At 38.0% G+C, this 72,089-nt stretch overlaps 2 protein-coding genes across 2 annotated transcripts; one reads left to right on the top strand and one right to left on the bottom strand.

Moving 5' to 3' along the window:
• Positions 1-11,955: 11,955 nt before the first annotated feature.
• LOC114153022 (sorting nexin-19) lies at positions 11,956-71,221 on the top strand. Its single transcript, XM_075410505.1, is given in 15 exon segments — positions 11,956-12,899; positions 13,014-13,118; positions 60,836-60,893; positions 60,896-60,939; positions 64,285-65,805; positions 66,322-66,460; positions 66,546-66,646; positions 66,710-66,829; positions 66,926-67,044; positions 67,139-67,226; positions 67,322-67,472; positions 68,486-68,609; positions 69,035-69,219; positions 69,311-69,398; positions 69,554-71,221. Coding segments are annotated over 15 exon segments (2,991 nt in total). The 5' UTR covers positions 11,956-12,881; the 3' UTR covers positions 69,684-71,221.
• Positions 52,490-62,361, bottom strand: bco2a (beta-carotene oxygenase 2a). Its single transcript, XM_028031250.1, has 12 exons — positions 62,208-62,361; positions 58,803-58,986; positions 58,479-58,690; positions 57,931-58,046; positions 57,340-57,442; positions 56,658-56,786; positions 56,398-56,558; positions 56,149-56,316; positions 55,884-56,021; positions 54,732-54,914; positions 54,220-54,330; positions 52,490-53,533 (listed from the first exon to the last, which is right to left on the bottom strand). Exons 1-12 carry the CDS (start codon positions 62,236-62,238, stop codon positions 53,417-53,419), a joined length of 1,653 nt encoding a protein of 550 aa, XP_027887051.1. The 5' UTR covers positions 62,239-62,361; the 3' UTR covers positions 52,490-53,416.
• Positions 71,222-72,089: the final 868 nt, after the last annotated feature.

Genomic DNA, 72,089 nt, shown 5'->3' with positions numbered 1-72,089 from the left:
CTTCTAGATCGGGTAGCCTGGTTCACTGTGTCCTTAAACAACCCGAGTGCATGTACACGAAAGAGGCCCCAGATTGGGGAGGCCCATCTTTAATCCCTGGCTTTTCTAAAGGAACTCACAGTGAGCAGTCTCTGTGCAGATTTCTTTGTTGACAACTTACTCCAGTATGTCTGTTCTCTGCAATTACATTATTAAACTTGCCAGCATGCAGACAGGTGTACACTGTAACTAGGTGATGATGGTTAATTAATGCAAACCGATAATACAGATTCACTCTTATATTACATATTTTAAAGCAGTGAATTAACAGCAACGTGAACAAACTGGTCAAAGCACTTCAAGTAAAGACGCAGATTGATTCACTGCCTGTGGAGATCTTTTATTCCTTTCTGCTCAACCAGTGTTGCTAATGGATTGTAAGATGTTGCCGACTGAACTGAAGAAGTCATGGTCACTATGCTGTCTGAAACATTGGACTCAAAAACTATTTTAGCTTATTTTTCCACAGTTTTGTACTCGAACAGAACACAAAAAGTTAGATTTTTTTGTGGATCGTAAAATGTGTTTCAGTCTATTGAGATAACTGAGATAACATTTCTTTTGAGGAGTAATTTTAAAATTTTATTTAGTGGTATAAGAATATTAGTCTATTTGGTATTTTTGATAGTTTTATTAGGTTATAATGCGTGGCATCACCTTCAGTTTATGTGTGCAGTATCTTATTTTAGTAGAAAGCACTGTCCCTGTACAACCTAAGAGCTTGGTCCACATCTGGTGAGAATTGGACTCTGTAAAAGTTTTCCGGTGTCACCGATTCTGTTCATAACCTTTATGGACAGAAGTTCTAGGTGCAGCAAAGGTGTTGAGGGGATCCGTTTTGGTGGTCTTATGATCGCTTCTTTGCTTTTTGGGGATGATGTGGTCCTTTTGGCTACATCAGATCGTGATATCCAGCTTTTGCTGCAATATTTCGCAGCCACGTTTGAAGCTGATGAGGATAAGTGCCTCCAAATCTAAGGTCCTGGTCTTGAGTTGGAAAAGGGTAGAGTGCCTTTTCCAAGTTGGAGAGGAGGTTCTGTCCCAAGTGGAGGAGTTTAAGTATCTCTGAGTTTTGTTCAGGAATGAGATCGATAGGTGGATTGGTGCTGTGTCTGCAGTGATGTGGGCTCTGTACCGAGATGTCATGGTAAAGGAAGGGAGAGATGGATGGATGGATGGATGGATGGATGGAAAGAATTTGATTCAACAAAGCCGACTGTTTAGCTTTGTTGTATTTCTACTGATCATATTCTCCATGGTTTTTAGTGAGTTATATATGAAGAAATATTAAAGATTGATTGATGATTTGGAAGTATGGCTAGGGCTGCACAGTGGCGCAGTTGGTAGCACTGTTGCCTTGCAGCAAGAAGGTCCTGGGTTCGATTCCCGGCCAGGGTCTTTCTGCATGGAGTTTGCATGTTCTCCCTGTGCATGCGTGGGTTCTCTCCGGGTACTCCGGCTTCCTCCCACAGTCCAAAAACATGACTGTCAGGTCAATTGGTTTCTCTAAATTCTCCCTAGGTGTGAGTGTGTGTGTGCATGGTTGTTTGTCCTGTATGTCTCTGTGTTGCCCTGCGACAGACTGGCGACCTGTCCAGGGTGTACCCCGCCTCTCGCCCGGAACGTAGCTGGAGATGGGCACCTGCAACCCTCCCGACCCCATTAGGGACAAGGGTGAACAGAAATTGGATGGATGGATGGATGGATGGATGGAAGTATGGCTACGATTATATACATAGCAAACTACAAAGAAATCTACTTTCTTTTTTAATCCACAGTATTTTAATAGGGCTGAATGTAAAAACTGAATCTGATTGTATTGCATGAACTAGACTGATTTGCATTGAAACTAGACTCAGTTATATGTTAAATATTTAGTTATGAATTTAATCTGTTTGTCTTGTAAAGTGCTTCCAAAATATGTTTGTTGTGAAGTAGTATTGATTTGAAATTATTGCAATAATTTTCCCATTATTGTAGTATTCTTGAAACAAAAATGAACATTTTGCCATTTGTATTAGTATTTTATTTTTTTGTTTCTAGCTTAAAATCACATAGAAGTCCATGGCTCCAGATGATGAGGCAGAAATTTGGAAAATGTACAGTTAACATTTTAAAATAAAGACTTAATGATTGATGATAAATTAATTGCCATTTAAATCTGTCTAGCATTTTATACGAACAATTTGCACATCTAGCATTGCTAAAACAGCGATCTCTGTGTGTCCCTCAGAGCAGACCAACACACCTGAAAACAATGGCTCCTCAGCATCGTTTAGCTCTACAGAGGCCTGGTAACCAGACATTCATTTGATTCAGTTGTGTAGAAGCAGGGATGCATCTTAAAGTTGCAGCATAGTGGATCTGAAGGACTGGACTTGGGCACCACTGCCTTGGAGAATATCGATATAGTTTATTGTAAGTATCTAGTAAATACTTGAGTCAGAAACAGCAAGGTTTCCCCCAGAAAACTTGCTAAGCCCAGTGGTTGGGCTCCAAGGCAGTCATTCATCCAGCAGCCCGTCGTGTTTTTGAGTAGAAAAATGTTCAAAGTTAACATGTGTTGTTGCGCAACACCCCCCCCCTCCTTTCTGTCTCTACTCTCTCACTCTCATGAAAGTGCCTGACACATGAAATTTGAAAATATCACTTGATAATTATGTGCTATTGGAAGATTGGAAGATTAATGTCTGAACATCAACTATAAAGTTTTAAAAAATTCTAATGTTTAAAAAGAAATAAGTAAACAATGCTTAGTCTGATGGGAGCACAAGTAAAGCCTGGTGGTCCGCCAGGCTTATAATACACCTGAACCGATATAGTGCTTTCACCGGATTCCAATCGCCAGCAGATTTCTTCATACATCTCTGCTTTGTCATAAAAGGAAATATACATTTTGTGTGTTCTTAAGTTTAAAAGAATATATAAGTTACAATAAATTGTTGTCATTTACATGTTGTCTATATATGGGAATCCTATTAAAAATGAACAATTTAAAAACATTTTTCATGACTAAAAAGGCTTCCAATATAACAACATATGATTGTTATACCTTTAACTGGACTGTAAATGATTGGCTAATGGATGTAGGAATACATAAGACACAGTAGAAATCATAATGGCTTTATAATCCCTTTGACTCCTGATCCCTTTAAATCCCCCTTGAGTATAAGGCCATGACCCCAACATCTGCCAGCGCTGACAGAAGGAACAGCAGTGGCAACATCTGAGTTACTCCAAAAAAACATGCTCCATATAAAGTGAAGGAGAAAACCCCTGTGTTTGCTGTCTGTTGGAGTCTTACAGGGCAGGATGTATGATAAAGCCTGTGCCTAGGTTAGCAGCAATAAGATTTTATTTGGGGTTTTGTTTCAAAAGTTGTGAGTAAAATTAGAAACTTTCAGTTTCCTTCCATTTTGCCAAGTGTAATTTTCCAAAGGATGCAGTTTTGGAGTCGACAGCATCAGTTGAGATTGTTGTGTGAGGTCTTACACCTGGTGTCAAAAGTCTGGTGTCACTGAGACTAATCTAACACTCTGGGATGCAGCGCCTCTCTGAAGGATGGTTTCCCACTCCGAACTTTTCCCGTTATGTCTACAGACACTTTGTTGTCGCTGGGATTGTGGATTTGTCTTCAGTTCCAGATGTGATTTATAAGAAAATGTTTTTTTTTTTTTCCAAGTTAACAGCGGCTAAAGATACCTGAAGTGATGTTGTGAAATTACAATAGGAAAGGATAAGGCTAACCCTTGAAATAGTAAATCTATCTCAGTTGGAGGGCACTAGCCAATAATTACAGCTTCCAAAATGCATCTAAGAAATTGTGACTTGTGCTTTCTGTCAGTTTTCTGTTTGTGTTAAACTTTCCCAGACTAAAGTGTGAAGGTTGTAACATTTAGCAGGGTTTCTACACAATCAGGAATTTGACTGTGGTCTGTCCGTCCATCCATTCTTCCTTACTTCTTTCTAAACCTTATTGATTTTTCCTAAACTTATGTTTTACTCTTATTGACCACTTATTATTGTCTAGACATAGCTCACGACAGTTCAATAGGATGATTTTAGTCTGATAGATTAGCTAGTTTATGATTTTATGCATTTTGTGGTGTTGTTTACTCTAAACGTCTTACATTATCTAAAGGTTATAACTGTGGCTGTAAGAAGTTTAGGCCCTTCTTGATTTAAAAGGGCCTTTCTATGTATTCTTTCTGTGTATTATGGCTATATTTATTTGTTCGCCTTCCTGTATGCAGCAGTGCATGGATGGATCACTGGTTTGATGTGCCGAAGTGAAGCTGTTTGTCTCCATCCTGTGTGTTCTGAGATCTCCTTTGCTGCAGACAGTCTGGGGTGCAGAGATGTTGTGGGGAGTGGGGGAGGTGGGCAGCGGACATGGCGGCAGGCCAGAATCAATTGCCAGTGTAATGAGATGGCCCAGTGCCAGGTAACCATGGAGCTATCCTCTTTCCCTGTCTACAAGTGCAGAGTTCAAAATTAAACTGAATGAATGAGAGAGAAAGGCAGGAGGGAGGGGAAGGAGGGCAGGGAAATAAGGGTCTGAAATGGCAGGAGTGGAGGGTGAGAGAAAGAAAGAAATGCCAAAAAAAGAGGGTGGTTGATGAGGCACTGTGGACTATTTCTAAACTCCTCAGTAAAATCCGTCTTGAACCTGTACTTGAGAAAGAAAGATGGAAGGAGCGAAGATCCAGCTGAAGAGAAAATCCGAAAATTATTGTTTCTGCATCTGCCACATTAAATCAGGCATATCAGGAAAAAAAAAAAATTCCTTATTTGGTGTCCACGTTTAGATTCTATCTTCTTAAAGAATTGCTTTTTTCCTGTCAAACCTTTGCATTTCCCCGTGCCTCCCCCTGCACCTCCAACCCACGCCCTTCCTGCCTGTCACGGAAGATGTGTTAATACAGAGAATTTGGCTGCATTCTTTAAGTGATTAGTAGCAGCACGTGGAGACCAGAGATGAATAGAAATTAAGCAATTAATACAGTAATTAGATCTTTTTCTTCTTCTTGCAGCCCTACCCCTGCTATGTCCTTGTGCTTTAAAGGAGCAGTGTGCCAAAAAAGAAACTTTCTCTCTCGGATTTTGTCTCATGAACAGTTAGACTCTGCTGCTGTCCAGACATATTTAAAATGTTTTCACAAATACTTTATATATGTCAAGCAGAATGACCTTCTGTATTGTTTTAAGTAAAATAAAGATATTATTTTACATTAATAATGAGCAAATGTAATAACAGCCAGCCCGGTGTTGTTGAAATAAGCCTTATGGTACATGTTGTGTGTCCTGTTAGCATTTTGTGCTTCAAGATCTGTTTATACTAATTTGACCTCTCCTTTGATGCTGCATGTTTTCTGCTGAGTGGCATTTAGAGAAAGGGAGCCTATAGCGTTAGACAGAACTCTCTATCTGTACAGTGAGAGGCATGTTCGGCCTCGTGGCCTGAGAAAAATGTAGAGGGACTGAAACGGGCTAGACTTTGAGACTTCTGAGTGCACGCTGTCAGAGACGAGACAGTGGGCCAAGATGTCTGTGGTGTGGATTAATGGGGAGGACTGGAGAAAGGGTGCCGCAGTTGTGCGTGAGCAGAATATTTGATGGAGGCAGCGAGAGGAGGGAACAGTAAGGGACAAGGAGCAGCAAGAAACGGGTTCGGTGAAACGAGGGATACGGACAAAAAAATGGGCCAAAACCTCACAATGCAAAAATGTAGACAGGCGGTATGAATAAAAAAAATGTTGAGTAATTATTAATACAGTTGCTGTCTGAGATCTAATAGTGATGATTTATTTTACTCTCTTCTCTGGTTGAGCACTATTGTAGTGGATTTAATCATTTAAAGATATAAGTAGGATAAATAATATCTATAAATAATCACAAACTGATACATTTCAGGTAAGCTTAGTGTAGACAATATTATTAAAACACACGACAAACAAGATCAACAAAGCAGAAATGTTCTCTACTTTATAACTGTATCTCTATGCTGAAGTAATAAATGCTGTTAAACTTTCATTATTATAACTGCACAACCTTTTAGACTTGTTTAAGAAATACTTTGGCAATAATCCACACTTTTGGATATTGAAATAGATTTTTTTATTATTATTATTTTATTCGTTTTTCCATTAACTTCTCATGCAGACAGATATATTTAATCTGTTTATGTCTGTTTTTGGATCAAGGCAGCAGAGGCCCAAATTAAGATCAGTGAATGAAGTGCTCTACTGGCTTTCATTAAAATACTTTTATATGTGCAATTCAGAGCTGTAATTAAGTAATGAGTCTGTTATTTATTTACTTTATAAATGACTTCTAGTATATATTTGTTGAGCCCAAGTAGAATTTGCAGATGGTGTGAACTATAAGGAATCCTTTCTGATTCTTTTGGTAAAAATGTAAACAGGTTGTATTATGAATTAATTGATGTCAAACGTTTGAAATCAGGCATTTCTGGTTCCCTTGCATCTTGAATGTCACAGTTTGTCGATAGGTACCAAATATTCCTGAAAGGAATTTATTTCCATTTAAGGTATCAGGAGGTGGGAAATCTTCCTGACGTTGCTTTGCTAAGTTTATTTATAGGATTTCTTCCCCTCCTTGTTCTGGCAACCAGGATGAATGACTTTTGTTCAAACTCTCTGCTATAGATGGACAGAAATCCTGCCTAATATGTAAAAGAAAAATGTGTTGTGGTTATACATTTTCAGTGCTCTTTTTTCAGGATAATCTGATTTGTGCTCTAAAGATATTAAACCTTTGGAAAATAAGGATTTGGATTGTTCTGGACTTCTCATTTTTAGTACAAAAAATTTTTTTTTGCTACAATGATTGTGTTAAAAACGGATGCAACATATGCAACAATAAAAACATGCCAACTTTATCACAGTGCTGAGTGTAATCTGGTGTGTGTGTGTGTGTCTATTAAATCTTGACAAAGAAACATGAAGGCGTTTCCACTTATTTTATGTGATTTATTATAGTCTGGTTACCAGATTAAACTCCTACAGTCTGTTCTGTCCTCAACGGAGCACAGACCCACAAGAGCACACGGAGTGAAACCAGATAATAGACTGCTCAAAGAAGAAACAGCCAAGGGGAACCGTGTGAGTAGTTCTCAGTAAGCTGTTGATTTATCACAAATTTATTACAGAAATATGCTTTAAGGTCACTGAAGAGCAAGAAATATTGTTGGGTTATCATCTGCTGACAGTGCATCAAAAGGTCAACGTTACACATAAAGAGTCAGCTTTTTATGTGGAAAAGACAAAAGTGCAAAAAGGAGAAAGTGTGGTAGGGCTTTGAATTTAAAGTTTTATATAGCGATGCACCAACCATGTTTTTCAAAGTCTGTGCTCATTTCTAGGGGTCTTTCAGATCTGACCAAGTTGTTCACCAAATATTATAAAAGAACATAAAGCAAATATAAGTACCGTAATAATATATGTTCCTAACCCATATCAAACTCTCAATTGACAAAAGATCAATTTAAGACACTATTAATTAATCTTTTAAAACAATGGTTGGTGTTCTTAGTTTCTGAATATCATTTGATTAATTAGAAATTTAATAAAAACTTTTTCAGTATTTGACCTGCCAATCGTCTATTAGAGCCGATCAAGGAATAATTGACCAATTCCGAGCTCTGGCAGATTTGTTGATTTAGTTGTAGTTTTAAATGAGTTGATATCAATTTTAAACCCTTTATGTCCTCAATTTAAAATGGATATACTGGATATCTTTGCTTATTTTAATTGCACACAGCTCTTTAAATGTCCTGTGAGTAAATATATATTTGCCCATTTATCCATAACAACTGGAACTTTCAATATCTAGCAAGTTATTTTTTGCAATTTACCATCTATTAAAAGAGCGCCCCCCTGATTAATTTCACTTCCTGCTACGGTGGGAGTGAAATTACCGTAATAACCCGATATTGGCTGGAAAGCGTCTCCCCTTTCAGAAACCGCTGGAATGTTTTGCAATGTGTGGCGGAATTACGTTACTGCAGATTTTGCTGTCGCCTGCACTCCATTTAGGACATAGAGGATTATTTAAAGGACATTTTGTCAAGTTACTATGATGCGAATGCTCCCAGAACAATAGGTGGTTACAGTAACTGAATAATTTCTGTAGAAAATTATTATTATTCAGTGTACAAAGTACTGTAGAGCAGGTAAAATGAAGAGTAATGGCTTTCAATATTTGAGTAAATAAATAAGTACTTTAAGTCTTCTTTTGCAAAGGGAAAACAAACCATCTTTCTGATGTGATAATGACTTGTCTCTAAATATTTGATAACAAACGTCATCTGAACTATAGGATCAGCAAACACATGTACCAAGTACTTGATAATGTGCCGGATAACCTTGGGAGCTGTTGCATCCGTACTGAATATCATACGCTGTTCTCACATGGATAAGAGCGTAATGATCTGAACCAGTTTCCTTTAAATTTTCCTTTGCATCTATGTACAGTAGCATGTCTTTTTTTCAAAATCTAGTGGGAGTTAGCTAATTTTCACTTTTGTAAACAAATTATGCTTAAAAAAAAGAGTCGCATCCATCTCGTTCTTTCCCCAAAAATTCACCAATAGTGCTGTTGTGTGTCCATCTTGAGTTTGCACTCATTCACAGGTTGAGGGATTACTGTGAAAGTTTCCAACAGCAGCAACTAACCGGCTTTCTGGTCCTTCATTAACAACTTTAAAAGTAATTATCATAAAAACTTGAAGCGGTGACACAAGACCACTCATTAGAGTCGCCCCAATCAGACATTTCTGGCTGATAGTGATTTCTTTCAGGTCTACTCTCCTGATTATTTTTTACTCTAAGGATTATGAGACATAAAAAAGAAAATCTGTGCCACAAGTAATTTGATAGAGGTAGTGGTTTTGAATCCAATAAAACTGAAGGCGTTTCAAGACTAACTCTACTAATAAAAAAAAACCCTGTGAATTTTGTATGATGTAAAAAAATATATATACGTATATATACAGTACAGACCGAAAGTTTGGACACACCTTTTAATTCAATGAGTTTCCTTTATTTTCATGACTATTGACATTGTAGATTCACACTGAAGGCATCAAAACTATGAATAACACATGTGCAAATATGCACTAAACAAAAAAGTGTAAAACAACTGAAAATACCCCTTATATTCTAGTTTCTTCAAAGTAGCAACCTTTTGCTGTGATTACTGCTTTGCACACACTCTGCATTTTCTTGATAAGCTTCAAGAGGTCGTCACCTGAAATGGTTTTCACTTCATAGGTGTTGCCCTGTCAGGTTAATAAGTGGGATTTCTTGCCTTATAAATAGTCATGAAAATAAAGAAAACCCATTGAATTAGAAGGTGTGTCCAAACTTTTGGTCTGTACTGTACATATATATATATATGTTAGATCGTTTAAATGTATGAGATTTCTTGTACCACTCAACTGAAAAACCAACTAAACATGTTGGGAAAAGTAGAAACAAAGTTCTCCTGTCCAGGATTTTTCCAACATTTACTAATTTGCATCCAAAAGCTGTAGATTTAAAAAAGTTTTCAAAGGGTCAAATCATTGCAATAAAAATAGGTATTAAGGTAAAGATGCACAGTAATTCAATAGTGTTGTGTGTACACCATAAAACTGTAACCCTTAAAAAGAGGGATTATGAAACATCAGTCAAGGTATATTCCATTAAAATTTACTGCATATAAAGATACAATGCGTTTGGCAAGGTTTAATTTTTGATTTCACCAAAATCAGTGTGTGTTGATTTTTTATATCTGATGTATGCCCTTAACCTTTATTTATTTTAAACTCGGAAGACGAGTGCATGTTGGTTTGAGTGTTTTTATAGAGAGGATATGTGGCATATTGTTAGTTTTGTTGCATTTAATTTAGAAAAGCAAAGTTCAGTATTTGACCTGTCCATCATCAACTGGAGCCAACTAAGGGAAACTTAATACATTTCAATTGTTGGTCAGTTGATTGGTGCATCTTTGTCATTTGGGCTAAATTGATTCTTTAAACTTGTGAAATGGCTCTAAATACTATGGCTGAAAAGAAAAATCATGATTCCTAATTAAGTACTTTTATTTGACCTTCATATTGAGTGGTGAACTGCAGTCATTGCATCAGGCTTGAGGGCAGAAATGTACTCTAAGTCTATTGTTTATTTTTTTGTTTGCATCCAAACAATGTGACATTGTGGTTGAAAACTGAAAGGTGAAGATGTCAATTGATGCCTGAATGTGGTTTTGCTGGATGAAATGAGTGAAACATGGCTGACTTTTAGTGTCCTTGCTCAAGCTACGTTTAGACCTGGGCTCTAAATAAAGTCAAAGAAACCTGGTCAACCTTGAATATTCCTTATAGAGACACTCATCGACCCTCGGTGCTTGAAACATAATGTAAAACAGCGAGGTAATTACTTCTACCTATTGTTGGCACCTTTCTTCTCCACTTTTTCCCAGGCTCTCAGTGTACCTGTAAGAGATGACCTTGTTTTAGGTTTGTTCTTGTGCCCATGTTGGTTACTCTGTTTTCTGTAACCTTCTGTTTCTGGAGAGACCCTTCTCTGTGGTTCTGGCAGGGTTCTTGGCAATATCCTGAAAGTCAAATCTGTTCATTTAGATTCAAGTGGTGGCCATGGAGCAGACAGCAGCCTATTGGCATGCTGTGGCAGAACTGGTATCCTGGGCGCATAACGTGCTGAACCCAGCTTTTCTCCTTATTTATTAAACACCAATAAGCTAATGGGTGGACGGGTGTTTTTGTTTTAAGATGCGGCTTCTTGTGCTACTTGTAATTGTTCATGTATCTGTTTGCAAGCTCACTTATTTGTCAGAGGCTAAAAATGTCGGTGCCAAATCGGGCTACTGTACGGCCTGTTCTAGTTTTTTATGTCTTAAGGATACTTAAGAGGAGTGGCTGCCTCAGTGAAGGCACTTGAACTGCATAGTGAAGGAAGAAATGCTGCTCTGACTGAAACTTTGGCTTACCTAAAGTGTGCACCGATTTAACAGAGTGGAAATATGTAGGATTTTTTTTCTTTTTTTACCTGGAATAATTGTTTATTGTGCTGTCAGATATTTTTAGTATTTTCGTATTTAGTTTTCGTATTTTAAATAAAAAACGTTCAGGGCTTGCTTAAATGATTGTAAAGTGTGCAAGTCAAAAGGTACCCTTTTAATCTAAAGGTGTACTTTAAGATTGAATCTTGAAGCTGTGATTCTGTTTCCCTACAAAAAAAGGATACTATCTGTCTGCTATTTATTTTTTTAATATTCATGACATTTTTAATCATTCAGCTGATGGAAATCGTTGGACTATGCTGAATTTGAAAGACGTTTCAGGGATCAAGGCAAAGAAAGCAGACAATGATTAGAATCGGCCCATGGTTATAGCCTTGAGATGCTCTGAAGAGAGCATGGATGACTGCAGCAGTGAAGCTGCTTCACCACGTACTGTAGTCTTGTGACGTCAGAGAGAAAGCACAGAAACCACATTCAGCTAAATCTGTGCTTCAAATAAATGTGATTCATGCTGAGATCAAAATATGATAAAAACATGTATAACACTTTACTGAACAGAGAATTCAACAGAAAGCGCGTTTCAGATTTTAAAATTAAAAAATGTTAAAACTTGTTGCAGTGCAAAAAAAAAAAAAAAAAAAAAGATCCTACAGGCTTATAAATGACATCTCAATTTGCCTTGCATGCTGATAATAAAATTAAAATTAAACAAGATTAATGATAAAAGAATGAGATTTTAAAAAATATCTTCGAAAATGGGAGATTCCTGTTGAAAGTCTGACATACTAATGCAGTTGCAGCCTCTCCTGGCTGGTAGGCCAAGTACAGTTTCTAATGGATTCACAACAACACGGTTGTACGCCATTCGTTCCCTCTGAAAGGAGGCATAAATAAGGAGGGGGAAACGAGGGAGTGATGCTGGCTGAATCGTCCAGCCCTCCTCCGAGCAGGACGGGGTGCACCTCTCTTCCTCTCTGCTCAGAGCTGCTTTCTCTCAGCCCTCAGCCATTTTGGAAAGGAAAAAAGTGGCTGCTTTCTCTCTCCCTCTCTCATTACGTGGCATAGCATTGGAGACGTTTCGGCTGTTGCACTTTGGAAATAATCTGTTTGCAGGACAAAAAAAAAACAAAAAACTGAGAGGCAACCAAAAACCTGTATCCATCGTGACTTTTTTTTTTCTTTATTTACGGAGCTCCTCTCCTCTCTAGAGTTTTCTTTAACAACTTTCGCTCCACTTTTGTTGACAGATCATTTGGCTCTCGTCTCTGTTCAGTTATATCTTTTACCCATCCCTCAGACTAATTTTGTGTAACAGAATTTAAGACAAAGGGATATGTCCAGATTTTGGCAGCACTAAGAAAAGACAGAGCTGAAGCCAAGGATCCTGCTGGGATCCAAAAAAGCCAAGCAGAATGAAGCATCAAAAAAAGAAAAAAAGAAAGGAAGAAAAAAAGAAAACACCACCCTTTCCTTTGCTTGGTCACAAATTCCACTTTCTCTGTAGCCAGCCCTGCGCTGCGCCTCCTCCTCATCCACATCTCACCGCATTCAACCTTTTGCCATTTCTCTCTTGCCGTACCATTTTTTTTCAAAGGCGATTTGAGGCTTTGTACCCTGGAAAATAGGGACCGGACAGCGGGTTATGAGGGCGTAACTGGGAGTGAACGAGGGAATATTATCAATTCACTTTCGGGTGTTATTTAGATTTTTTTTTTTTTACCTCGTTACTTTCTCTGAATCGTTGCTTTGCTGCCTGTAGTTTTTTTGGCCATTTGTGTCTTACTGTAAGGGTGTGCATGGACCACCACGTGTTTGTAAGTGCGTGATTTTTGGAACGTGTGTGCATGAATATTGCATTTTTGAATGCTACTCATGCTTTGCTGTTCACAGATCATTTATACTGATGATTTATGTATCTGTTTTTTTAGGGGTTTTGTTATTTACGCCAAAGCACCGGCCTGCACTGCTCCTCAAGCCTGACTTCATCTGATTTTAGAGGACATTTGACCATCAGGTCCAGCCTGTGTCCCCTGGTATGTTGGCAATTCAGACTGCTTTTAGTTTTCTCTCTGTCAGAGTAGTCTCCAATAAGCATCATATGATGTGTGTCTGATGATTTTTATCTGGGTGTGCGTATTTTAAAATCGTTCGCTATTTTTGTTTCTTAACAATTATTTACTGTGTTGTATGGCCGGTAGTAAGAAAGACGGAAAGATGAAAGCATAAATATGATTAGATTACTACGAAGAGGGAATTTATACAGAACCGCTTTTGTTTTATTTTAATTTTTGTGGTTTTATTGTTTTTGGTTTTAATACACACACACTGAATATGGTGCAGGGTTACTTTAGCAGTACTTCATAGCTCTAATATGATCTTGTAATTTCACCTTTTTATGGGAGGGTTGTTCATAGTGTAGCTTCACATTTTATTTACATAGCTTTACATCCAGCTGATTTCAGATTTGTTGCATCAACCCATTTAATATTTAATGCCATTCTAGGGCTTTCTTTTATTGTTGAGTGATATTTTAGACATGAATGCTGACCTCAGTCGAATGGGTTAAGTAGGCTACACAAACACCTCATTACCCTCACAGTCATGTGCTCTGGCCTGTTCAAGAACATTATTGCAACTTCAAAGCTCGCCTCTGTTGGACATATGAGATCTATAGGTTTTTTGCTTACCTTTAAGAGGTGTTTATAAATGTAAAAAAAAGACAAATGATTGTTTCTTCGTGGTGTCTACTATTAAAATTGTACCGTTTCTACGATTTTTTTTTTGTTTTGTTTTTTTGTCTTACTCTTTTTCTTTGAATAACTATAGTTACCTGGAGGAGCATAGAGTGAGTTTCGCATCTGAATGTTTCTGTGGGTTTTTCCTGTCTTGAAATGGGTAATGCTAGTTGCCACAAACCCGTAGATCCGAACTTGTGCTGACTGGCTACGCAAGCTCGTATCTATAGGTATGTGTCTTCCTGGCAAATTCTCCACTCGCCTTTCGCCTGTCAGAAAAATCAACAACAGAAGTAATGGAATAGCTCTGCAGCAGATTTTTTTTTTTTTTACTCAATAGTTATAAAGGCTGGAACTGATTTTGTTTGTGTTCTAATGATTAAACAACACGAAGCCTGAGTCCTTGGATACGGGGTTTTCTCAGCCAAAATTATCCCACATGTGACGTGTTTGTGCAGTGACCCCACCCAGTTTGGAAGACTGTGTTATGGTGTAACGTTGTGGATGACATTTTCACTATGTTACCCATTCATGACCCAGTCCACTAACATAGAGAACATGGTGAAGTGTTCAGACTCATTCTGCTCTCTGGATTTGGAGATAAGGGCTTAAAATGTTTTCATGTTTGACTTTTCTCAATGCAGATGAAAATGTTTTCTCTTTGGATAGCTTTAGAAAAACAAATACTTTTCTTAAAGGAAGGTTACATGTAGATATGTACCGATCAAGTTTAGAAATTAGCTGTTCAAATCCTGAAAAATAGCGCACTTTTTTAATTCTCCAGTAAATGCATTAAAACTAACAACTCCTATAATTAAATAAACCACAAGCATACACTTTAGATTCTTTTTTTAGTTTAGTAATGATCAGATAACGATTGGGGAAGTTTGAAGTATAAATTGGGAAAATCTTATCATTCCTTCATTCTAAGTCTGACTGAAAATGAAGGAAGGAATATTGTGTTATTTCCAGAATTGGTAAGGAAAAAAAATATTTGCAATTTATCAAAGTTTTTTCAGAAAATCCCCGTCCAATCTGAAAAACAAATTGGAAATTGTCTCAAATAATAAGAAAAAAAATTCCCCTCCACTGAGCAACTGCAGTACTCAGTTTCTGCCTTTGTTCACCTCTGTGTCTGAAAGTGTGTTAGTATCACAGGCAGTCGGTATTACAAATCTATTCAGAAAGAAATCAGTCAAAATTCGTCAACAATTTTTTTGAAAACAAATCCTGTCTTCCTTTACATAGATACCTGCGAAATAAAGTCAGTATCATTGTTTATCTGCATTGTGAATTGGTTGAAATATATTTCAAATGAGTTCAAATAAAATGATCTGAATTGGTTTAAGATATAGTATTATTTTATCTCCAGGCTCAGGACTTGGAGAGTCCTTCGCTCTCTGAGTCTTGGGTTAAAATCTTAATGAAAAACCCAAAATTAATATTGGCCAGGAAAAACCTGATCCGGTACATCTCTACTTACACATTATTAGAAAAGGGTAGTTTACTACAATACTGTATTTTATAGTTCAACTTTATTGTTAAACAATTATGTTTGGTCATAGCTGAAACTTAGACACACCAACAATTGATTGGATTTATAGTCGAAACTTGGTTCAAACTGTAAAAGTAACAAGCTGTGACTATTTGTCCATTTGGATAGCATCATATTCATAATGGTTTTTTTGGGGGGTGGGGGGTGGGTTCACAATAACAATGAACAATATAATTGCCCCTCCAGCTGCTCGCTCCGCCCTTTCTGAGCCGTCGTCCTTCTGTGTTCCTCAGGCTGAGGTAGTAGGTTGTATAGTTCAGAGTGACACCACAGGAGATAACTGTACAGCCTCCTAGCTTTCCCTGAGGAAACACAACACACTCTACTCTGACCAGGAATTTAAATATGAACAACTTTGATGTATTTGTGGGGGTTCTTGCAGTTATTTCTGCAAAAAAGAATGCTACATTTTTAATGTTTTCACATTTTTACAGAGCAAAGTAACAGAAAAAAAAATATCTGGACCAGCTAAAAAAGACAAGCATCTCGTCCCGTGTGACAATATTTGTGACAGGAAGAGCTAATTAAAATCCTGACAGAGCACAGGACAGTGCTTCAGATGTTTGAGAGTCAAGGGAAAAGTACCGTTGCATTGAGGTTTGTGGGACGCTGTAATAAAAGAGATGCCACTGAATGGGGGAAACACCATACACCCGCAAGGGGAAGAGCACGGTTTTGGCAGCCAATTATGAACAAAGTTTAATTTCACTTAACCAAAACGATATATTTCCTCAGTGCAACTATGCGGTGAACATGCTGCTGCGATAAAAACAACTTTCACTGCTTCAGACCAAGAAACCCACAGACCCCAAAATCATCTACAGCAACTGGAGGTTTACTTATTTATTGTTTAATTTGGGGTGTACTCTGATTGAATTCCTGTGCATGCTCGGAGACAATTCAGCTGGTTCCGATTAACGTGTTTCTGTGAATAAACTTCTGATCAAATTCTGCTTAAAGAGGGATTTTATTTGTAAACTGCCTGACACTAAGGATGATTAAAAGCAGCCAGACAAATAATAAGATAAGCATAATTATGCTTTTTTTTCCTTTCAAAGAAGTTTTCAGATGTGATCTCCGAGGCTTTGGCCGGTTGTTCCTGGTGCTGTGGTATGCTGCTGTGTGCAGATGTGAAGTACGTGGAGCATCGTGGTGATGAGAGGCTGTTTCCACTTAAACTCTTTGCTCTCTGTCTCAAGGCCACCGGGTTCGACAGCAGTGGGGTTAGGGAGCTCTTTGAGCCAGAATGAAGAAGAGGCCCTGGGTACGGGGTAGCTTTTCTCAGAGCTCGAGCGTGTACAGTTACAGCAGACACAACATTAATCTGCCGGGTTTATTTAGTCAGTGCATAATTACTCTAGTTTGTATATCTTGCCCTCGTGCAAGCGAAGTGCTTTATTTTGCTTTGCTTTTTGCCGATTTCTTTTTTGTGCTTTGCATCCTTCTTTGTGTGCTACGGTGCTCTCTCCATGAGGTAGTGTAACACTCTGTACAGCAGGAGGCACCGTCGAGCTCTCTCGTTCATCCCCCATGCACACACACACTCCACTTTCCTTGTATTTTATCTGAACATTAATAGTTACTCACATGTTCGTAATGTAAATTTGGATCTAAACGAGGAGCTTCCTGAACAAAAAAAAACTTTTTTAAACTGCTCGGAAAAATGTAGAAAATAAAAATACGGAACAGAACGATCGATTTTTATCGGACTGAGCTTTACAGGACGAAGATAAAAACCAGCAGAGGGAGAGAATGGGACCACACAGGCTTCTTTCTGCCTTTACTGATCACTGTCCATTGTGTGCTGTCCCTCTAAAGAACCCTGTTCCGGTAATTCCCTCTTCTCCCCAGTCCTCTCGCGTTCGTCTTTCATCTCTTCTTTTTTCCACAATCCTTTTCTGCTACTTTAAAGAAGTAACATTGATCAAACATAGGAGTACCAACCAGCAGGCGTACAGTTACATTTCCTTTACCTCTTCCTGAACCAGTGCGTTTACTCCCTTGCTCCCTCCTTTTCTCTTGTTCCCACCCTCCTTTTCTCCATGAAATGCACGCTGTAATACCGACTCACTTTCACAGACACAGAGGGCGAGGGAGACAGGAACAGAATAGTGGACTTGCCGACCGGAGGGGAAATTTTTTTGTCTGAAATGAAAGCCAGCTTGGGAACGGACACTGTAAGATGAAAACATGCCTCCTTTTTGTTTTGTTTTTTCTGCCTTTGCTCCTTCTCTTATGTGCTCATGTTCAACACTTTCTCCATTCTTCCTCTGCTTCTCTGTTTTTCGGCTTCTCTTTGTACACCAGGCCTTTTGCAATCTAAGTGATTTCAGCTGTGGAAGGAAATGAATAGAAAATTATCTGAATTTCCTCACTCTTCTCCTGCTGTTTTGATGTTTTGCGTGTGTGTGTGTGTGTTTGTGTGCGGGCGTGGGTGTGTGTGTGAGTGTGTGTCACAGGCAGAGGGGCATGCAGGGGCTCCACAGTTTGTCTGCCCTGGGGACTTGAGCCTACAAAACCATGAAGCATACGAGGCAGAGGAGGGAAAGGCAATCAAAGCGGCACAAGCTCAAGCTGAGAGGTGTGATACAGCCAAAGACAAAGGCCCGAAGAAGGAACGTGAGGCAGATTGTGCCAGGAGACCAGATAGACCGACAGGCAGTAGAGTCACATGGAGAAAGGAGGCAGGAGCTCTACAGCAACAGGCGTTTCACGTTTTTCCCCCCAAAAATTCACTCCTGTAGTCGTTTTGACACTCGTTTGTGTCAGATCTGCTGAATTTAGATTTTTTTTAAATTTGCTTTTTTGCCATGTCGTTTCATTTTAAGATTTGATTTGCGATTTATGCAGACAACTTTAGGAAATGCTGAGATTTCACATTCTTGTGGCACGAGGTGTGGATTTTTGAATTGCTTTAGGGGATTTCCTTTGGATTCGACCGTTACAGATACATTTCTCGTACTTTGCTGTATCACGGCTGTCACTGTGATGTATTTAGTTTCTCTTTCTTATAGCTTCTTCTGTACTGGTCAGCACGGTTTTTACAGTAGCAGCTCAGGCCAATCGAGCTGCTCGTTGCTTCCTTGTGCGTACCATTCTTGTGCCACACCACATTCGTTCTTTCTCTAATCTTTTTTTTTTTGAGAGAGAGAGAGAGAGAATCTTTAAAGGTAGATTTACACATTAACTCTTTCTGACTTTGTCGTCGTCCGCAGTCCTCGCTATTTTCCGATCTAAACTTGTCTATCCCTCTCCCCTTTAACATTGCACCTGCTTCCCCCTGCATCTCTCTCTGTGTTTCCCTGCCTCTCCTTCTGTTTCTCTCCGGCTGCACATGGTACAGTCTCGCATGTCTGAGCACCAGACGGCTAGACGGCAGCAATCTGCTCGAGAAGCCTCGTGCACTACTTCGAGCGATCCATTGAACAAAGCCAGTGAAGGCGGCACTAAAATCTTCCTCTACTTTTCTCTGCAGCATTCTCTCTCTCTCTCCCTCTCCCTTTTCTTTTCCCTTGCAGATTTCTCTCTTTTTACGTTTTGTCTGGCCACATCTCCTCTCCCTCTGCTAAGATGACCTGCAGAGAGACACGCTGAGGACTGCGGCAGCGTAAGCCGCCTCGGCCAACGGGGTGAGTTTCCTCTCTTGCTTTTTCTCCTTCCTTGCATCTCATCTCACCACTCCTCCCAGCCTCCTATTCCTTCTCCCTTTCCATCTCGCATGCAGGTCGGATTTTATTCTCTCCACCACACAAACGAGTTTCTTTCCATAAAGTAATCGACTAGTGCAGGTTTGCAGGTCTGCCAGTCCCGCTGTGCTTGGACATGTCATTGTGACAGAAAGTATAAGACCCTGCAGCCCACGTATGAAATCTGTTGTTCTCCTTTTTTTTTTTTTCATCTGACTTCTCTGCTAGATTATGGCTTTTTAAATGAAAAATCAATTTCGTTTGATGCAGGTCTAGCCGAGTCAGGCTGTGGCAGTAACAGGCGAGCCAAATATGCTGAGTCTGATTCATGAGCAACATGTGAGAGTAAAGAGGTCTCTGTCTGGGTGTGTATGGTAAGTCACTGATGACTTACTGTGCATAAACACTGTCAAATGTACATTAGAAGATCAGATTGTAAAAAATTTTTGATCTTCAATAGGTGTCGTAGTTGATGCATATCCAGTATATAAATAGGCCAAAAAATGTCCCTGGAGTTTAAAGTTAATCCATTGCGAGAAATGAGCCTGGCGATGGTGACTAAGTTGTGACATCAGTTATATTACAGCACAAAGCCACAGAGAGCGGAAGTTGCTTTAGCCCGAGCCAAAGCGTCTGCACAGAAAAAGGCCGGACAAGAAGTGATCTGTACCTTTCTCATTCCCTGAGACCCTAACTTGTGACGTTTTGCTGTGATGTGCACGGGTTGGGTTCTTGGGAGCTGCGAGGGGCACTCACACATCTCTGTAAACCAAAACGCCAAAACCACGCTTAACATGGCGGAAGGACAGAAACCGCAGCAAAGACCAAACGGCAGCATTTTATTATTATTGTCATTGTTATTATTTCATCCAGCGGCACTTTCAATCCAGAACGAATGCAAATAGAGATAACGAAAAAGAGGAACATTGGGTTTCTTTCAGGAAATGGAAGAGTTCAGACCCAGAGGCATGCACAGCTTGTGCACCGTAGGGGTGGGGATGAGAGGAAAGATGGCTAGAGGAATGTGGCTATGAGAGACATGTGACCGGGGGAGGAGGGATGACCAGACGAGGTGGGGTGACATGGCGATGCACTGTCAGATTTTCAGCAGCATTGTTTTGTGGGGAGGTACAGTGAATGAATGAGGAATCTGAGACTTGGGTTACACCCACAGTGTGTAATCTTACACAGACATCTCTGCAGACAGAATATAGCAGAACCTCACTTCGGTTGCAGAAGACACTGTACTTTTAATATGCTACAACAAACTGCTAACTACTGTGTATAGCCCTTATTAAGGAAAAGCACCTCCTGTTCCCAGCTGTCCACAGACTCGAAATCAAAATGTCTTATCTTGAGAGCAGCACAAAGTACTGGTGAGAGCGTGACACTGAAAGCTCAGTACACTTGTGTTTGACCTCATAAATATCATCTTTTTCCGTATCCAACCAATGAGGCTGGCTTTGTCACTGCATGCGAACATCAGACATTGAAAAGAGAAACTCATTCAGAACTAAATAGATACTTATACTTCAATACAGCAGGATGGCTTCTTCATTAACGACAATATGAATGTACTCAGGTGAAACGTTACATTCAGAGTGTTTTTCATGCGGCTGGTTGGAGAATAGAATTAGCGGAGCACCAGTCAAGGTTTTACATGCCGCACAATGCTGCAAGTGAGGTCAGCTGAGGTCTTCATCTGCTGAGTGCCAGACTTTTGCATCGTCATAGTCAAAGTTTCTCCGTGCCTTTCCTGGTATGTGCATAGAGACTAATGAAGTATAGATGACCTGCTATCACAGTAACCTTCACCAGTAAACCCCCATCCCTCCACCCTGCAGCCACTTCTACAGCATGCAGTAGTATATCACCTGTATTTTTTAATCTTGTCTCAAGTAGCTCTTAGTGTCTAATGAAACTTCAGCAGCATTTGAACGCAGACGCTGTTTGATGTTTTGTCCTCATTCTTTCATTAGTTCAGATGGGCTGTGGTTCAAGGATGGATCAGTTTGAGCTCAGGCGCTATTTTCAACCTCCCTTTGAAGAGGTTTTTGCTCTCATAAGGCAGAAGAAGTTACCATTTTAGGTGCATTGTGTCATCCTTAAAGAATACTGATTAGCAAAGAAACTGAATGAGCTTTCAAATCTGCAGCTCTCTGCACATAGATGAAAAAGGATTTGTTTAATTTATGTTGTCAGGTATTTAGTAGGTGTAATATTAGGAAACTATACCATAACCATATTTTCATTAAATGTTGCTATGATATTATGTGTAATAAATTCCTGTAATACTATAGAGCTTTGTCATTTAGTGTCAGATGTCCACATCTACTCCATCTAACAGCCTAAATGTATTGACTTGTCAAATGTGGATTTACTTTGGGATGTTGTTGCCAACAATTACTGTAATGATATTTTATTACCGAAATCCATATATTGTGCACAATTTAGGTTGGATGTGAAATCTGTGTTGGCTAATATAAAATGCTCTTGTGTAATTTGCAAAGTCTAAAATTTAAACTTGAAATCCTGCATCTGCTTAATAAGATTTATTCCTTAGCATGATTTTCAGAAAAAAAATATGTTGTGTGGTTTTGTGAACTTGATATTCATATTTTTAGTAGATGTTAAGTATTAAACTTCCCCTGCAGTGGGTCAAGGGGCCACTATTTTCTTTTTTGATCCACACAAACATGCAACTTGAAACATAATACATTTTTATTACTTTTAATGTTTATCATTTAAATAGCCACACTGGAACTAAACAGATGTTACTGGAGTTACAGCATGGAGACAAAACGCTGAACAGTTACTATACTTTGCTTTTTAAGGCTTTTTCTAACTATAGATACATAAAACATGTTGATGTTTACAATCAACGTGTCATGTTTTTACTTTATGTTTAGTACCACAAATAAAGTGGTATGTTAGCGAGGTAGCCAATAATTGGTCGGTTTGGGGGGTAAATATACAGTTTGGGCTTGAAATTTGCACCCGCTTGCCATATTATTAACCCTAAAGCAACACAATTACTGCATAATTGTGAAGCAATAGGAAAGTTTACGTGTTTTTGTTTTTATGAATAAAAATCTGAAAAGTGTGACATGCACTAAATTTTGTTGCATGTTTTTTTGGAGTATCTCTCTTATGTCTCTTCTACCTTTGCACATGTAGAAACTATAATAGTTCCCCTTCTTGTAAGCAAAATGTTCATGGGTTGTTCTCCTGAAAGTTGAGCCGCAGCCTCGGGTCCAGATTTTCGTTTTAACTCGGACCACCTTCTCTGGCCCTGCTGAAGAAAGTGTCACCACAGCATAATGCTGCCATCAGCATGTTTTATGGTGCAGTGTTCATTTTCTGCCACATATAACATATTTTGCAGTTAGGCCAAACGGTTTCATTTTGCTCTTATCTGGCTAAAGCACCGTCTTTTACATGTTTGCTGTTTATTTAAGTACAGGACTTGTTGCAAGCCGCAAATGGGATTTTGTTTGCCTTTTTTCAGTAAGTCTCCCATAAAAGCCCGGAAATGCTCAAAACTGCTCTTTTTATTTTCAGAAAATTAATTGCACAGTGCTCTGTGAGGTTTTCAAAATGTATGGTTGAATGACCAGTCCCCCCTTTAAACTTCATCACAGCTTCCTCCCTGACCTGTCTGCGAATCTGAGGCCTTCACAGAGCAGCATATTTATACTGGGATTCAATTACATCCAGTTACACTCTGTTCAGTAATCATCACCTTCTGAAATTAAATTTGATTGCACTGATTTTTATTTAGAGGCACCAAGTCAAAAAGAGCGGAAAAACAAAAAAACATGCCACACTTTTCAGATTTTCTTTGTAAAAATTTCCAAAATAATAAATCACTTCCCTTTCAATTAATTTTTATCTTGAATCTTTCACAAAATGTGAAAAATGTGAAGATTCAAGTTTTTCAAAGTACAAATGAAGAGTATAGATTTCAGTTTCACTCAGTTTGATGTCAAACTGATGCTGCTCCCAAATTTACAAGCTTAGTGTAACCTTTAACATTGAGTTAATGACATTATATTTTTAAGACAAAGAGGAAAAATACACCAATAAGTAAGTCTGAACTGAAATGTGTCTGCGTTTGTCATATAACAAGATCTTTGACCTCAGTTGAAACTTTGTGGATCTCTCAGCTGTAAATATTGTAACCATCAGGGAAACAAATCATCAGATCGTCCCAGATACTGTCAGGTAAAAGCTAAAGGAGGTTGGGGAGTTCATTGGAAAGAAAACAAACCAGGTACACCTTGAAGCCTCTGACTGACAGAACACAAGCTTATTATTCTACCTTGGCGATAAAGAAAATTAGACTGCATTGTGTAATCTTATTATGAGCCTGCAGCGTATGTATATGATCCTCTGGTATATTTAACTTGTTCCTACCTGAGCTGTTTTCTCCAGGCTGTCATCAACTTTAGTTTTCTATAAAATAGACTTTCTTGAGTTTTATTAAAATGTTATTATCAGATAAGCGTAATAGAAAATAATATCTTTTGGAGGCTGATAGGTTTATTTTAATTCCTATCTAGCAAAGATTCAGACCAAGGCAATTGTCTTTTCTTTCAAATAAACTCACAAGTAAATGAACTTAGATAATTATTCTAACAGAGGCGAATCATGTTTTATTCCTTTATTTGTGGTAAAACTATGAATAAAAAAAAACATCTATTGTTTTACCTTGGATCATTTGAGCCCTGATTTCTAAGTGCATTTAAGAGCATGTGTGACCTGTTTAAGTGGTTTATGTCAGCTTTTTGTCCTCCCTCTCTTGTTACTTGCTGGGTTTTGACCTCTGCGCTGCTCTTGCAGTCCTGAGATGCCCTCTGCCCGCCGTACAAACGCTGGGCTCATGTCTGGATTGAGCTGCTTCATTTCCAGCCTTTTGCTTGTTCCAGAAGCTGCTGTTGCTCCAGCAGCAGAAGCAGGTGTGTCTACCTCCTGCACGCCCCCCTCCCTCGTTCTCGTTCCCTTATCACTGCAGTACGGCAGCTCTGTCTGGGAGGCAGCCATTCCATTGTTCTCACACCCGGCTTACCTATTGCTGCTTCAAGGGGTTCTGGATCCGATCTGGCTGCTCTGGTCCAAATCACTGTAACACTTGGCACTTTGCTGCCCCGTCTAGATCGTTTTTTTTTTTTTTTTCTGTCTCGGCTCTCCCAGGACAGAGAGTACTACATTCTCTGCAGCAGACTGCCGCCATCTTGTTACAGCGTGTGCTGCCAGTCTGCCCATCGCTTCTGAGCTTGAACCAAATTGTCCAAACCAGACTTTACCATTCTGACAGGAGCGTCTGTCTTTTACTAGAACTGTTCACTTCTGATTCTTTCCTATTCTTCCTTCAGTGACTTAATTGATTCAGTTTGGTGCTTCTGATTTTTTTTAAAAAAGAAGAAAAAAAAGCAACTTTGAGGCTTTATCCCAGATTGTACGTTTCAAACAACAAAATCAAAATCTGGATCTATTTATTTGGGTAGGATCCTCTTTTCAGCTAACTGTTGCAAACAAGCTGAGTTAGTTCAACTTTTCCTCAAATCTCACCAGTGGGATTTACCTTCTTGAACAGAAATTTATATTGAAAATTAGTATTTTGAATCATACTAATTGTCATAATATCTGTATGTACACAATTTCTGTTGCTTTTTGTGTGTTGTTGGATCTTGGATGCCATTTATTGACACATTGCAAACTAGTAATACCTCATTTAATATGGATTTTATTAACCGAGACGCTAAAGGATATGGAAACACAGCAATGATGTAAAAATAAAAAAGGAGAATTGGGGAAACCTCAATATTATCATCACAATATTTAGTAATCTCCCAATTACATTGTTTTTTTTATTAAATATATATACAAGTCATAATCTCTCACTAATTTTTGTGTTTAGTCCTTGGATCACTGATTGTGCTTTTCACAACCACAGACTTCAATGTCAAGTAGAGATCGAAAGATACATGATACTTTTTATTTCTTTTTAAATGTGTTTTCTTACTTTCATCCTCTGTCCTCTGATACTCCTAAATAAAATCCAAAGCATTTAGTTGCCTTCAGAAGTCAACCTGGGTGTGACATCACCGTAATATAAATCCAGGTTTGTTAGAGAACATTAGTGAACAAACAGCATCATGAAGACAAAGGGACAGACAACACAGTGTAAGGAGAAAGTTGTGAAGAACCTGGTTATAAGGCAATGTAAAAACTTTGAACATCTCACAGTAAAACGCTCAAACCGCCATCCAAATACAAACATCATCTGGGTCCAGGTGATGTTGACCCATCTGCAAAAATTTTGCAGACGAAATCTGCAAAAATTTCGTCTGCAAAAACGAAATCAGCTTCTCAAATAAATATTTCAGCTTTGAGCTTGTAGTCGTCCAGATCATCACATGAGGATTAGGACACATCTGTGAAGAGAGACGCGACCATCTACCTAAAAGCATCCATGAGAGCTTCGGTGACTTTGGAGGAGCTGCAGAGATCCTGAACTTATGTGGAAGAAGCATAAAAAATGGTTCATCTACTTCTGATCCAATCTGACTGACTGAGCTTAAGCTATTTCACAAAGAAGAATATAAAAACATCTCAGCTCACATAAAGAGAGTTGGTAAAGAATACCCCAACATCCAATTACAATTTAAAAGATGCTTCCCAAGCTGGCTAAATACAAAGGCAAACTTAGACTTTCCAGATTTCAATTTCCAAGGAAATCAAAATGATTTCTTTGTATACATTACTGCATTCATGCACAACTTTGTGTTGGTCAGTCTCCTTGTTAAAAATGTTAAGAAAGCTCAAAGGTACTGTATAGGGTATACAACACACATAGTATAGCTCACTTAGGCGCACATCTGTAAGTAAAAGCCTCGATCCAGATTAAACAAGTGGTTATAATTCACAGAAAATGATCTTTAATGCTGCTTGAAGCACCGCTTTGTTTTATTCTGGAAAACCAAACAGTGTTCTGGTCATATATAATTTTTTTATGAACATACATTATTAAAGCCAAACGTTTCATACCAGTTCCATCTATTTGTCAAACTAAGTTGCACAACATCAGGTGTCTTTTTTTTATTTAAATTTTGTTATTACAGATAAGCACAATATGGTTTTGAAGTAAAGAAACTGATTCACATGTGCATATTCCTCGATGAATTGCTGTAAAAGCCTTTGCTTTGGTGAAAAACGTGGATGTGAGTAGGTGGAGGTCAAAGAGACGCAGTAGTGAGTTCAGAGGGTCTTTCATCCTCTTAGACATTCTGCCAAGAAGACAGCATTATGCTGAAATTATAAAGACCATAAAGAAAACAGGCTGTCCCATGAGAAGACATCTATCCATCTGCACTTGGCAGATTTCTACTTTTTTCTGTTTGTTTCTACATTTTCTGTAGCTCTACACTGACCTTGCATTTACCAGGCCAAAGCCTTCATCATTCCAGTCTTTAAGCCGTATGCTGCTCACTTTTTGCAAATATTTCAAATGTAGTTTTAATAACAGAAAAATTCCTTGTTAATTTGATAAAACCCTTTATTTGGAAGGAGAAAAGTCAGACTACCGGGCATTATGTTGTGGAGAAGTGAATGATTTAAAATGTTTTCTCACCTTAAACTCCTGCAGTTGATTGAGAAAAAGCTGTTTAGACAAAATCAGAAGTGGTTATGTCACAATATTTATTATCAATTTTTGTTTAGAAAATGGTAAACAGAATAATTGTTGAATCAGTTTATTATAAAACCACTAATTACACTTTAAGACCTAAGATTCAAATCTCCGCCTGGATATTTTTGCTTATTTTAATTGTACGCAGTTCTTCAAATGTTCTGAGTAAATATATATTTGCCCATTTATCCATAACAACTGGAACTTTCAATATATAGCAAGTTATTTTTGCAATTTACCATCTTTTAAAGAGCGCCCCTCAGATTAATTTCACTGCCTGGTATAACGGGGTGAAATTACCGTAATAACCTGATATTGGCTGGAAAGTGCAGCGTCTCCCCTTTCAGAAACCATTGCAGAAACGTGTGGCGGAAATACGGTACTGCAAATTTGGCTGGATCGCCGGCGCTCCGTTCTGTCTGGAAGGGTTAAAAACAACACAATAATTTGATGTTATGCAAACACTGAATCTCATATGTCACAACATGAAATTTGTACTTTTTTTTTAAACAATCCCTGACCAACCAATACTTTTCTTAGAGCTGGGTGTTAATTTTTCCAGTCAATATGCTGCAGGCTATTTCCTGGCATTTTCCTTTTCACTGATTGGCTGTAAACCTCCTGTCAACTTTCCTGAGGAATCTTTGCCCAGTTCATATTAGGCATCCGGGTCATTAATATTCATGGATCTGCATGCTGCTGCTGTCTTCTACAAATCCCACCAGACGTCCCGGATTCTCATGGTGGCTATTTTAACATCTTCCAGGACGTCTTCTGAATCCACACCGTGGTGGAGTTTGAAATATGCTGGGGATAATTATCCTGTTGGAAGTCCAAACTGGCTTTTCTTGAACCTTTGGGACAGAAGTGTTGCACATTATTAGAGTTTAATGTGGGCCTTATGGTGGAAACTGAAACCTGATTGGCTGCAGCCACCAAGTCTTGCTGTAGGTCTTCTGCAGTGAGACGAGAGTCTTTGTCTACCTGCTCCTCTGGAATCTAATGTTTGCTGCTGACAGCTTCCTATCACTACAATTCCTTCAAACTTCCAAACTTTGCTTCCGATTTTATCTGCAGGGACGTTTAAGTCCTTTGCTTTTGTTTGCCCCCCTTTTTCTTGTATCTGTAAGGCAATTATTTGTTCTCTTATCTTTTTGGGCAATTCTTTTGACGTCGCAATTCTTGTCTTTGTGTAAAATATGTGTTGGACACACTACAGAATTTTTTTGCATTTTTCACACACATTTAATTTGCAGAGGAGGTTGAATAATTTGAGGTTTAACTGTGGTCTAAATCCAACAGAAAATACTGAGTACAGCATTATTTGTATTTATTTAGTTCAGCTAAATATCAGAACCACCTGGGTTAATCGATAAAGTTGTCCATTTTATATTTACTTTTTTTCGGAGCTGTGATTTTGATCGGTCCAAGACTCTTGTGTTTGCCTTCACCTGTTTTCAGGTCCACTAAAGCCTAACAGCTCAAATAAAGCCAAGTCTTTGAGCCATCCACCATCTCAACGCCACAGTTTTCACTGCAGTGTGAAATTTAATCGAGACATTGGCAAGATCGACTGAACTACCAGTATTATGAGGTCGCAGCTAAAAATCTATCAGCTATCGACTCAGTAACTTTGGAAAAGTGGCTGCTGCTTTGCTTTATTTGTATAGCGGGGAAGAGTCTTTCTGCTGTGAATTATAATCACAGTAGCAGAGTAGAAATGTATTGCATGACATGCCGCGGTTATCATGTGGAATGTTGAAATATTTGAGGCAGAGATGAAGGCCAGATGTCTCAGTTATGCATCTAAACTAAAATGTCTGTACTTTATGAAAATGATGCAGGCAGGCACCAGCAGTGGTATATGCTGTAGAGACCAAAAAAAAAAACCAAAAGGAAAACACAAAAACCTGTCACATTAAGGCTCAGCACAACTAATACCAGCCCCAGTTCTGAGAAACAATCATCAAAGAGCATCATATAAACAGAAGAGCAAATAAAAATAGTAGCAGTGCATGAGTAGGAGTATTTATGAAGAGCTGCATGTAAGTCACCTAGTTACAGATTGCATAGCAACTAATGCAGTTTTCTCTTAAAGCAAAACCTCTCAAGTGTTTCAAGAGGGAATTGGTTGTAAAGACATACACCGACGTACTAAAGAATTCATTACCTGTTCAAGATTTTGTCAGGTTACCGCCATTAATTTGAATGTGTTTTACTGGGATTGTAGGTGGTAAATCGACACCAAGCTGTGCATAAATATGAAGTGGAAGGAAATGGATAGATGCACAAATCCAAAGATATTTTACAAATAAAACTGTGTATTATGTACTTAGAAACCCAAATGCTGAGATAAGATCAGTGGATGCATAATTACTACTTTTATTGATTAAGAAAATAGGCACAGGTAACACTAGTAACAACAACAAAGAATAGAGAGAAGATAATGTGGAGCATTTACACTGGGGAGACAAAAATACTATACAATCTTTTTTTTCAAGAAATTTAATTATTTTACCTCCCTCTTTATAACTTTCACTTCTTACTGTTGACATATAATTCTGACAACATACAACTCTGGAAAAAATGAAGAGCCCACTGCACTGAACCCCATTGAAAACCTGGTTATTCCACCAAATGTTGATTTCTGAACTGAGTTAAAACATTAGTATTGTTGTTTCTAAATTAATATGAACTTGTCTTCTTTGCGTTATTTGAGGTCTGAAAGCAGTGCATCTCTTTTGTTATTTTAACCGTTTCTCATTTAAATACTAAATTTTTGCTTGGAATTTCAGAGACATGTTGTCAGTAGTTCATAGAATAAAAGACCAATTTTACTCAAACATGAACCTAGAGAAAGTAAAATTAGATAAACTGATTAGTGGTCTCTTAATTTTTTTCCAGAGCTGTATATTGAAGTTTGTTGGGTAGGAACACATTTCCCAGCAAATAAAAACATAAAACCAGCCAACACAAGTACACAGAGGTGACTACATTTATTAGTTAAGTGGCTTCTGAAGCCAACAGGTTGCACTGAATCCATGCCAAACATTTCAGATTTGTAATATACTCTTTTCACTTTTGTTATAGTCTTTTATAAGTTTTAAAGTAAAAAAAAATTGGAAAGGTTTATGAGTAACAAAGACTTTTGCAAAGCATTCCTTAAAAAAATTCAACCTCAGTAAGTTTAGAGTGAAAAATTCAAATTTAACCTGCAGCTCATCACGTGTCTCTGTGTGATGGAGTAAGATATTGTAATGTTCTTATAAAAAAATCTAATTGTATTTCTGATTTATTTATATGTTTGCAGCACATATTCTGTCTGAGGAAAGATGTATTCACCGCCCTGACCAGTACATACTGGAACCCAGCCTCTTCTTCCACTTTAGGCTGTTTCCCTGTGTTCCTTCTCTTTGTTTTTTGTTTTTTTTCTGCTGCTGATGCTCACAGCCACACACACATTCACCGGCAGCTTGCTGAGTTTCACACATGTGCATATGCACAAACACACCATCTTTTGTTTGGAGTCAGACAGCATTGAAGGCAGATCCTGTGGCCCTTCTCAGGAGAATGTTAATATGCCTCCTCTGGTCTCTCTGGGGACACAGAGAATGGACTCTGGCTGCTAATGCACTGTCACAGTAACCCCACTAACTCCCCTCACAGCAACAGGAGCAGTGCAGAAATACTCCGCAGTACTCTCACAACTTATTTCATCACTACTGTGGCGTCTCTCTCTCTCAAAAAAAAAAGCAAACTTTCCCACATCTACCTGTCTGAAAACAATTACAGCAGAGCTCTTTGTATGTAGCTAAAATAGATTTTAGTTTTATCAACATTACATTCATGCAAATCAGGCATGCGGGTAATGAAACCAAATAAGAACAAATTGAGAAAGGTAAAACACACAAGAGTTGTGGCATTATAGCAGAATACTGAACTGTGCAGAGGATGGCTGTTCCTGTAGAAGAAACAGACATTTGTTCTGTGAAATAGTTCAAAACAAAACTAAAACATGATGCTTACACCAACTACATTTTTTGGCACTTCAATTATAAAGAAGTGGTACTTATTGCATGAGAAAAAACATTTAGAGAAATCCAACTATTAATTTGAGTACATTTATTCAGGGAATAGAATAAATATCTTGCTAGATAATGATTGCCTCTGTTGCCATCCAGCCTCTCCTATAGAAAGAAGGATGTGTAATCTTCCCTCGTCTATCATAAAGCCCATCATATTTGATTGTGATGGTAGGACAGAAAAAAAACAAAAAACTTTTTTTAAATCAATACCAAAAGAAACTGCTTGACATACAAATAAAATCCACCGCAGAAAAAATGATTAGTGATATTTTGTTTCTCTACAATCAAGTTAATTTTGTAAACATATTAGAGAGAGAACATTGAATACAAATCAAAATAGATCCAATATTTTTTCTTCATGATTTTAGCCATAGTTTTCCATAATAGCAAAACAGTTAAACATTTTACTTTTAAAGAGTAAAATATTTAAAATCTTTATTTTATGATACTTGAGTTTGAGTTCTGTGCTGTTCTACTTTTTGTTAAAAAAGAAGAGACTTCTTTAACTCTGAGTTCATTCGATTTGCAGGTGCATACCAATAAATTAGAATATTATCTCAAAATTGATTTATTTTAGTAATTCATTTTAAAAAATCCGAGTTATATTTCCTACACCACCATGAGGAAACAGCAGAATTTACAGTTTTCTGCACACTAAATATAGTTGCTAAAGAAGTTAAGTGCCACACTTTGCCTTTTTCAAGCATATTAAACATTAAGTGAAAAGAAAAAAGTTTCTTTGAAGGTCAGGTAAGGTAATTATATTTATATCACACATTTTCAGCAACAAGGCGATTCAAAGTGCTTTACCTGAATTAAAAGGAGATACAAACAAAATAACAAACCAAGGGAAAGAGCAAAAGAAGAAAAAGAATCTAATAATGTTGATATAAATTAACATATAAAGTAGATTCTCCTGTTCTGGGTTGCTAGATAAGTATAAGTAAGTATCCTCTGGACTTTCTAAGTATGCTCTAAATTTGTAAAAGTAGGGAGTCTGACCCTGATCAGAATGGATTTATAAAGGGGCGGCAAGCTCACCACGGTATCCATCGTGTACTGAATATAATTCATGCTAAATATGAACATCCTGATACAGCTTTGCTTTCACTTCATGCAGAAAAAGCATTCAATAGAGTGGAACATAATTATCTCTACAAAGTTCTCTCTCAATTTGGTTTTGGTAGTTATTTCATAAACTGGATTAAAATACTTTATAATAAACCCTCTGCCTCAGTTATAACTAATAACATTGTATCTAAATCATTTAATCTAGCTAGGGTCAAGGCTGTCCCCTCTCACCTCTCCTCTTTGTTCTGGGAATTGAGCCATTGGCTATTGCCATAAGGAATAATCAAAACATACATGATGTCAGAATACAAAATATTGAATCTAAAATTGGGTTATTTGCCAATGATATTATTTTAATGTTGTCCAATCTAAATTGCTCAATCCCCCAACTACTTAAAACTATCAATGAGGTTGGTTATATTTCTGGTTATAAACTCAATAAATCTAAATCTGCCATCCTATTTTTAAAACAGGATAAAAGAAACAATCCACCAATTCACACATTTCAGGTGGCAAAAGACAGCCTTACTTACTTAGGCATAAAAATTACTCCAAACATAGATGATCTGGTTCGGGCAAACTACACACCGGTGGTTAACTCAACAATGGAATCACTTGATAGATGGTCTACCTTACCTATATCTATGATTGGCCGTATAAATATTCTCAAAATGAACATTCTCCCTAAATTCCTATATCTTTTCCAGGCTATCCCTCTTAATCCTCCCGACGGGTTTCTTACAAAAATTCAAACAATCCTAAATAACTTCATTTGGAACAACAGACGAGCCAGATTACGCTTATCATTATTATATCTTCCATATGACAGAGGAGGGCTGGGTGTGCCAAATTTCAAGTGGTATTACTGGGCTGCTCAGCTCTCTAGTGCATCCTGCTGGTCTTCAGCAACTGTTCTGTCGTGGGTAAATATAGAAAATATAAATAACACTCCCTTATCCCTAAATTCATATCTATACTCAAGGAAATGCAAAGAGTTATTAAAAAATACTTCAAACCCATTTGTTAAAAACACTATGTGAGTATGTTATGATGTACATAAATTCAAAAATGAAATACCAACACCATCCCAATTCTCCCCGATCTGGTGCAACATGACATTTGAACCAGGTAGGAAAGACATGGGTTTTAAAACATGGTATTCTATAAGTTCATGCAAAATTTCTGATTTATTTGATAAAAGGATTATGATGAGTTTTGAAGATTTGAAACAGAAATTTGACATACATTCCAACTAAACATTTTTTTAAGTTTATGCAAATCAGAAGTTTTATCTTGGGTACTTAAAAGTCTCTAACATTACCTAGTCTTACTTCTATAGAAGAACTGGCAACAAACTACCATTTGAGGAAGGGCCTAAAAATATCCCGCTTTTATAGCATCACCAAAGACAGAATCCCAGACATCCTGAGAACACAAAAGATTGGCCTGGTGTGAAGACTTGAAATGTAATATATCAGTAGAGGAATGGCAGAGGGCCAGTCTGAAGGCACAGACACAATCTATTAATACTCAATTTAAATGAATCCAATACAAATGGTTGATGAGAACATATGTTACTCCAACATTACTAAATAAATTTAACTCCAACATCCCGGATACATGTGCTAAATGTGGAGATAAAGGCAATTTGATTCACTGCCTTTGGGAATGTCCTGAGATTCAGAGGTTTTGGATAAAATTTCACTTATCATCGGTACTAAACTTAATCCCTGTCCTAGGTTGTGTATCTTAGGAATTTTTCCCACTCAAACTCAAATAAGCAAGGTTGATCAAAAATCCATAATTTACTGTTTGGTGCAGGTCAAATATAGTATAGCCAGGTCCTGGAAATCTGTAACCAGACCTAAATTTAAAACCTGGATGTCTACATTCTCAAGCTCTCTTGTCTTGGAGAAACTCACCTTTATGATTAAGGGTAAATATTGTGTGTTCAAAAAGTTATGGGAAAAGTTTTTGCTATTCTTGGAAAATATAAATACTCATAATGATGATTGACTGAATGTACTCTAGCTAATTTTGCTTATGTTTTTATTCCTGTAGTGGCTATAAGTCTGTTATCTTCATGTTAATTCCAAATGTATTCACTTGCTCAAAAAATGTACGAAACTGTTGCACTGATGTCGGGATGCCTAGATTCGGGCAGGACGATGCCGTCACCTCATACCTAGCTTGTGGACTGTGATTAAATCTCTTGGACTAAGTCTCAACCTGAGATAACAAACTTAAAGTAAAGTACAATCAACTAATGTTTGTCACCTTGAATGTTTAAGTTGTTAAAGTGTTTTCTTTTGGTTTTGTTAGGTGTTTTGTGCTTTTGTGAGTTACTTGTCTGTGTGTCTCTTTTGAAATATAAAAGACAATAAACAGATTTTGGAAAGAAAAGTAGGGAGTACTCCACAATTTCTTAGAAAAATTAAAAACTAAATGTTCCTGTTCTGGAAGTAGTTTTTCTGGATTCAAAGGCTGCGTTCACACTGCTGCCTGAAGTGACCCAATTCAGATTTTTTTGACGTAATGCGACCTGTATCTGATCTTTTCATGACAGTCTGAAGAACACAAGTCGGATTCTTTTCAAATGCGACCCAGGCCGATACGTATCCGATTCAAATGTGACCTAACGTCCAGGTCTCATTAATCCGACCTGAACGTCACTGATACTCGACAAACATCACTATTCTGCGTCCTGATACACGCAAACGGGAAGAAAAACAACAACCATGGCGGACGATAATGGGGATTAAGTTGTTAAAGTGCTAGCTGCGGGGAACAACAACTTCAAAATTGTAAGCTATGCTACACCGTTAACATCCATGTTTACTTCCGCAAACACTGAGCACTTCTTCTGTTTATGGCGGTTTGCAAAACACTGAAAACATATTTGGAAGTGTGAACGACCACGGCCAAAAAAATCCGAATGGACAAAAAATTGGCATTGGGTCACTTCAGGCTGCCGGGTGACCACAGCCTTAGTTCGTTCTAATTCCTTTTCTGGGTTGCAAGAACAGGAGTCTCAGTGCATTATAATCTAAAAAGTAGACTCTAAAAAGAAAAGCGTGGACAGGGAGCAGGACCTTTTGAGAGGATTTTGAAAGACAGTCCATTTGACAGTTTGGTGGAAATCAACCAGATGTGGACTGAAGCTGGAGTTCATGCTATAAAAGCTACCAGGCAAAACTGTGTCCCGGATTCAGGTTACAACAAACCTTCCTTGGGTTTAGCCCCTTGAACCAGAGAATGCATTAGAAACGTTTTTCTGGACCTGATTGACCTGCAAACTGCTCTGATCTAAAACAACAAAGTCAGTAAAGAAATATTATCAAGAGGAAGATGAGAGGAAGCAGAACCATCAATGCAGATGAGCAGGAAGTCACCATTAAAGCAGTCTTGGCTTATAATTTTCTCTGTCGCCGAATTTTAAGTTTTCATTAGCTGCAATCCTTCAAATGAATCAAACTAAAATTTTAAATTACACCACTTTACTAATGTATCATTATAATATGAGTTTCATCAGCACTTCCTGCATGAGGAAGAAATTCTGAAATATTTCACTCTGGTTTCCATTACTGCATTGAATCGGGAGGTACATCCCTTACTTGGCAGAATGTGGGTCACCAAAACACTGTTGTGTTATTTCCTAATGTCAACTTCTAAAATGACATCATTGCTTTTGAAAAGCAACGTGTGTTCACAGTCACACAATCTGCCATGTTGTTTGACTATGTAGCGAAATGATTTGCAGTTTGTTGTGCTAATTAAACACACCCCGTACATGCATTTTCGGTTATTATTTCATTCTTATGCTGAACTAGTTTTAGCACCCTTTCCCCTCGTTGCATAGTGTTGTACATTTGAGCTATTTTTTGATGCCGTCCACTGATGCTGCCACACATTTCATTGAAGAATAGCTAATAATTTTGCTAAATTTGAACTTCTTACCTGAGATAACTCTGTGGTCTTGACCTCTGTCAGAGCTCAGGTTGGAGCTCGTTGCATATATTTTGAGGGTGAGCCAGATTGAAATGGAAACTTGTTTGAAAAACGCTGTTTTGGGGTTACAATACCAACTTGTTTGTGAACACACAGTCACTGCTCTCTGTCATCTATGCTTGTTGTCGTGTTCCCAACGCTCAACAAAAATAATAATCTGACCAACAGCTATATACACTGAAACATCCCATCTGACAAAAAAAAGAAACCCTATTAATACACTCAAATATGAGAAAAATGTGTAATATTAATATTCCTAATTAAAACACCATAAAAAAAGTAATCTGTCATCCTTCTGACCAGAAAAATATTATCTGCCACCCTCAGCACAGACTTATCTCCCTCTCCCTGTCTGCTACTTATTTTGTTGTTCAGAACGTTTTGGTGAAACACGCAGACACGTCAGCTGTTCCAGTAATTTGTTACTGCTGAGCACAGCAATGATTCCTGTAACTGAGGCTCCTCATCATCAGGTGCCTAATTCAAAATAAGGCTCTGGGCAGAGAGATGCAAGTCAGTGTGACCTGAACAGACTGAAACGTCAAAATATATATTCAGGCTGAGATCGCTTAATGAGCCACCTGCAACAAATTTGTTTTCTTATGGAAATATTTGTCATCTGTCCTCAGCCAAAATCAAGATAAAGTTGCACACAATTTTAAATTAACTAAAAGATTAAAACCAACAATAGTGAACATGATCTGTTTACTTTCATTTTCATTGTAATATTTGACACATGATCTGTGGGTCTTTGTGTTGTTAACTCACTTCTATTTAGATCATTTTGAGTGTTTTTTTTTTGTCACTCATGATGTTCCGTACTTGGTTCCTTGTTTTGTTTTAAATATTATTGGTTCTTGTCTTTTGTTCTTCATGTGTTAGGTTATGTTATCATTTTTAGTCCTTAGCTTTTGTCTTTTTGTTTCCTGTTTTCAGTCATCTTTCCTCAGTTCTGATCATCACTCAGCTGTGTTGCATTTAGTTGATTAGTCTCACCTGGGTCACAGGTCACTGATCCCCTTCCCAGCAGATAAATATGAGTCAGTTTCCTTATCTTCTCCTCAGATCCCTCTGTACATGCTCTGTTAGTTTCCCTGCCCCCTGTGTCTCACCTGTTCACTGTTGTTTAACCACTTGTTGTCCTACACTATGTTTCAGAAAGCAGCGTTAACAAAGCAGATACTCTGAATAAACTTATCTGGCTCTGTGAAACTCAGAGGTTTTGGTTTCAGAACAGAAAATATCAACTAGATAGCTCAATTCTGAGTCGACTTACCCTGAGTTAGCGAGTGCAGAAGAAGCCCTCACCAATGGAACACAGATAACATGATTCACCATGGCAACGGGAGCAAAACAAGAAGCCTGAAAATAAGAAAGTACGCCACATCTGCAAACTTTCCAAGACATTATCAACCATACAAGCTGACAGGCTGGGCATGAAAAACATTAATAAATAGTTACTGGAGAAAAATGGCAGCAAAATACTGTGGGATTCGTTTCTACAGTATGGACAGAGCTGATGGAAAATTGAACTGATGAGCTAATGATAGCTGGATGAAAACCTGCTGCTGGAGGAGCCACAACAGAGTGGTTTAGATCAGTGGTCCCTAACCCCCGGGCCGCTGACTGGTACCGGGCGCGCAAGAAATAATTAAATATGTCCGTTTTGTGTATTATTTGAGTCTGGAGGATCTTTTATTTTGAAAATCCTGTAACCGGATTCTCTCGGTTACGTCTTGCGCGCCAACTTTGATCCCACAAGCAGCAAAATGAGTAAGAAACAGATCAAATGTGTTTGGAAAGTTTCTCTGCGAAGGTAAAATTGAAGAGACAGGAGAATGGATTTATCCCGGTAGGTTATTCCCACATTCCAAGCTCTGCATGATCTGGTGACCGGCTCACTAATGAGGCAATGAAGCTTCAAACTGCTTCACTACATAGAGATCAGGCACCCTGTGCATAAAAAACACTTCCGGTGTCATTGTTTCTCATCACTCCCAGTTGGGACCGTCTCCTAGCAGAAAAACAAGCTCGATAATTTGTTGTTATCGTGAGATAATATTTTCACAAAAGTAAAATGTTCGTTTTTGTGGCGCATCTCATTTTGAAGGGATATGTAAATGTTACCATAGCGACCAGAGTCAGAGCGCGTTCGAGACCAGATGAGAGTAGATCTTGTGAGTTTTAGGTCTGGTTCACACAGCACGATTTAAGGATTGTCGGCCGATTTTCCAAACCTCTGTGACACGATAAAAGTACAACAGGTTCGATCGGTTCACACGGCAGGAGCAACACACCACACCCGAACCGATTCCACTCATCCCGATTCCAGAAGAAAATCCAGTAAAACCCCCAACATACCATACGTGAATTTATAATAATCAAACACAGATGACGATGTAGAAGCAGCAGTGATAGTCTGTGGTCTCATTTTAAGCAATAAAAGACGAAACAAAAAGAAAAGGCGTTTGGTAAAAGACGGCGGGAGCAGCCGCTCTATTTGCTGTACTATGATTTGGAGGTGAGTTATGTTTTTTCGTTTTTAACTGAATAAACATAACCACATATAATAAACATATAAAAATGACCTTTACATATAGTAATAAACATTTCCACATATCACCTCCTATGTCCACCGGACTCTCAGTTGCCATGCGAAGTGTTTGGGATTCCCCTCCGTTCTTACGTCACCGCGCTTTCTGATTGGCTACCTGTCACATTCAGCAGGCTGCGTTCTCGCTCCTGGTCAGGGAAAAACCCCACAGGCTGCGATAATCGGGCCAAGACAATGTTGAATATGCCCGATCTAGACACCACACACTGCAGGACGTTGTAAGATTGTCCTAAAAGGAAAATCGGGGGAAAGAAAAAAGGCTTTAGCGGGAACACCAACATGCAGAAGCATTATCTGAGGGTCATGCATGCATGCAAACCATGCATACTTTTTCTTTTGGTTCATAATTATGCACTCATTTATGTCCAAATGTCACACAAACGTGTTTCAATGGAATTTTTAATTGTTCTTATAATGTGGCAAAATGCAAAAACTGAACTTCCCTTAAAAGAAACAACACAGTAAAATGCAACAAAATGTTATTTTCCAACCTAACGTTTGAGTTATTTTGTCACTTACAAATCAAAACCCAAATTGGGGTAACTTTGCAAAGATCAGCAGAGCAGATGGAGGTTTTCTTCCCCAACACACTGCATCCACCCAACTCAGGTTCCTTCCAGCTGCTGGCGTCCTCTTTGAAATCGAGCTCTCACGATCGCAGTTCTCCTTCAGCAGCTGCTCTCTGTTTAAACAAAGTATTGATTCAAGCTGTCGTTTTTCACACTCTTGTTTGTGTAGGTTGTTGGTGATGATCTCTGATGTGTTTATGCCATGTTTGTGGTGTCAAAGTGCAGGTTGGTGTTAAAGTGATGGCATTTAACTGCTATCAGATTCCTTTCATTTTCTCAGTATTTCTCTTACTGTATCATAGAATGCACAATGGACTGATATGATTCTGTAGAATAACAGCATTTAAAAATGAAAAGCATGACATATTCCAATGAATATAAAGTTTATAAAATTTTCAATATATTCTGATTTGGGGGGAGGGGAGATTTTTTATGGAAATTGGCATATTAATGACATCTGACCTTTTTTTTTCTTGAAATAATGTTCTAGAAATTGACTTGGATCAAAATTAGGTTTAAATGACCTAATGCAGATTTCTACTTTTAAAAATGAAAGGCACAACATTGACGGTATTTAAAGGGGCTGCCCTTTTAAAAATAAGATGTCCTAAATTTGGATGGTTTTGCTTTTGATTTACTTGCTTAGAAAATGTCCCATAGTTAAAAACTGAAATGGAAGCAAAACTGAAGTTGATGAAAGACGGTTTGTGTTGTACCTAATATCTTTTTTATGTTAAAAAAATTTTAAGAAAAAAAAATGTTTTTGTGTCAACTGCGTGTGGTGACAGGTCCAATTTGTAACATTATTGAATTGTGGCCACAAAATTATTCCCAGGGCCACATATGGCCCCCACGCCACACTTTGGTCACCCCTGCTTTGCTTTGCATAATGACAGATTAGCTCAGCTACTTCCTTTGTCACCCCATGTAAACTTGATATGCGCCACCAAACCTAATGTGTTGGAACGTGACAACTTGACATAAATAAATTGTGATTTACAGCTGCTCCAAAAAGACAAAATAATCGAGACGTTTGATGACTTTGTAGTTTTATTACTAAATCTGTTCAAGCTCAAAGGCAGGAATCTTTGATAATTCCTATTTATGGATCTGTGCAGACAGATTCCCTTTGATACATTTATATGATTGTGGCACAGCATGAATGAACACAACCCTGTCTCAAATCCTGAGTGGGAGTCAACACTGCTAATTAAACCTTTGCTTATGCAGACATTGCCGCATACTTTCATTCACAGAGATAGTTACGGGAATGAAGGAACACAGTTATATTGAAATAGAAGACTAAGGAATTTGTAAGAGAAACTGAGAAAATTAAATACACTGCTCAAAAAAATAAAGGGAACACTCAAATAACACATCCTAGATCTGAATGAAAGAAATATTCTCATTGAATACTTTGTTCTGTACAAAGTTCCATTTGCACAACAGCAGGTGAAATTGATTGTCAATCAGTGTTGCTTCCTAAGTGGACAGTTTGATTTCACAGAAGTTTGATAGACTTGGAGTTATATTGTGTTGTTTAAGTGTTCCCTTTATTTTTTTGAGCAGTATATTTTCCATCTAGATGGCTCATTTCTGGAGCCACAACAAAAACGGAGCCAATGACTTAAATCGAAACCAGCAAAAAACTGTATATCATCCAGGAAACTCAGGCTTGATCTGATTTTAAACAATATTTAGTGGATGGACAAATTTACTACAATGTATTTGTTGATCATTAAAAAGTTGAAGAGTCAGAAAGTGTCATCTAGTTTTCTTAAATTCATCTGTAAATGATTTTTCCCCAACGTGGGATCAATTCAAGCTTTGTGAAGATGTTGTGAACATATTTATGATTCAATAAACTGGGTCCATACATTATATTACTCTGTAGGTCCAATATTCATGTATATGTTGCTCTCAAATACAAAATGAAAGTTATTATTTGTTTGGTCATTCCGGAGATGAAGAAAAGTCAAAATTGTTAGATGATATAAACAGACCTCTAGTAATATTTTGTCATTATGAATGATGCCACTGCTCTTTTGAAAATATTATACCAGTCAGAGAAAATCAGTATTTTAATGTACTTTATTGTCATGTGGAAAGTTTGTACGTGGAATTTAAACTTGTATGATAATGTAGTTTTTTTAATCAACAAATATAAGCTGATCATTTTTAAATATTTGTTTCATTATGATTGAGATGGAAAACAGCACAATCTTGAGAAGATTGTGATCATCTGTATAACACAAATACAAAATGCTGCCAAATTGTATTTTTAAGACTTTCATATGGTTAAAGTTGCTGCTTGATTTTCATTTCATAGTGAAAATAATGTTGACTTTGAGATCTGTTGTTTTTATGATTCATTATCATGTCTTAACATTATCAAAGAAAACAAACCTGTGCAAACACATCTGTGTAATTTGTACAAGATAAGTAATGTTTGAAGAAGTTTATTTTCAATCCAGGGGATGAAAAACAGAGAATGTTCTTAAATGTTTTAAATATTTTCTTTAGTAGACACAAAGATAAATTAGGAAAAGATTTTTGTTTCGCAAACATCTTATCCACTGTGCATCATTTCACTGCATTTACCAGTTTTTCTGTCTTTGAATTATGCAAAGATAGCAGAGAGCCTAAGGTTGACATAAAGTGTTTAATTGCAGTCAGTTCTGATATTGAACTAGATTAAGGCAGTCATCATTTAATCCCAATATGTTGATGTAGAAAAAAGAAAGATTTTTTTTGTTTTAGGTCTTACAACATACCTCTGTTTATTTTAAAGTTAAAAAAACCCCAAACATCTGTATGGGTGTTGAAGTAATATAATTTTGTGTCTGCATATTTTATTTTATGTTGTTGCAGTCATACAAAAGATAATGTCTTTAATCGTTCTAACACTTAATTTTTAGATGACATTTAATGACCACATAATTTCCATAGCAACAGATCCATAATTTTAATATTACTTCCTGTCATAAGAAACTTTATTCATTTCTTTGAGTATATTTTGTTCTTAACAGCATCTCTCTACCAGCTTTGCACCTGTCGATTTTAAGCTTAGATTTAGATTTCAGAGTTACGTCTAGCCTTTGACTAGACATGGTCAAGTTTTCGTCACCTGACCATGCCATCCTCTTCCACATGTTTTCTGAGTCCTCTACATGGTTTGTAGGCTGGATTGGCTTGATTTCTCAGATTTTTATGACATTGAAGTCTTTGATTGTAACTTGGAAAAGTGTTAAAAACAGTGTAGAGTTGTAGAAACATTTGCAAACTGCTGTAAAGTATTCATTAAGGACACAGTGCAGATTGTGTCTTTCCATCGTGGAGCCGTTTATCTTAGGTCTCTGTGGCCCCTGCATCCACAGGCCATTTTGGCCAAGGTCCACGTGGCACAAAAAGGCCACGGCATTCCTGATGTCTGTGGCTAATCTGTGGTGTCAGCTTGTGTTAACGCCGCACCACCAAATTTGAGGGCACACAGGGCTGGAGAATATTAAAATCTCCAACGAGCAGCATTCCTCCGCGGGAGAGCAGGGTCTGATGAGTGCAAGGGTCACCTAAGGTTGAAGAGCGGTTGTGTGCGAGAGCGGCTCGTATACTGTAACGGCTTGATCCGCCGGACAGGAGGTGGGGCCGGAGCAGGATGGAGGGGAACACACTTCAAAGAAGAGCCGCTTTCTTCTTGTCCGTCTTCATTGAAAGTGGACTAAATGAGCTTTGTGGGGGATTTTGTTGCCGCTGCCAGATATTCAGGAACTCGACTGAAGACGCTGAAGAAGGCGGGAGGCTATATGAGTAGTTAATTATTTGCATCTCAGTTTGCCAGATGCTTCCTGTATCCCACCCTAATCAACCTCTTAGGCTGTGAGATGTCATTCTGCAAGTGTAAGTTCAGACTCGTACAAATCGCCAGACGTCAAATTTCACAGAAATGTGAGAGACAGAGACTTCAGAGCAAGGGTTTATCTTCAGACATCAAACCATGCAACTCCCATTTCTGATTTCGGCGCATAACGGCTGAACAAACCAAATACTGAACTCTCCCTGGGGATTACAACAACAACAAAAAATGCATGAAAACATTCTGTGTTTTAAACCAGCAAATTCTTGTCTGTGCCTGAGTTTTCAGCAATCGATGCAGTTAAAACACGGAAAGCAAAAAAGAAAAGGCAAAAAGACGTTGAGTTTTACTGAAACTGTTGTGCAGACACTGACATATGCTGCGCTCTCTCCGGCTCCCTAAAGGGAAAGGACAGGAATGCGTTCAGGGTCAGGGGTCGGACAGCTATGTACACGTGCAGAGTTGTAGCATGGCAACAGGTGCTGCACAAGAGTCAAAGCCAAGTTCCTGAAAATTACCGTAAACTTTCAATCATTTTTAGTGTTCCTGAGCATTATCTACACAGGAGATTTTCTCTTTGCACTCTTCCCTTTGTAGTCCCTGTGACATCTGTAGCTAAAGAATTATGCGTCGCAATATAATTCTGTCCTATATTTGAGAGAAATACAGTTTCGTGCAGCCACCAGGAGTTTCTGCACAAAAGGAGAAGCTCTGAGGCCTCGTAGTGTCTTGAGAAACGATAGTTCTGTGCCAAGGTATTCCTTCTCCCTCCTGAGAGAGGCCCCAGCACTCAGCACAGCGAGGTCAACAAGTACAGACCATTACCCACCGCCTGTGAGCGCACACAGACAAAAACTTAAATATGCAGGCCGGCTCCTTTAAGATGGCAACTCAAGACTAGCCTGAATGCACTCGGAGTCGTAGCTGCAGCCGAGATACAGAGCAAAGGGAAGAAAAAGATGTCCCAATGTGGATGTGGAGAAGGCTAAACTTGTTTCGCTGCTTCTGCTGCAAAAGCTGTAAAGCTGCAATTATTCATATTGTAAAATTATGGGTGTCAGTTTGCTGATTGCACCGCACTGAGGAAAAAGAGTCTTGTTGCTAGGAGAGGAGAGATTCAGTCTTCTCTTATTGGCTGCTCGCATGTGTAAGGCGGTCCAATGAGAGTCCTCTCCCCCCGAACAGCAGCGCAGTAGTAGAGCTACCCCCACACACTGAGCCGATTAATATGTCAGACATGTTTTATGGGTTAATGTGAATCAGGCGAGATGTATTCAAAAAGACTGCGGTAGTAGTGTGTGAGGATGCGTGCGGGGTGTGCAGGCGTGTGTGTGTGTGTGTGTGTGTGTCAGGTGGTGGGAGGCCATGCTGTCACAAACACACACAGAGGTAAAGAGGATGCTTCATATTCTCCATAATGTTCACAAACACACTCGGTGTAATGCAACAAACTGACGGGATGCTGTCAAGATGGCAGTAAGATTCCTCACATGTACATGATTATCACATGAATGGAGCACACGGCAGTGAAACACTAACCCTGTTTTGGTCGTCTGAAGTCGCTTAAAGGACGACTTGTGCTGCTGACTTACATCACACAGTACAGTTGTTACCAGGTGGCAAATCAAATCTGTAGAGGAATTCTGAACTGGTCTTTTAATGCTGTGCTTTTTATAATCTTAATATTCCCGATTTTTACCAGTTGCTATTTTAGTTACACATCCATCTTCAGGTATTAATCCATTAAAAAATTTCATATTTTTAAGGAACAGCTGTGCAACTAGTACTGTTTTGGATCATAGTCACAATAAATTTGCATTGTACTCCAAATAATCAAAACATTTTGCTTGTCTGAGGAAAATACTTTGAGGTTTAGTTGATTGCATATCAACCTAAAGTTTATGGAATCCTGTATAAAATCCAAAATGCTTAAGACAGTTTTACTTAAAATTACACCTGTCGTACATTCCCATACGTACATGCTACAACTTCAGTGTGTTGTAGCTGGATGTTAGGTAATGGAGCAACACAAAGCATATAACTGTAACGTGTGTGAAGGTTTGCTATAAGCATCATAAGGACCAAAGAACGCTGAAGAGAGGTCAGGTAATTAAAGCAGGGTTACCATATAAAACTAAGTCTAAACTTCATCTCACAAAACAAATGTGGCAGCAACTTCAGACATGCAGAGAGGTTTGTTATGTTTCTGGAGGAGCTGCAGAGATCCACGTCTCAGGTGGAAGAATCTGTTGATCAAACATCATAAATCTGGCAAGAAGAAAACCACGAGAAGTTTGTTATGAACCACAGGCACAGCAAACATTTTAAAGACGGAGCTCCGCTCTGATGAGACCAAAACAGATTTTCTTTTAGCCTGCGTGTTTGTGCGATGTGTGAAACATGTTGGTGGCAGCATCATGCCACGGGATCATCTGTAGTGATAAGAAAGCTGGTCAGAGGCGGTGAGAGGATGAATTGAGTTAAATGCTTGAGGAAAAACGTGTTACAGGACGCAAGTTAATCGAGACTTGAGGTTCACCTTCTAGCAGATCTTTATCCAGTAATAATTGATTAATTTATCAATTTATCAATTGCTATGGATTTTTATTGATTCGTTTATTTTTTCCTCAGCCAATGAGAGACTTTAGATTGACCAAAATCTGGGTTGCTGTCTTTGTTCAATCTGTTTTAATTTACATTTTAAAAAATGCTTGCTCATGGAGCAGCATTTATTTTTGGCTTGCTAAGGTCTCTGACCTGGAATTTAAAATAAATCTGACTATTTGCATTTGTTTTAAGCAACATCTGTATGAAAACATGCTAGACCTTTAATAAAATTCATCTCCATTGCAAACTGAATCCGGACAGTGGGGAGAGGAGATTTAGAAAACCTCACAAATTGATATGAGTTGTAGTTTGTAAAGTTCTTGTTTCAAAAAGGTCTAGTTTGTGAACAAAAAAATTAAATGTTGCAAAAATCTGCATTTGTATAATCGGGACCTAACTTTAAAATGAATCCAACCTACATTTGCAAGATATTTCAGTTTATATTTATCTAGTAAAAATAAGTCACAATGATATAAATATAGAGATTGCATTTGATAACACACACACACACACACACACACACACACACACTACTCCCTACAAAATTATCAAAATATATGACGAAACAAATAAATTAACCTAAAGTGTTAGTTTTATTGAAGTCAGTATATTGCAGTACATTAGTAAAGTTTGTTGAGCATCCTTCAAAAAGTCTTTAAAAATAAAAATATCTACATCAATAAACTTAAAACTGAAAGATCTGAAGTGAAATATAAATAGTCTGCACAAAAACCAGTAAGAAACTATATAATCTAAATCTAATACGCCTGTCTGATATTAACATTTTAAATTCAATACACAATTAAATATAACTAACAATAAAACATTTTAATCATGCACATCTCATTCACAAATGGGACATAATATGTCCTTTAAACATTTTTTTTTTATTGTTTTTTTTTATGACAATATAGTGGTGTGTAAGAATGCCATGTAAAGAAATAATTTGTTCAAAATGAAGCGGAACATTTCTAAAATAAACTTTTTAAATTTCTAGAATTTATACTTTGCTTTTTCTTTAAGTTTTTAAGGACATCACATTAGTTTTAAAGGACGTTTTGTTTCCCAGGGGTACAAACACAGTGAGACACATTTCTGGTGGCCAGTAACTGGATGATGTCCAAATTTACCACAAGGGAAAATCCTCCATCTCTTCTGTCCTTTTTTACAGTTCAGACATGCAATACAGAGAAGCTGGTTGCCTCAATGTGCCGGAGCAGTTTTGATATAGAAAAAAGTCATGTCAACACGGCATCCTAACGGCATTATTGACTTGATTAAATCCTTGAATAGGAGGTGTGTGTAGAGCAGGTGTGTGACTGTGTCACCTGCAGGGGGCAGGGGGACATTGCCTTTACGCTCAGTGAGAAGTGGAAGAGATTCCCAGCAGAGGTCAGTTCAGTCCCACAGTCGATACATTTATAGGCCTCCACAAAGGAACCCACTACTTAGTGATGTGACCCATACAAACCAAAACATACCAGCAGATGCTGAAACAGTTGTGCCACTTTTGATTTAGACAATTACAGGGGCGGTAGTATGTAAAATAAACTTTCTTGAGCTTTAAGTCATATTATTACCTCATCAGAACCATACCTGCAGTAATGCTTTGATTCTTTTATACAGGCTTGAGAAATCCTTTAATCTACCGTAGCAATCATACTCGGCTCCTTCAGACTAGCCAGCAGTAATTAGCCAACACCTGGTGGAACTGAGCATCTGCTGAGCTTTTTATACCAACTACTTCTCAGTGCAGCGTGGTAAAAATGTTCTTGAAGGGTTAATAGAGGAGTGCTGTTGTGGTTACCTCCTGAAGGCGGAGTTTCAGAAAAAGCAGGAGTTTTTAAACCAACAGAGACCCAATTTCAAGGTGTTAAATTGCAAAGTCAAATTTCTTTTAACCCTCCCATTGTCTTAGCGTGACGCTCAGGAGGAGCACGGAAGATTTCACGGCCGGACAGTGGGGACATGATTGGGGTGTCCCATCAGCTTGTCAGTTCCCGAAACAACACAAAAAACTTTGTAAAAAAAGCAAAAGGGATCAGTTGACCACGCTGGAACATGCACAGGGTAAAAAGGTTGCCAGGTCCAATGGATTCTGTTTCTTAGGTCATATTTGAAATATACAGAATTTATAAAAGAACTGAAGGCAATATAGTAAAATGCATAGCACGGCTCTTTTAACTTAATGTACCATTTTATCACTAATTAATAAATGTACTGAAATTTTCTGTGAGATTATGCTACTGTCATTGAAGATCAATTTCTTTTAGGACTTTTTGCACATCTTTACAAAAGTTGCCAACATATTTATCTGCACTGTACATGGTGCCTTACAGCAGTGATATCTAATTCAGTCAAATATAAAGTGACTAGAAGAATTTCAGCTGTTGTACATCAGCTCAGAGATTTGGGTTTTTTTCTCCTCTTAGCGCTCTGGTCAAGTCGGCTTTACTGATGTTTGCTTCTCTGCTTCAGTTTATCTGCCTTCGCTTAGATCTAATCTTAAGTGTTTTTTCACTCCGTTCAGTTTGATTTTGCGTTTAAATTTTTGACTTCTTACTCAGGACCTTACAGCGTACCGATCTGTTTTATTTAATAACTAGTTTGAGGACTTCATGTAATATTTATCTCCACCTACTGTCAACCTGAGCAGAGGTCTAATCAGGGTAATTGCAAACACATGTGTGGGTGTGCGCAGCCAATTTAGATGTGATGTACAGCGGCTCAGTAATATAAAATATCGAATTACGTGGTGAGGTTAAACCGGTACACGGCACATGGCCTGCCTTTATGTACCTTTATTTATTTTTTTTTAGCTCTCTCAGGAGTAAAGGGCAATTTGTGTGTGTGTGTGGGCGGGTAGGCGTGTGTGTGACTATAAGCAACCATGACTAAGCTCATTCTGAAAGACATCAAACTAAGATTTCAAACTAAGATTTGAACCCACAACCTAAATAACTAGCTTCTTTTTTTATTTCTTTGTCTTGATGGACAAAGAAAGTATCCACAGCTTCTATATTTGTGTGTATTTGCTGTTAATAGTTAAAACAGTCTATAAATCCATACTGTACATTATGTTCTCATCACCTATTAGTAATAAAACACCAGGCTTTTGTAGCATAAACCTGAGCTTATAGCAGAATGCTGGAATTATTCATGGACAAGTCCAAATCAGAGCAGAATTTCTTCCATATGCTCTCCATGTGGAGGGAAAAAAAAGCCCGTTTTGTGAGCATGTTTAACTTTGAAACTTTACCCTGTGATCAGCTCTCAGTAAGGCTGCCGCCACAGACGTATAGAGTGGTGAGAAGCGATTACAGCTTGATTGTTTTTAAATCACTTGGCCAGTTTCTCTTGTGAAATGTTTGCTTTCACTTTTCACCGAAGCTGAACTGATAGTTGCTGTTAGCCTAAATGATTAGCTGTTTACTTGTGAGTAGTTTCTTTTTATATATAACTGTGAAGCTAAAAGATATTCGTTGAGAGCGCTGGAGTCCATGTGTCTTCAAAAGTTTCCATTTCCACAGAAGGCAGCGGCTTTTGGAGTTATTCATATCACTGACAAGAAAAGAGCTAAAAATACATCTAACACTTATTTTTCCATGATAGCATCCTTCCAGAAGAATACAAGCCCTGACCCGAGCCTGAGCTGCTCTGCAGACTTACTAATGTATTAATATCTCTACCCTTTTCCACATTTTATAACATTACAACCACAACATTAATATATTTTACTGAGTTTTTGTAACAGCCAAACATAAAGTGGTGCATAATTATTAGGAGGAAGAGAGAGGATAATCTTTGGAGTCTGTCTCTATCAGCTTCAAGACTTCAAGATTTTCTCTGAACAGTACAGAAATACTGAGATTAGATTAGAATGGCCTCTAATCCAGCTAATCCTCACACATGAATATGCTTTGATTGAAACCATTTCATCGTATTTATGTATGGATGTTTAAGATTGTAATCCTGCCGAAAGATCTTCACTCCTTTCTCATGTTTTTTGGAGATCCTAATAGGTGTTTTTTTTCCAGGGATGCTCTGTGTTGACCTCCACAAAAATGTGACCAGCTTCCTTGTCCCTGTTGGAAAAAAAGCAACGCTACAGCATGATGCTGCCACCACCATGCTTACTGATGGATATGTCAGTCAAAAACACACTTGGTCTCATCTTCCTTAAAGGCCGTAGTCTCTGGAGTCCACAACTAATCCAGGAGACAGTTAAAGTTTTTGGGATTTGTGTAGGTGGACGACCGTGTCTTGCTGTATTTGCAGTTGTGTCACACTCTTTATTGTTAAAGTACCAGAGGAAAAATATATATTGACTCAATTCTTATTCTGTCTGCTAAAAAAATAAAACCACTGAGTATTTCCCTGTCGCTTCACAACTATGCAATGTTTGGTGCTGGTCTGCCACAGAAAATAAAAATTTAATTAAATTTGTTTTGGTGGTTATGCAACAAAATGCATCAAAGTTCAAGGGGTATTACTTTTTTTTCAACTTCTTTCATCTGCGTGATAGCAAATGATAAATGAATCAAAGTTTCTGTTAAATCATTGTTTGCAAGAAAAATGCATCAAGCTGTCAGATTAATCGGTTTAATCAGTGTTTTTTTTCTCACTCTGCATTTCTACTAAAGGTTGTTCTGAGTGTGTTAACATGGTAAAGGACTGATTCTGCAACTTTTTAATAAAGTTGCAATGAGAGCAACTCAAAAAGAGGTTGGAAGTTTCACCAATTTAAATAAGTGACGGGACACCTAGAGCTGCTGAAATTCCAATTACAGAAACGCCCTTGTTATAAAATACAATCTGCAGATCCATTTGGAACCATTAATAATGCATGCTCTGCAACCCGAAATCCTCCCACTTTAGCGTTTGTAGGGGTCCTTTTAAGATCGGGGTCTCTTTTGCTTTAAATGTCTCTCAGGAACACCCAGAGCAAGCTCTTTTTTCCTCTCTTCTCTTTTGTTCACTCCTCTGTGGAAGTTTGCATCCTTTCTCTGGCCACACACACGCAGCAGCGTATAACGTGAAGCCACAGTTAGTCTCCATGCTTAATCCACTGTTTTGATTTAAATACATTTCCTTTGCAAACTAAGGTAAAAATTTCTATCATTTTGCATCAACTTGCATTTATTTCTCCTTTGTGGTTGCTGCATTTTCTCTTAGCTGTCCCACATGTGCAGAAAAATCAAATCTAAACTTTAGAGTGAGCCAGCCAGCCTGGTGTCTCTTGATGCTTTCTCTCCCTCTACTAAAGAAAAGCACAGCTTTTATCGCTCTCATGAGTGGATTGTCCATGGTGGGTCCAGAAATGTTCCCGTCTGCTTTTGTTCAAACATTTCAACGTAAACTGCATCTGGTATGATTTAGAACCACACAGTTGAAACAGGGAGAGTTGCTGTTTAATAATGTTGCAACATTTGACATTTTCTGCTCAAAAACAAGCAGTATCAATGAATAACTCCTACAGAAAAGAATTTGGCAGTTTTTCATTGTTAGAATTTCTCTCTCTTTTTAAAACAACTTATTTTGGTGAGGAAGTGATTTCAGTTCTGTACTGAAATCTTGGATCCGAGTGACTGAAGTCACTTCTTGCCAAATGGTGCCCTCTAGTGGACAAGTGTTGGAATATTTTACCGCAGTCATGAATTTTGACAATCGCTGTGCTTGTTTGTGATATTATTACATATTTATTAGACATCTGATTGGGCAAATATTTATTGAAAAACACTTCATTCAAAATTTGGTAACGTGGTTGGTTGCTTTACTGGTAACCAAATTGTTTTTCTAGGTGTGATGACAAAATGCAAATGCAAAACTTTTATTTTCAGTGTCAACACGAGCAACAGAAGTCATTAATGCATTTATTAATGATAAATGATTCATTTATACTAAACAATTTGTGCAATGAAATTATGAATGGAGAATATCATTAAAATTACGACCACTTAAATCTTGACAAAATATAACCATCTTCATTTTTATATTTAAAAATGTTTTTTTTCAGTTCTTGTAAATTCTAAATAAATTACAAATTTCAAAGAACTTTCCTTATTTTTAAAAAAATGTTCGTTTATTGGAAAGAATGCTTCATAATTCTACCATAATTCTACCATAATTCTACCTTTTTTAAAATTTGTATCTTGTTTGAAACAGGACGCTGACGGGCGCCCCCTGCTGGCGCAGCAGTTTAGTTCACCAATGCCGTGGCTGGCTCTTTTTGCGTCATAACATGAATATGGGATGCAGTTTTCTTGAATTTCCCATCTACATCTTATTGGCAACCTTGGAAGAGGAGTGTACACAACATAAAACAAATCCATCTGCCTTTCAGAGGCATAATCTGAAATGTAAAAATATTCAAATTAGAAATTCCACCTTTAATTTGAGTAAATTTATTCAGTGGGAAAAAGCAAGCGATTGTTTAAATTGAAATCATCAATGGCTGCTTATTTGTTTTGTCACAGCTGGAGTTATTTTAAACTTCTTACTTATTAGTCCTACTGTAGATTGTGACAAATATCAGAGTTAGTATTAGACTGTGTGCACAAACAAGAAATTTGAAGAGTAATTAACTGATTTCTTAAAGCAGTTCCTGAGATTACAAGACCAGCTGCCTTTATTATATGTTTAAATGTCTTTCTCCTCTTGAAGAGTATCTGAGATAAATTAATATCTGAGTTATATGTTTCATATTAATAGAAAATGGAAACAGGAAGTCACAAAATATCATTGAAAAGGGAATAATTGTGCTACAGATATTATGTAAACAATTATTGTTTGAGTTTATTTAGTGGGAATCTGTTGGTTTCCATTCACTAATTTAATAAATTTGCTCAATTTAATGTTGGACTTATCCAGATGTTTTAGGTCACACACACCCTTAACTTGATGTGTAAAACAGAAAACCAGGAGCACATTAGAAGTTAGCGAATTAAAAGTTTAATTATAACTTCGTTGATAGAAAATGTAGACGTGAATACAAATATTTAAGTACAAAAATGGTAAAGAAAAAATTGTACAAAGGCAATTGACTTTGGCAACTTATTTAATACTTCTGCGTCCTTAACAACAACTTGTTAGTTTTGAGCTAATGTGTAAAAAGAAAAGAAAATAAGTTAATAGGCTTATAGGCAAAAATTTCAAGAAAGCAAATGATATGTTAGTAGCATTTAGTCAGTATAAAAAGTGAATTGCTTAAACATTTGTTCACGCGCAGGCCTCTTTTTAGGCAAATTTTTTCAATAGCGTGAGACCAAAGGCAAATCAGCCAAAACATGGCAGCAACTTGGTGCTTGTAAACATTTAGACGTGGTGAAAACGACTTCCTGAAGTTCAGAATGGGAAAAATAACGGAAGTAAATTTGAAGATGGCATAATTTTGGTTGCAGACGAGGCTTGTCTGAATGTTTCAAAAAACTGAATAGCATCTCTGAATGCATAACATATCGTACCTTCAAGAGAAAAGGCTGCAAACCACAATGGGTGCCACTGCTGTCAGCTAAGAACAAGAAACTACGGCTACAATTCATACCTGCTCATTAAAATGACAAAATAACAGATCAGATCAGAGGAGTCTTGAGTTGAGCTGCTACATTCAACAAGATTCACATCATGACAAAAACCTTTGCGGATTGTTTCGGACACTTTGCTGAAAGTGCGCCATGAAGAATTAAAACAACTCTGAAGACAAACACAAGTGCCAGAAGGTGTAGCTAAGAAAGTAAGTGCACATTGTAACAGCAATGTTGTGGCCTACGGAATACTGTTTATTTTTGCGTACTACTTGATATGTACCAGTTGCATTATATGGAGTAACTTTAATGCTGTTAATGTAGAAGGCAGTGGTTTATGGAGAGGCGGAGAAGGCACCATGGAAGCCATAAGCCATGTTAACAGGCACGTTAGCTCTTCCCAGCTCCTCAAATGTTTTTGCATCCAAAACCAGGAGAAATGTCCCTTTATCCTGCAGAGAGAATGGAGATAATCAGGCATGGAAAGGTTCACTCAATTCAAACAAACAGAAAACCACTGCAGTCCATCTTTTGGTGACATTAACCCTTCAGTAACGTAATATAAATGCAGCATACAGCTGCTAGCTTAAAAGAAAGAAATTAATCATCTTCTTACTGAAGTCAACATGAATTTATATTAAAACTAACATAAGCATTCCAGCACTGAAGCTTAACTTAAAACTTAGTCTGTGATTAAAGCAATATTTTTTTTATAAATTGGTTTAGAGTAGCATAATTTTTATTAGGATTAATTTGTATAAATTTGTACACATAATCAATATTTTCCTGTAGATTTCTGGGACACAAACATAACATATTTGTTTGAAGTCCACAGAAACAAGCAAATGACAAACTTTTCATGTTCCAATATTTTAATACTAATCCTTTGTTTCTCTTGCAATAAGATATATTCAACAATATTAAAGTGAACACTTTGTGTGATTTCTTTGAGGAATATTTATTGAGGTATATTATGTGTAAAAATCATAGGTTTTTAATTGAGTAAATGTTCAATCCTAAACTAAATCCCCTGACGTTAGACAGTTCTGCACACAAACTCAGTGGTAAAAGTATTGCACTTGTCTTCATGTAACTGATTCACTAAATTCAGTATCAGGCCTGCTGTGGGGAGTTTTACCTGTGAAGGTGTGAGAACCACCGACAGAATGACTCCAGCATCCTCGTCCGTAGCATGAGGCGACGGCACAAACACCGGCTCTGATGGGTAGAAACCCTTCTGTTGCCAGACCTGCAGTCATTTATATCCCACACATTACACTTTAGGTTTTCTTTGACATTTACTGCAAGTTAAATGAAATAAAAAATCCTTATTTGGATTTTTTAGGCTCAGGTTCTCTGTGGTTTCTTGCAAATAATTTTACAAACCTGATATATGATTTGTTCAATTTATTTATTTTTGCCTTAATGTTGACTAATTAAGAAAAAATACCTCACCAAATGTCTTAAGTAACACTGAGCATCACTACCTTCGTTGTTAAGTAACTCTACCGAGTTACTTAACAATCATGTCTATTCTTAGCTTGTTCTGCAGGCTTTAAGAACAACATGTTGCAGAACCCTGGTCGAGGCATTCAGTTGTTGATGGTACAGTGCATCTTCCAAAATGAACATTTAGCAACACGAGCACACCTTAAGTGTCTTGTCCTTCAAGTCCATCTTGAGCAGGGAGTCTCCCACCATGTGTCTGAAGCCACAGCCGTAAAAGTAACGATATGGTCTGGTGTTAGATTTGCTGTAGTTGATTTGTGGGAACTCCAGGCCACCGTACTCATACAGGTCATCTCCATGGAGATCCTCGTGTTGGCAGAAAACCTGTTGACGGAGACAAGAGCAGCTGTGTGTTACTAAGGTCAGACACTCATTTAAAGAATGGTTAGGCTTCGTTCAGTCAAATTCAACAAAGTTGGACACATTATTCATCACTAGAATGTGTTTGTTTCTATTTGTAAGTTTTATTACTGGCCCTGATGTTAGGTGAACACTCGACTGCCTTTTTTGTAAAATCTGATTATTTTTGCTGTGGTCGTTCACACTTCCAAATAAATGCAACCTGTATGTGTTCTCCAGTGTGAACTGCAAACGACCTGTAAGTGTCCCGCATGAGCAGCAAAGGGCGCAATAGCGTCACAAAGAGATGGCGTTCCCTGCCAACCTCCATAAATAAGAAGTGCTCAGTGTTTGCGGAAGTAAACATTGATGCTAACGGTGGAGCGTAGATTTTGAAGTTGTTGTCCGACCGCAGCCAGCACTTTAACAACTTAATCCTCTTTATAATCTGTCGTGGTTGTCGTTTTTCTTCCCGTATCAGGATGCAGAATAGGGACATTTGTTGAGTATCAGTGACATTCAGGTCAGATGAATGCGACCTGGATGTTAGGTCACAGTTGAATCGGATCGGATATTGAAGTGGTATGGGTCATATTTGGAAAAAAATCCGACCTGTGTTGTTCAGGCAGTCATGAAAAAGTCAGATACCGGTCGCATTATGTCAAAATAATTTGTAATTGGGTCACTTCAGGTTGCAGTGTGAAGGCAGCCTAAAACCTTTGGTTGGTTGATAACTGAAAATAGGCATATTAACTGTAATTTGATGTGTATTACTATTGCAGAAAACAATAAACTGTATTTTTATATCCAATATTTCTTAATACTGCAGAGCTTATTTGAGATTTTCTCTAAAGTTCAAGTGACATACAACAAATGTTGTGGTTGTAACATAGTAAAGTGTGAAATTTTTAAGGGGATTGAATATCTATGGAATGCACTGTAAATTCCTCTCACCTTGTTGACACTGATTTTGATGCATGTTGCTTTGCTGGAAGGCCGAGTGTTCAAGTTCTGGTTTGTTGGGGTGTCACTGGTCACATTTAGGGGCAGAACAAAACGCCGTGGGAAAGTCCTGTCACTGGTGTTATACAGCTGGAAAGATCACAGAGGAACAGAATGTTTTTGGTGTCTTTGACCAAAGAAAGTCTGGAGGTTGACTGATTATCTGAAAGGAGAAAACAGGTTGCTCAACACAGTCTGGTTATGTTGTTTTACTGACTTCATCTAGTGCCTCTCCTGATTTGCGTAAGTTCTGGATGAGATAGTTGCTGATGGCCTGGCCGCCATCTGAGCAGCACATATCCAGCATCAGGAAGCCGTCCTCCTCGAAGGCATTGATCTGATGGAAGATGGAGATGGCTTTGGTGTGATACTTCATGGGAATGACCTACAGAGGAATAAACAAAATCATGAACTTTATGAAGTTATGACTTTTGGTTTTAATTTTAATCCTTGCTTTTCATCAGACCTCTCCTGAACGCTTGTCAATGAGATGGAAAACAGTTTTCAGCTTTGGATCCCAGTATATTCCCTGATTCAAAGCCTTTCCTCTGATCTTGCAGGTGACTATCTTCAGGAGGTCCATCTTAATTGGCTGCTCGATGAAAACCACATAGTTCTCGGACATGGCTGGTACCAGAAAGAATGGCAAGGAGAGAGGTGCTTTAGAGCTAAAAGCAGCAAATGGAAAAGAGTTCAAAGAAGAGGTACCAAGAAGCACAACTTTACCAAAGCTGTGGTAGTAGGAGGGATGGGACTTGTTTGCTGGAACAATTGAACAAAGGACTTTGGCTCCCTGCAGGGTGTCTTTTCTTTCTGTTTTCTCAGGGGGGACTTTGATGATGTTGTACAGCGCTCCTAAAACATAAGAGATATAATTGGCTTTGTGGTGAAATTTATATTTAGATAAATATTTTTTTTTAAATTATTTTAGTTTTTCAAGTGTTTGAAAAACACGTAAAAATACGTAAATAAATATACATATTTTTATTTACGTATTTATTAAAACTGACTCTTTGTCCTTAGGGAATTTGAGGGAATTAATATGTGAAAATAACTTCATTTTCACAGTGCTACTATCGCCAACCATTCAAAGCCTGAGGGCATGAAGTTCCAATTTTTGGCACTAATGGAATCCCACAACTGCGAATGGCGGAGAAACAACTTACCATTACAGAAAATTATCTGTGGCTATGCTAACTGTAGCAATGGGGGAGAGTCTGGCAGGTTTTTATTTTATTTTATTTTTATTTTTTACAAATTATGAAGTCAGGAGAAAGTGACAATTGTAAAAAAAAATATGTAAAAATTATAATTTTTTTAATGAAACTTATGAAAAATTAAAATATCAAACAGTAGAAAAACCTAGTAAAAGTTAAATAGGTGTGCTTCACTAATGAATTGGCCTAACCTTTGCTTCCATAGGAGTTGCCCATATTGTAGGTGGTGCCGTCTGGGTCATAGTGGGGATGAGCAGTAGCTCCATTCACAGCAATGAACTTGCTCCAATCAACCTGTAAAGCACAACTAATGGTTCTAGTTTCAGTGTGTCATTACAGAGAACGGCACAAAGTAGTGCACAGCTGTGACTTCCAAATAAAATCTGGAATATGTGCTTTTCTGTACAGAACCAGCTTTCACTACAATTACGGCTGCAAATATAGAATATGAGACATATAAAAGACTGATATTTTTTCCCATTGTTCATTGCAAAATAACTCAAGTTCAGTCAGATTAGATTTAAAAGTATCTTGTGAACAGCAGTTTTCAAGTCTTGCACCTGAATGAGTTTCAGGTCTGGAGTTTGACTCAATCAATCTTCCATTATAGACACATCGATAGCTTTATTTTATAGAAGGGGAGCCACCCAGCAAAGACTTTTTGAATAGAAATCAGAAGCTGATGATCATAGCTGCTTAAACTGTATTACATAACAGAAAAATATGTCGCACAACATTTAAAAATGGAGGAATCGCTTCCTTTGTCATGACTATGATAGTACCTTTTCCAACGTTTCCAGGTTTTCCGGGTTCACTTTGTGCATGAAATTTGACTCTGTGCTGACATAGTAGTCACCCTTGTATTTCACAAAGCTCACATTTGCATTGTCCATAGGTCCTGGAACAGAAAAAAAATCATAACTTTAGCTTCTTTTATGTTCATAAAAGAGTTTTCGTCTTGAACTTACTGTGTGGAGTTTGGTTATGTAAAACATTTTCTCCTCCCTTGCTTCCTGCTATGTTTTACTATTATGTAACTGCTTCACAGAAAATTCCTTAAGAGGCTTCTCTCCAACACAGCTGGAGTACAAAAGAGTTTGAACAAGCAAAGACTTTAATAATATTTTGTGCACACTTAATCAGAGCTAGATACAGTAGATGTTATAGTTTTTTTTTTTTACAAATCTAAACTCTTTATTCTTGCTTAAGACAAGATTGAAAATAAGAAGGAAACACTAAAACTGAGAAGGATTCCTAGAAAAGTACATTCTGTTCATTTTTCTCCATCCTCTGTCAAATCAATATCTAATAATCCACCCACTGCACTCACCGATGATCTCAAAGCGAGAGAGAAATCTCTGGAAGAAGTTTTTACAGGGATCAGGCATCGCCAGGGTACCGAACTCTGACATCATGATGCGATCCCGCTCGCTGTTCTTCTTGTAGGCGTCGCTCTGTAGAAAGCGACTCTTATACGTCACCTGGCCATTCTGGATCTTAAACTGGTGCAGCATGGCCATCCCATCAAACCAGTGGTTGTAGCTGTTAGCAAAAACAAATGCTGAACTGGATGCATAGAATTACATTTTGAAGAAAACATATTAAGACCAAGCAGAACCAGAATGATGCAAACCAAGCTGACTTCCATACTCACTGCGTATTTCCAAACTCAAACTTCCCTGGTCCATTGCGGAGGAAATTACCATTGATCCAGGTTGGGATAGAGCCTTTAATTGTGGTGGTGATTGGTTCAGGGGTTTCCTCTACTGTGCTTATAAGAGGAGCAATGCTCTCTAGTCCTGTAACTACTTTGGTCTTGGCAGTAGGTTTGGCCTCATCTACAGAAAACACAACCAGTATCTTAATTACACTCTATGGATATAACAGTTCAGCTATAACTATTACTATTATCACCTTTATTTCTCTATCAAGCATCATTCATGTGCTTATTAGAGGGATTAGAGGGATAGCGTGTGCAGCACATTGCTCTAAACAATAAAGCTATTGTGGATTAGAAATCTTTGCATTGAAGCAAGAAAATAAGGGATTTGATTCCTGACTCAAGGTCTGTCTGCATGGTCTTAGTGTGTTTTCTTCATACACAAATGGTCTCTCACCAAGTACCATGTTTTCTTTTCACAGTCCAAAAATGTGTTATGCTTATTAGATTAAATAGTCCACCTACATTGACCTAAGAAGTCAATTTATCCCGGACGAGCCCCCATTTGTTGTCCGGGATAAATTGAAAATTGAATAACTAGTTAGGTTTTTTAGGGGGGAAACAGCAGATCTCAAACTGAAGGCAGAGGAATTCCCTAAACGATTGACTGTTGTTTAGATTAATAATAATTAATGGAAAGAACATTTCTTTTAGAGCAGTTTTAGACTTTTGCTGTCATTTAGTAACACTTAAAACTCATCATGTTTGTTGGTCTTCAATCATAGGAATCATCCATGTGCTTTGCATGTTTCTGCACAGTATAACTGTTTTCACAAAAAAGTATAACTTCTTTATGAAAAAAAGTTCTTAAGTAATATTTAGCTTTGGTAAGACCATAAAATATGTGTAAAGCAAAAGACAATTATATAACCGTGACATTGCAAAAATAGTTTGATTTGTAGAATTTTACTGAACTCTAAATTTAGATTTCAGTTGTGGTGCATATTTTTATGTCAGCAATAGAAACTGTTTACATGAATTTCTTCAATAAAGTGAATGTTATAATGGACACGTGACAAACTTATTCTCTCTATAAAGAAAGTTACAAAAGTTGTTAAAAAAATCAATAGTTTTATTTACTGGATCACCGGTGGCCTTCTTGCACAATCAATCTCTATACACATTCACACTGAAATGTTCAGCCAGACATGAATTTAATAATGAGAAATAAATGATTGATTCTCATCTGACTTTGAATGTTAAACAAAATCTGACACATGAACCCAATAAAGATCACGCTGTTCCTGTTCCCTCTGTTTCTGTAGGCAGCTGTTTTGTTTTTCATAGACACAGTAAAAATGTAGCTGACAAGTCAACTCCCACCCTCCTGAGGATTGAAGAGAATAAGCAATCTCTTCTTATTTCAAAGAAGAGATTGCCAAAATGAAAACTCAACATTGCTCAAAACAGAATTAATCTAAGCTGAACATCTTTCCAAAAGTGTGGCGCTGTGCTAAAAATAAAAAAAACAAACATAATAAAATAATAAAACTATGACTTATTAGAAACACAAGCTTACAACCAATGTCTAAAAAATAACTGCTTGACAGCTAATTAATTAAATACAAACACTGAATTGCAATTGTGCTTTAAAGCAGCAATGTTAAATCTGAGCTTTAAATTTGAGTGAGGAGTGACTGTCTGTGTTGGAGGAAGATTAACATGTTTGATTTAGGAAATTCATAGCATTTATTGGGAGCTTAGTCCAGCAGTGTGTTCTTCCTGGTGTATTCAGTACAGAATAATTTTTAATTTGGTTTATCAGTGAATGACATTTTTAACCAAAGTGTTTCATCCTGTGGAGGAAAGTACTGAACATTTAGCCATAAAGAAGCTGAAACATTCTCTTTACCAAGCTCTCCTTTCTGATGTGTTTCTGTATTTACAGTCCAGACTCTAATGTTGCCTAGCTACAGCATAAACAGGATTTCAGCCATCTAAACTTGATCTTTTCTCTTTTTCAACAGCTGGTTGCCTGCAACACACAGCAATTAGACCATAAACTGACTCTCCACACAACATGGAGATACCATCTGTTTCTGTGGAAACAACACTCTCCTCAACCAGGAAGGTACGTCATTTTCTTACTAATACTATTCTGAGGATGTTTGCTTAAAAAACAACCTTAATGCACACCAGCAGTCCTCATTTGGTAATTCACTCAGATAAAATCAACTTAACTCAGGACCATGTTGACATGTGTTAGCAGATAAGAGAAACACTTTACAGAATCAACTGGGCCAAAACAGCTTCATTGTTTAGAGCAATGTGCTGCATTGGCTGTCCCTCTATCAGGTTGGTTTTTGCCAACTCAGGTGAGTGTCAGCAGTCGGTCAGGTCTACATTCACATGTCCCACATGTGCACCCAGACCTATGCATGTGTGAAATAGGCCAGGGAGGAGTCGAAGATGTAAGCTGAAGCTGAATCTGATTTTATGCAGTCTCAGTATCTCCTATCAAACACTTTGTTCCGTCCGATCAAAACTGAATTTGTGCTTTTTATATATTCTAAAATTCATTCTGCTGCAGCTTAACACTGCATGTTGTAGGGATAAAAAAGGTCACAATATACACAATATGTCCAATCAGACAGAGGTTCCTAGAATCAAACTTTCAAAGCACAGGGAACTATTTGAAACTGCTGTAGATGTCTGCACACACTCTTCAAACAGGTGTATGAGTTTTATTTTTGGCATGCAGTCATGCTGAAGAATTTCTAGGAGTTCAACAGAAATCTCAAGTTTCTGATCCCTTCTGGAAACTGAATTTCAATAACATTCATTACAGGATTATACTTTGCAGAAAGAGGCACTATTGCTTTGTAATAGTTGTAGCATAGTAGATTTAGTACATATTTTTGTTTTTTGTCTTCTGTGCTACTACACTATAATTTTGCTTTTCTAGTTGTGCAGTTTCCCCTAAAATAGTTAAAATGGTTTATTTAATTTAGCTTTTCAAACACACTAAATGTCAGCCTTATAAAACCAATACCGGTGTGGAAGCAGCTCAAATAAAAGGCATGATGCCTGTAACTAAGTCTTTATTTAATTTAGGAGAAGTGCTAATGAGAGAGTGTTGTATTCAAACAAGACGCAGTGTATAAACGTGAAACCTGATGCTTCCAGAGTTTAGCTGCAAAACGAACATTATGTCCTACATAGTCCACAAAAGAAAACCCAAACAGATTTTTTAGCATATATAGAAGAAAAACTTGTATAAATTAGACATAGTAAAGCTCTACTATAAGACCAGTGTGCAAGTAGCCATCTTGATATCATGGTGAGCAGGTGAACAGCTGCTTTCATTCTTACTTAGAGTATAACATGCAGGAAGCTCACCTGGATTCTCCACCTCAACAGGAGCCATCATGAAGGATGGACGGTTGCAGATCCTCTCTGCTTTATCTGAGATCTGTCCGATTATAAAACGTTTATAACTGTGGGAAGGGTTTCTTATATGCTGTACAATTGCTCCGCCCCCTCCTGATGTCAGCTCAGCTCTGTGGGCTGTTGTGCAATGTCAGCCGAGTGTTCAGCACAGCGAAGTCACGGCGTGCGGATTATATAATACCTTACTCCAGGGAATTAACCCTCTGCTGTGCAGTCAGGCTGCTGCAGTAAGGGAGACGTGTGCATTTAGTAGTTTTATTTGGCATTTTTCTCACATACATACCAAGTTACACCATTTTATATAAGTGGTAGGGAATAGGTTTCTGTATTTTCTAGATTCAGAGTCACAGTTGGTCTTGTGTTTGTTGTCTTTTTAGGATACGCTTGGTTGACTGTGTTTTCAAGCAAGAACAGGGTGCCAGAACTTTTTAAATTGGTGAACAAATGGAGGCTACAACTCATCTCAGAGTGCAGAATAAATCCAAAAAACAAAATATCATTTTAAAATGTTCAGCATCATGTTCTCACATATATAGGCTTCTGGGGGCAAAGGGATGAATAAGTATTTCAAACCCTGCAGAAGACAAAATATAGAAACAAACAAAAATAATAATTTTATTTCTGTATGCCTGATCAAGCTTTTACATCTGTATTTTTTATTTTTATTTTTGCAGAATTTAGTAACTTACTAATGATCTGAATGACCAGATATTTACAGTATTTCAAACCCAGATATTTGCTTGATATGAAAATGTATTATTTTTTTTCCCATCCACAGATGAATTGGTTGTTTTATCATGTGCATAAACAGCTAAGTGAAGTATCAGCAGCTTCTCTCAGACAGTCAGCTGTCCATATGGGCAGCAGCTTTCAATCCAGATAATCTTTGCTGTAGGATTAAAACAAGTCCAGAAAGCTTCAGGAGGAGAAGCAGGACGGTTTTCCAGCTAATATAGACCAGCCACATATCAGGTACTGTAGTCCTTTATTTTGGAGTCATAACATTGTATTTCATGTTCTACATGGCGATTAGTTTTAAAATAATGTTCTACAGTTTAGCAGGGAATTGTTTTAACTCTCTCAATCTAGTTTAGCCGACCAGTATACTGACCTACAAGTGATTCTAATATTTCTATTTCTACTGAGTGACTTTAAACTTTGGCGCAGCAAACATTTCATAAATACTAAGCTGTAGATTTATACAAAAAGTAAACTCTGAGAAATGTTTATAAGATGGATGCAAATACAGACAATAAGTCCTTCAGCAATGTTAACCTGGAAGTAATTATTGACAGATTATCCATGCATGCAATAAATAACTAACTGGAACAGATTAAAAATGTTACATGATAAATAGTTTAACTTAAAATTTGGCTTAAAACTATAATACTGGATTTACTTTCTCAATTATTTCACCTTGAATTAAACTTGAATTTACAGTTTCACTTATTCTTTACTATTTTGTACATCAAAGTTACAGTTTTCTTTTTAAAGTAGATAAAATATTCTGCAGTACAAAATGTATCAATGCAATTTATTTTAGTTTGGACTATCTTTATTGTCCTCATGGTGTCCTGTTGACATGAGAAAAGACTGTTGACACAGACTTCAATGAACAAAGAAGTATTTAATTTGAACCAAGCTCACATCAGAATTTACAGATCTGTGCTCTAATCCGGAGGAATCTTATGTCAATGTCGAAGAATTCCCGTTGATCCTTAAATAAAGGCTCTTTTATTCCTTTCCACACAGCATCTTTACATTCCTCAATGCATGGCTCTGGCTTTAGAAGCTCTCTTTTCTACAGGCGCACACACTCCTCTAATTTGGCATCAATCAACCTGGGTGATACTGAAAACATGTAACATCAGCTGACTGCTAAATTAAAATGATGTGTAATCATGTATTTTAAATAAATTTAAAAAAAAATCTTTCTCACTGTAGTGACTTATCTACAAACCTCCGCTTTGCAGTTTTCCCTTTAATGTTTTGTTTTTTTAAATTACCGTATTTTTGCTTTCCACAGGACGTCATCTTCCATATTTTTGTGATGCCCTCTTCAAAGAGCTCCACTCACTGGACTTTGTTGGAGTTATTCGGCCAGCGGAGGCTCTTGGGTTTCGGCGCCATACTGGCATGGCTCATCCTGTTCCATCTGCTGGTGAATGTGTGGCTACTCTGCGTCTTCACCAGCCTTCTGGTGGTTCTTGGTGGTTGGCTCGGCTCCCGAGCTGCCCTGGATGCTAACAGTTTCCTACATCTGGAACATTTTTTACCCCTGGGCAAAGTTAACCCTCCTCTATGTTCCCCTGAGCACGAGTGGAGGCTGAACCATGAGATCCACTGTGCGGTCCACAAGGCAGTACGTGACTTTGTGTCTTCATGGTACCGCACCCTGCTTCCTGAGGTGGAAGGAGAGTTTGAACGAGCTGTGCGTCACTCAATGCTGGAGTCGGTGATGGAGCTGAAGGAGCGTGCACGGCAAGTGGACAGGAAAGCTCTGGTTCAGCGGCTCTTAGAGCTGTATGGCTGTCACCTGCAGAGCTACATGACTGTGAGGCAGATCCAGTCGGCGCAAAAGGAGAGCAGTGGCCAGTGGCAGCTCTACAGTAAAGTCGAGTCTCCTCATCCAGCTGTGAGCAGCTCCACTGCTGAGCTCAACTACACCCGAGCGTTGGTTAAACTTGTGTTGCATGTTCTCGTCCCATACCCTCAGATGGAAACTAGGACCGGGGGTTACATGGTGACAGAGCTCATCACCTGCAATGTGCTGTTGCCATTGATAAGCCGGGTTTCCGATCCCGACTGGCTCAATCAGACCATTGTGGACATATTCACCAAAACCAGAGAATCACAGGATATTAGCGTGGATGACCCCTCTGTCGACGCACTGTATAAATGTCATGGACGTGAGGAGTCGTGGACTACTTGCAAGTCGCTGTCTATCTCCGATCAGACCGATTTCAGCTCCAAAAACACCTCTGTTGATTTAGATGAGCCTCAGAGCCAGAGTGCGAACTCTGGGACAGACTTGCCTCAAAGCAGCCTGGTCAGCCTCACGTCTACCAGCCGCACATCCAGCTACCAACCAGGCTTAAACACACCGTCCAAGGTGAACTGCTGCTCACTCACATCAGGCCAGTATAAACAGTCATCAGAGACCAAAACCGTTTCTGCAGACCCACTTTTCCATTCGGACTCAGATGATGACCTGACAGCAAGTGCTTGCGACTGCGCTCCCACCACCAACCTCTGTAACCTTCTCCCTGTAAATGATGAAGAAGCCTGCGGTTGTTTTCGACCTCTGAGAAATTTTGGATTGAAGGTGGTTGAGCCCAAAGACTCCCAGTGGCCAGCTGGCATTGCTCAGGACAAATCCCCAGTTTGTCCCCCCAAAAAGCTTTGCCTGACCTCGTACAGCTTTGATCTGTCCAGGGGCCCGACTACGACGCCATTCAGAGTCCAGAACGTTCACATTTCTGGCACAGTCAATGTGAAGGAGCAGAGGAGCGCTGGCACACATCCCTACACACTCTACACTCTCAAGGTGCTTTTACTTACTGTTTGACAAATTTATATACTATTTTCTGAACTATTACTACAATGATGATGACTGGAGACCCTTGAGGTGGGATCAGTCCGTCTCAGCGATTGAACTCTGATCTGTGAATGGTGCCACTGTTGTAGTTGCGAGTTAAAAACCACTTCACATTGTATTTATTTGTGACCAAGCCAAAGAGGAGTATTTTGGCTCTTTGAAAGGAGCTGGATCTTTTTTATCCTATTATTTTAATCTTTAAGAAGACCACATGCTTAATCTTACTCTCCCATTATCAGTACAAGATTTCAAAAAAGACTAGTGTAGCGCATAACACAAAATTATCTTGATCGTTGTCTGACATGATCAAAAGTTTAACAAATTCTTACTCTAATCAAAGCTAAGCTGTTTTGTTTTTTTACAAAATGCTTTTGTGTATAGATGTGTGTGTGTCTATTTGTTAACGATGCAGTTTACCTTTATATGACCAAATCAAAACTAAAACCTATGTTTTGTTTTTTACAGTTTGAGACGGTGGCTGATGGCGACTGCACAGGTGCTGCACCACCGGCAGTCTGTCACACCGTTAACCGCAGATACAGCGAGTTCCTCAACCTGCAAGCACGCTTGGAGGAGAAGCCAGAGCTCAAGAAACTAATCCGAAGTGAATGATAAACTACTTTCATGTCAAGTAAATCTCATTATTCCAATGAAAGTGCATCCTTATCTGTAAATGGAATGCTTTTCAGATGTCAAAGGCCCAAAGAAAATATTTCCTGACCTTCCTTTTGGCAGTCAGGACGGCGAGAAGGTTGAAGCTCGTAAAAGCCAGCTGGATACCTTCCTGAAGGTATGCTGAAGATGTAGGACTTAAATGTATGGCGATATATTTTATGTGCTCTTGTTTTTGTAGCAATTAAACAGTACTCCTGAGACAGCTAACAGTGAAGACATGCAGGAGTTCCTGGCTATCAACTCAGATGTTTGCACGTATTTTGGAAGAAAGCCCTTAACAAAGTCAAGAATTGATAAGGTAGCTAAAATCAGACTGAAGGAATCAGATTTATAGTTTCATGTTTCACCTTGATTATCTCTTGTACTGTTTAACTTCTCAAACTTGCGACCGAAGATGATGGAAAATGCTTTAGATACTCTGAGGACAGCATTCCCTCATCCTGAGCTTTTCAGTCCAACCGAGGACATTGAGGGTGATACTGACGGAAGAACAATGGACTACAGAAAGTACAGGTGACAGCCCTGTTTGTTTAGCGCTCTGTGCAGTAATGCTTTAAAAAGCATAAATAAAACATTATTCTGTTTGCTTCTTTATGTCATGCATCAGGAGGCTTTTCCCAAGTAAAGTTTCTCAGTCGCTCAATATTCCAGATCTCCATCCTAAAGTGACATACTGCTTCAGTGAAGGCAGCTCTGTGAGATAACACACTGAACACATTTGTGAAATGCGTGCTCCAAGCAGAAAACAGACATATTCCTTCCAATCAATCCATTTGTTGTGACTGTTCAGGTGCTCAATGGCATGTCACTGTGTGGCTTGGAGAACTTCGTCAGAGAGCAGGAAAGACTTATTGGTGGGCCAAACATGACAGAAACAGTCAAGCCGAGCTACGAGCTGAAAGCTAAAGACAAGAAGATATCAGGGAAAACTCATGGGACAGGTTGGGATAATGATACAGTGCCCTGCAAAAATATTCAGATGTGTGCTCCTCTAATAAGCCTTTGTTGAAGTAAACCATGAAAAGTACGTCTAAAGTTTGCTGGAAAACACAGCAAACATGTAGAAGAATGTTCTCTGGTGAAATGAGTACACCTTTTGGCATTTTTAAGCCAGAAAGTGGTGGAAAACTAACTTTACTCGATCACTGGGAACACATCATGCTACAGGAAAGCAATTGAAGCCGATCAGAGTAGAAGATTCATGAAGCTGAATAGAGCTGTGGGAAAATACTTTACTGTGCTGCTGGGAGGTACACTTCCACTAAAGATCCACAGGGAATTAGTTTATATCCATGTTGTAGGATGACCCAGTCAAAGTCCAGGCCTGAATCCAATTCCTTCTGTTGAAACTTTATGTTGAAAAGTGTTCTCCATTTAATCATACTGAGCTCGGGCTATTTTGCAAAAAAAAGAGCATAAAACTCTTAAGAACATGAACTCTGCTCATCGTTTTTTAAATTATTTTTGCAAAGTGCCTCGGGATGATATTTGTTGTGAATTGGCGCAATACAAATAAACTGAATTTAATTGAATTAATTAGGTTACTTCTGAAGACAGGAGTTATTCAGGAGTAATGACATCATGCAAACTCTATTTAAAAGCATGCCACACTTTACAAATCTTTATTCAAGAAATAGTTACAATTATTTTCTTCCAGTATAAAATTATGTTTCACCATCATATAACATTCCAATAAAATAAGTCAAAGTGTTTGTAATTTGACAAAAAATGTGAAAAACGACAATGAATACTTTTGCACGACTCTGTAGTTTTATCTGTACTGCAGCGCAGCAGTAACCTGCAGTGACTTAGTTTCTCCACTAGGTTGCGCTAGAACTCCATCGTGTGGCCAAACCTGACCTAGTTGCGTTGTAGCATCCGAACCAGTAATATCAAACGTTTTAAGTCGCTGTGTTGACATGATTTATCCAGTGCGTGTTCGTGTCCACCGCAGACACAGCTGTGGCAGATGTTGCTTTGAACATTTTGTGCCTGCTGATGAAGGATCATTGGAGCTGGCTCTGCACAGAGAACATCCAGAAGGCCATCAGACTTCTCTTTGGCACCTTCATTGAAAGGTAGTTTCTTTTTTTTTATTTATTTATTTTTTCATCTGATTTTGCATAGTAAATGCAAACAGCACTACACACACACACACACACACACACACAAATAAATGGCAACAGATGCATTTTCAAGCATTTTTTTGTTGTTGTTTTTCTTATCTGCAAAGCTAGATGTGGGAAGCTGCAAAAGTTGTTTTTGAAAACTGTTTTAGTTGTGTCCGAAATGTTTATCAGAGACTTTAAACAGGCAAAACATATACGCACCAGGATTTTCCAGTCTTAATCTTTATATTGGGGTGTGGCTTTCTTTTTATTTTGGCAACAATTCATCAGGATTACAGATTTTTGCTTGTTTATATCAGAGTTTGACTGATAAATTGACCAAAATGCCCACACTTAATATAAAGAAGATCTAAACTATCCCATTTCCATTCCAGATGGCTGGACATAGGCGCTGCCCACCTAACCAGCGCCCCCTGCTGGGTGATTTACCTCCAGGTCTTGCAAGAAGCTGTGTGGCCAGGTGGGACGCTGCCTGCTCAACCTCGGCCTGAACGAAGTGTTGCTGAAAAAAAGGAAACTAAGGAGCAATGTCTGAACTGCCTAATGCAGCTGCTTCCTGGTCTGTAGCAGCTGCAGGGTTTAAATTTAGCTGTTGTGATTTGAATGGTGTCTCAATGTGAACTGAGTTTGTTCTTTTTATGCCTTGATAGAGTTAATAGCTGATATGTTGGGAAGCGAGAAGTACAGACTGAGCTTGGAGACCATGCTGGAGTCTTTACAGGACTATCAGATAAACAAGTAAGTCGTTTCGGAAAGCACCATGATTCTGCTAATCTAATAATCAACACAGAGGAATTGACCAAAATGTGTAAATGAAGGTCTGATTCATGTATTTACGTTTTCTTGAGGCTCTTCACATTTATCAGTGATTGTGTTTGTGTTCTTGTCTGCAGGCATTTGATCTACAGCATCTGTGACCTGCTGCTGGAGTTTCTGATCCCTGAGTCCAGCGATGTGACCTTTCAGAGATCTCTGCTGCAGAGCCTGACTAAAGACACAGAGAGAAACAGTCTTCATATGTGATAAACATCTGGGACACACAGAGAAATGTAGCCATTTGATGCTCAATGCACATTATAGTTGTCTGATGAATATAATATGGTCATAAAGTCTATCGTATACAATCGCTGTGGAGTCATGGTGCAGCAGGTATTACTGCAGAGGATAATGAAATGTAAATATGCAGTGATATAAAGACAGAACACGCAAGAAATGCTTTCAGACAATAGATCAAAAGGAAGAAATAATCTCATTTGTAGATTTACCTCGCTTAATCTGCAAGTTTAGCCACATTGTGAATACTTGAAAAGTTTGATAAATACAAAACTGTGCTCTTTTTCTTCCTTTTTATTCTTTCTTTCATGTGTTTTTATCTATGGTGTTTCCCATAAAGTTGGAGTATTTTTGTCTTTGTATTGTGGTTTCATTTTTAATGCTACAAGTTTAAGTGCATGTCATATTTGTGCACTACAACTGCATAAATACTTTGTTTACAAGACTCCAGGTGAATTTACTGTGAAACAAAGTGTGGACATGTGGAAAAGTAGTTCATGCCCACTTTGGTGCAGGATGTGTGATGCTGTGGGCCTGTTTCTGGATCATCATTGTGTTTTTTGTGGGTCATACAGGCAGTTACCCAGGGTGGCATTACAATGGAGGTTGCATGAGGGACACAAAATCAAAAGCAACTTAACTGTGAGTTGCAACTTCAACAGATTTTTTTCTTTTCTTTCACAGTTAAGGGTGAGTTGGCATCCCACTGTGTTGATTAGTGAAGATAGAAATGGTCAACAAGACAAAAGCAATCTTTTTCCAGTCTTTGTCAGTCCCAAGACCTAAAAACTATACGTGACTGTGTGTGTGTGTGTGTGTGTGTGTGTGTGTGTGAACTAAAAAGAAGAAAGAATAAGAGAGTCAGGACTCTGGATGGAAGAAACTGTGCAATGAGGATTGTTCAAAGATTTTTTCTGTATGTTCCAGCCTTCTGAAATGTTATAAGAGAATACTGAGTGCCGTTGGATAAAGGACTTTATACCAAGTATTAACATCCAGCATTTAAGTGTTTGAGACACTAGTGATGTTGTGAAAAGACCGCAAGCATGGCATTCAACTCTGGTGAATACATAAATTGAAATTAAGTATTTGTTTTGTCTTTTGATTCAAAAGAAAGTTGTTTTTGACTCCGGATGATCATTTCTGGGTTTATGCATTTTTTTTCCTCTTACGTTTTTAGCTGTCATAAAGATTTTCTGTTGTTTTTGCAGATGGATAATTTTGTTTTTATGTATATTTGTCATGCTAGTTCAATCAAATATAATCTTGCTTTACAATACAACCATTATCCATATGGTTGCCTCACATTGTTTAAAATTTGATCAAGGTTTAATATTGATTTCTCAAACAAACATTTTAAGTTGAAGCTTTACCTTAAAGTCAAGTCAGCGTTTCCCCTGAATGTCTTTGTATGAATACATCATTTAGGCCTTAAGTTGAACTGTTAGACATGTTCACAATTAATGATTCATGTAAAATCTCTGATTAAAATGATTTAATCAGTAAAATGTGTCCAGCCAATATGTCTAAGATCTTTTAATCTCCTCCATCCCCCTAAAAAAAAATTAAAAAAATAAAAATACTCTGCTTCACCGCCAATTTCTTTGATGGTGATCAGATTAACACTTTAACTGAATGACTTATGAAACCGCAGTGCAAATATTTCTTTTATGTTTGACTCAAGTGGTAGATTAAGAAAGGAGGCCAAAATACCCAGCGTCTGTGAACTGCTTCCATGTGTCAGTCTAACTTCATCTGACGGGGCACAAAATGTTTTAAAGTCTAACAACCTAAGCTTAACACAGGACACAATAAATATGGTTTAAATTAATGTGTTTTCCCTTTTAGTCACTGTACCATCAATTTGTGTGGTCACTACTGTCACACTGCATGCTGCTAATATTTTTGCAACTGACTGACACAAAGTGAGTTGCAACAACGAAGAAAATTATCCATATTGTGCAATGCATTGATACGAGGTGGGGCAGATTCATGCTTTCCATCTCATTTATGCCAAAATCTGACTCTACCATCTGAATGTTACAGCTAAAATCCAGATTCATTGGACTAGAAAAGCTTTTCCAGACACATCATGTCTTTTTCAATCTGTTATTAATTGTTGTGAAGCTGTGTGACGTAAAACTCTTTTTTATTTTTATTATGAAAGTGTGGTCTTCTGCTGCAAAAAGTTAAACATTTTGTGCATTTAGGGAAGGCGTTCTGCTTACAGCTGGTTGTATTAAGTGCTTTTTGGACCTGGTGCTGCCTTTTTGTCATCTGACCATTTTGTGTGAACATGAGAGACGGTTATGTGTGGAAAACCTGCAGTAGATCAGCTCATATGACATTAACATGCCCTGTTCAAATTCAGGAAAA

Source organism: Xiphophorus couchianus, chromosome 11 (genome assembly GCF_001444195.1).
Source record: "Xiphophorus couchianus chromosome 11, X_couchianus-1.0, whole genome shotgun sequence".
Classification (NCBI taxonomy): Eukaryota; Metazoa; Chordata; class Actinopteri; order Cyprinodontiformes; family Poeciliidae; genus Xiphophorus; species Xiphophorus couchianus.
Note: the sequence above shows the minus strand (reverse complement) of the source record. Positions and strands in the feature narration are given on the sequence as shown.

Bases quoted from the DNA above. Each gene is read 5' to 3' on its own strand.
- bco2a (XM_028031250.1), bottom strand. From the start codon at position 62,238: ATGATGGCTCCTGTTGAGGTGGAGAATCCAG. The intron at 57,443-57,930 runs GTACTATCATAG...TGTGCTTTACAG, and splicing joins ACCTGGAAACGTTGGAAAAG to GTTGATTGGAGCAAGTTCAT. The intron at 56,787-57,339 runs GTTAGGCCAATT...CTTATGTTTTAG, and splicing joins CAACTCCTATGGAAGCAAAG to GAGCGCTGTACAACATCATC.